Here is a 71,736-nt window from a genome sequence, read left to right as displayed (position 1 = left end):
CCTAAGCCAAAACAGTCTCTGAGGCCAGCTCATCCTGTGTCCCCTCCCCTGACCCTAATGCACTTTACCATTACTGTTGCAGGAAAAGCAAACCGTTAAAAGATAGACCAAGGCACATTAAAATTTTCAAGAGTTTATTTGACCATATATCCCATCAAATCAGGCAGCACCTGTGGGGTTGGGGGGTTGGAAGATGGACTTTTTTAACCTTATGTTAAGCACTCTCAACTTTGTGTTAATGCATTCTGGGAATCCTAGCCCAGGGAAAACCTGGCCCGCCCATGTGTATTGGGTGCTTCATTTGCATGTGAATAAGGGTTTGTTATCTTTTGGCTCCAAGGTATCTTCCCCTAAAAAGCAAGAAACAAAGCTAGGGTGTATGCAGTAGTGCCATCTCAAGGAAATAATTCACTTAAGTACACTTGATACCTGTGGGTACGTACCAATCTGAAAATAAGTGGGACTGCGCCCAGAGATCTGGAGCATTTGCTACCTTGCCAAGCTCCCCGCACTCCAAGCAGCATGTACTTGTAGTTTCACTGCATTGCACTGATCCTGGCAGACTGAGAGACGGCAAGCACCAAACAAGAAGTGGTTAGGAGGGCACTACCAACAGGAGCTGGGAAAGAGCTTTTTACAGAGAACATAAGCAAGGAAATCAGTTGATTGGCTATAGCTTAAGCAGTTGCCTGATTTAGAAGTTTGCTATTCATGATTAGTTATTTCAATCAGTTTAACAAAACCAAGTCTGAACCCTGCAGCATCACCAGAAATGGAGCCAGAGTCCCAGTGGGTTAGTGTTTACTACACAGTGCCTGGCATTGAGGCACCCTGTCCAAATAAGCTATTTCAATTGAAAAGAAGATTACAGCTATATTTTTCCCCAGAGAAGACCTCCTCAATCTACTTCTTTGGAACTTGTGATCTGCCTCCACCAAGATTTAATTTTACTTTAAAGATGGTTCTCAGTCTCCAGGCCAAATGTCTCCATCATCCTACACTCAGAAATGGCACTTACACTACACCCCAGGTTCCATCACGCACCAGTCTGGATTTGGCCCAGACTGTCACAAACCAATGTTCACTTAATGCTCTGTTTCAGTCAACATTTGGTACGAGTAATTAGACTGGAATTTTCATAAAAACATCTAATGTATCTATTTGTAGAACTTAATCTGATTGGCAAAGTGACAAGCAATAACATTTTAGAGTCCCCATCCCCCATTATGAGTAACTTTCTCAACAGGCACACCTTGACCATGAAAATATTCAGAGCTGGTTACACAAATGTAAGTCCCTTAGACTTTAAGTTCAAAAACAGCATGAATAAGGCACTGACTATATTCTTGGCACTCAGCTGCCACAATTCACCCTTTCTCCATAGACGTCTAGATGACCTCCAAATCCATGTCCTTTTCTGACTTTCCTTGGTGTACTATTTTTTTTTTAATATTCATCTTTCAAACTGTCTAATCTTTACCAACTTTATAATTAGGTGGCTTCAGAGTTTTAAAAAAGAACCCACACTGATAACACCCTGATCATTTTGAATGGCAATATTCCTGTAGAAGTTTAAGCGGCACTGATAAGGGAACTTATTAGAACATTCCCTTCAAATCCGGAGATTAATGAGTACAAAAATAAATTCTGCTTTGCAAGACTTTGCGTAGAAAGCTTGGCTCATTTAATCCTTCATCAGTTCATTGTTTCCTTTCAAGACTGGCCCATATATTGTAGAATATATGTTTGCCCACCTAATATTATTGGAAGAGCTGCCTAAATATCTCTGCCAGAGGTGTGCCTTATTGCCTGAAGTTCACACTTTAACAATCATTTCTTTAGATTTTGATGTTGCCATTTTAAAAGGTGTACCATTGGGCCCGGCCAGTGTGGCTCAGTGGTTGAGCGTCGATCCATGCACCGAGAGGTCGTCGGTTCGATTCCCAGTCAGGGCACATGCCCAGGTTGTGGCTAAATCCACAGTGAGGGGCGTGCAGGAGGCGACCGATCATATTCTCTCTCATCAATGTTTCTGTCTCTCCCTCTCCCTTCCTCTCTCTCTAAAATCAATAAAGAAATAAAATTTTAAAAATAATAATAAATAAATAAAAGGTGTACCATTGGGAGGTATGCAGACTGTATTTTCTAAAAAAATAGCTACAGCCATATATCTGGTCTTACATGCTCTTCCAAGACCTTGCAGATCTCTGTTGAGAAGTGGAGCCTATTTTCTCTGCCCTTGAGCTGGGCTAGGCTACTTGGCCAAGAGAGAACAAAAGAAGGAACTGGTTTGACTTCAGAAACTAATTCATATGAAACACTATGCCTTCTGCCTGCCCCCAAAGCCACATGGAAAGGTCACTTGTAAGTACTGTGGCCACAGCCAAAGCTGAAGTCAGACAACCACACGTGAGTGAGTGAGTGAGTGAGTGAGTGAGTGAGTGATCCTTCATAGAACTCCAGCTATCAGCCTCCAAGTCATTCTAGCCAAATCCAGCTGAGTGTAGACCTGTTAGTACACACTGACATCATTGTTTGGAGTCACTTAGGTGTTTGAGTCACATTGTTTGAGGTGTTTCTTATGTAGTCATAGATAATCAATAGAAGTAACACTTGAATATTAGTACAAGTTAATTTTTCAGATTAGCTAGACATTTTGTAGTAGGTATAAAACTCATGAGGGATTACAATAGGAAGAAAAAAAGGAAGAAGACTTTTTCTACTTATTTTAGGTAGGCTAAAACTATAAAATGTTTAGAAGAAAACAGGAGAAAAGTTTAATGACACTGGATTTGACAATGATTTTTTTGGATATTACACCAAAAGCATAGGCAAAAAAAAAAATAGAAAATTGGACTCCATCAAAATGAAAAACTTCTGTGCACCAAAGGACACTATTAAAGGTGTAAAAAGACAACCCACAGAATGGGAGAAAATATTTGCAGATCATATATACGATAAGGGTTAATATCCAAAATATATAAAGACACCTACACTTACAACAACAACAAAAAACTTGGTTAAAAAATAGACAAAAGATTTGATAGACGTTTGTTCAAAAAAGATATACAAATGGACAATAAGAGCATGAAAAGACAATAGCTCTGTGCATGCAACAGGTGTTAATACTTTTCCAGTGAAGAAGGAATGGATGTTCAGGCAAGTTAATAATGTTCCCAAGGTCACATAGTTAGGGTTAGCCTAAATCCAAAAGGGTCTAAAGAACTAAACTATACTCTGCTAACAATAGCTTCTTGAATTCCAGGATCGTGTATGTAGTTTCTGTGTGCCTAAACCTAGAAGACACCTAATAAACATCAGTTAAATAAAAAAGAAGAAGAAAACATTCAGAGATGCTCAACATCACTAATTATTAGAGTAATGCAAATTAAAACCACAGAAATACAATTTTTCACTCATTAGGACAACTATTATGGTCTTTTAAAAAAGGAAATAGCAAGTGTTGGAGAAATTAGAACCATTGTGCACTGTTGGTGGGAATGTAAAATGGTACAGCTGTTAGCATGGTAGCTGGTCAGGTATTAACAAAAGAGAAGGGAGCTACACTGGCTAAGCCTGATTAAGTCTGGAAGCGACAGCTTCACAGACACCCCAGGGGACAGGGAAGACAGGTTGGGAGGCGGCAGGATAAACAGCGACAGGGAGAAGGAAATTCCCTTGCTGGGTACACACTCAGTAGAAACCAAGATGGTGCAGGGGGAGATCCTTCCACTGAGGGCCTGTGCAGAAGTCAGATGACAAAGCAAAACTATGAGGCTTGCACAGTGAAAACTAAAATGGCAACCAAAATGGGGAGGAGTCTAGCCAGGAAAAGCTGGGAAACAAACCAGATCAGAAAAGGGCGTGGAATCCTGGAAGATCCAGAAAAGAGATTGGAAAAAGGGAGGGCCCAGCACAAGCCTGCAAAGAATTAGGAAGAAGATTGGATAGTGTAAAGAAGGCTTACCCCTCCCCAAACCAAGGAACTATAATCAAAGCCTAACAAGGCAGGGTCTCTCACTCTCTTTAGCAGCCATGCAGGCCCAAGCACAGGGCCAGTCTTGGCCGAGGCACCATCAGGCCTTGGTGGTGGACACGCAGATGGGGACGTGAGAACACAGAGAAGGTCTGCATCTCCAAGTCCTGGTCCTCCAGGGCCTGATGGGCATGGGTGTGGCCCCAGAGGATGGACTTCTGCAGCGAGATGGAATTGATCCACCTGGCTATAGATGACTTAGTGCACCTAAGCCCTTCCTTTGTTTCCACTCCAATAAATCTTATCACAATACCTCAAATCCTCCCTTGCATAAGTCCCTGAAATTCATTTCCTGTGACTTCCACCGGCAACATAGCCACTACAGAAAACAGTATGAGGGTTTCCCAAAATATTAAAAAATAAAATTACGACATGATGTAGCAATCCCAGTTCAGCATATCCAAAAGAATTGAGAGCAGGGTCTCAAAGAGATATTTGTCTACCAATGTTCACAGCAGCCTTTTCACAATAACCAAAGCATGAAAACAACCCAAGTGTCCATTGAAATTCTGCTACCTGCTACCACATGGATGTTCCTTGAGGACATTATGCTAAGTGAAATACACCAGTCACCAAAAGACAAATACTGTATATGATTCTATTCACATGAAATACTGAGAATAGTCAAATTCATAGATGAAAAGTAGCATGGTGGTTGTCAGGAGCTGGGAAGAGGGTATGGGGAGTTACTGCTTAAGGGGTACAGAGTTTCAGTTAGTAAAGATGAAAAAGTTCTGGAGCTGGAGGGCAGTGGTGGTTGAACAACAATGTGAATTCACATAATGTCACTGAACTGTGCACTTAAAAGTGGTTAAATTTTATCTTATGTATATGAATTTTATCTTCTGTTTATTTTATCCTATATATTTATCTTATGAATGTTATGTATATTTTACCACAATTTTTAAAATGGGCATAGGATTTGAACATTTTTCCAAAGAAGATATTAGAATGACCAGTAAGCCTATGAAAAGATGCTCAATGTCATGAGTCATTAGGCAAATGCAAACCCAAACTATGAGATACCATGTCATACCCACTAGGATGGTATCACCAAAACGACGGATAATGAGAAATATTGATGAAGATGTGGAGGAATTGGAATCCTCACATAGAGCTGATGGGGGTATACAATGGTATAGCTACTTTGGACCAGGAACCAAATCTGCCAGCACCTTAATCTTGGATTTTCTAGGCTACAGAACTGTGAGAAATGAATGTCTGTCATTTAAGCCACACAGTTGACGGTATTATATTACAGCAGCTAAGCTAACTGAGACAAACCCCACTGCCCATTAACTGATGAATGGATGCAAAAAATGTAATGTATTCATACAGTGGAATATTACTTAAAAGGAATGAAGTAGTGAGTAGTGATATATGATACAACATGGATGAACCTAAAAAACATTATACTAAGTGAAAGAAGCCAATCACAAATGATTGTATATTGTAAGATTCCATTTATATGCAATGTCCAGAACAGGCAAATATACAGACAGAAAATAAATCATTGATAGCCTAAAGCTGGGAGATTGGGAAGAGGGAGTGAAGAAAAACTAATAGTGGATATGGGGTTATTTTAGGGTGAAATGTCCTTAGACTGTGGTCATGGTTGCACAACTCTTAATACACTAAAATCCACTGAATCATGCATTTTAAATGAATGAATTTTATTGTCTATGAGTTAAAATCTTGATTAAAATGTTCAAAAGTTTTTAAAAATTGAGAGAGAAAAATTATATCTATGATCATTTATGAAAGGTACACGCATTTGAGAAAGAGGTATAAATTCATAAACAAACACAGATGTCCATAAATTCATTAAATTCTATATAGTTATGATCTCAAATTGAAGGTAAAAAAAGGGATGTAGGTGTACCTTTTGTGTAGACATCTTTCTATAGCATATTAGTATGATTACCTCCCCTTGGAAGAAAGGGGATTATAGTCATACTATCTACTAAACACCTTCTGTATAAAGTGTACTATGGCCTGGCCAGTGTGGCTCAGTGGATTGAACTTCCTCCCACTGACTGAGAGGTCCTGGTTTGATTCCTGCTCAGGGCACATGCCCGGGTGGTGGGCTCGATCCCCAGGAGGGGATGTGCAGGAGGCAGCAGATCCATGTTTCTCTCTCACATGGATGTTTCGTACTATGAATCAGAGATAAGTCTGTATTAAACATCTTTTTTTAAGATACAATGAATCAAGAGTAAATAGGTAAGTATAATAAAATATCTGATTAAAAAGATGTTTTGAGACCTAAAATAGTACCAAATTATGTTATCCAAGATTATATAAAATTTCTGAGCCTCAAGGGAGAGAGAGGAATCAAAGCAGTCTAATCCTGATGAACTGTGCGATGAGGGGGAGAGAGAACTGAGGTACTCACAGATATCCCTATTCATTCCCTTTTACGAAAATGAGAACTCGGGACCATGGAAACAATGGATTCATGACCCAAGAGGCGTTCTTAACATCACATCCCTCAGCAGCAAATTCATAAAGGACTTTCTCCTTTTTTAAGTGCTTACTGTTACGGGGTTTGTGTGGAAGGAAGTATTTCAATAAATTAGCCCTTAATTTTTCAAGCTAGTCCAACAATTAATGTGAATTGACCATCTAAAAATTAACAATAGTGAAGTCTAACAGATGAGTTTAGTTGAATAGAGCAAAATATAACCAAGCAATGAAATTGTGAGCTTAGATTTCAGATGTGAATAAAATAGCATTCTTTTGTCCATGAACCTAAAATCGTTTTCATAAACACATGCTGCATGTCTGGAGAAGTCTTTCCAGAAGGGAGTATGAAATATACAAGGAGCAAAAAACAGAAGAATGAAAGTCTAGGAGACAAAAATCTGAATACGTCATATAAACCTCTCTGGGCTTACTGTCCTCTCAAAAAAATAAGGCTCACAATCTATTATGTACTGAATCATGTCACCCCCAAAATTCATAGGCTGTAGCCCTAACCCCAAGGTGACTATATTTGGAAGTAGGGTCTTTAGGGAGATGAAGTTAAATGAGGTCATGAGGTTATAGCCCTAAACCTATCTGATGGTGGCCCTTGTAAGAAGAGGAAGACGCACCAAGAAGGTGTGACTACAGAGAAAAGTCCATGTGAGGACACAGGGAGCTGGGACCATCTGCAAGACAAGGAGAGGCCTCGGGAGAATCCAAATCTGCTGACACTTTGGTCTTGGACTTCAGCCTCCAGAACGGTGAGAAAATAAATGTTTGTTGACCCAGTCTGTGGTATTTTGTTATGCTAACCTAACAAACAAATACACAATCTCTTCTCTGAAAATCTGGCAAGGATTCTAGGACATTTGGAACAAGAAAACACATGTGAAAGCCCTTTGTAAACTGTGAGGTTTAATTAAAAAATAAAAAAGAGCCCTGGTCGGTTTGGCTCAGCGGTTAGAGCGCTGGCCTGCAGTCCGGAGAGACCCGGGTTCGGTTCCCACGAAGGGCACGTACCTCGGTTGCAGTTTGTCCCCGGCCCTGGTTGGGTTGTGCGGGTGGCAGCCACTCGATGTGTCCCTTTCATGTCGATGTTTCTCTCTCTCTCTCTCTCCCTTTCTTTCCCTCCCACTCTATCTAAACAAAAATGGAAAAATGTCCTCCGGTGAGAATAAAAAAACTTTAAAAAAAATTTAAAAAAAGATACCATTATCTCTTGATGAGAATCATCATACACTTTTCATATACAAGAAGGAGTCCCCTTAAGGAAAATGCTTAACAGAAGAAAGACTAAAGAAAAACCTAAAATATTGGTTTCTGCTTATTGATTTGTATGAAGCCAGCTGCTCCCAGTTTATGAGGGCTCCCAGCTGGCATGTTAGAAGATGAATCCCCACTTTAACTTCTAAACAACTGGAAGACTAACTGATCATTGTGAGTAAAGAAGGGAAAAGATTCTGATAATGCTGCTCAGTTTAAATGTATGTACTCATTGAAGAGTATTATGCTAAGTGAAATGTCAGACAGAGAAAGACAAAGACCATATGGGGTGGGCCACAGCAGGTGTACAGTTGTTCCTATGGAAAAAGACCAGCAAGTTATGATTACAATAACACCACAATATGCTCTGTGTTTCACCTACTCAGAACTGTAAACCTCCTTTTGCCCATCCCTGTATTTGTATATGAAATCTAAAGAACAAAATAAACAAACGAACAAAATAGAAACAGACTCATAGATACAGAGAACAGACTGACAGTTGTCAGAGGGGAGGGAGGTTGGGGGCTGGGTAAAAAAATGTGAGGGGATTAAGAAGTACAAATTGGTAGTTACAAATAGTCACAAAGATGTAGCTTACAGCAAAGGGAATATAGTTAATAATAGGATGACTAAGTATGAGGTCAGGTGAGAGGTACTTGAAACATTGGGGGGACCACTCGAATGTAAAGTACATGATCTTCTAACCACTTTACTGTACATTGGATACTAATACAGAATAATATTGAGTGTAAATCATAATTGACAAGTAAGAAAATAATAATAACTATATTTAGTCATTGACATCAGCAGTGCCTTGAGCTATAATTTATCTTTGAAGATTACTATTTCTACAGAATGTAATACTATCTAACATTTATTGAGCCCTTACATGTGCTCTTTCCAAATATTAGTTCAATTAATCTTCATAATGACCTTTGACATTGACGGGGTCCCTCGTATCTGCAGGGGATATGTTTCAAGGCCCCCAGTGTGTGCCTGAAATCATGGATAGTACTGAGTCCTATATATATAGATATACTGTTTTTTTCCTATACCCAGACACCCATGATAAAGTTTAATTTATAAGTTAGGTACAATAAGAGATCAAGAATTATAACAATGCACTGTACTCAGACTTACGTGAATGTGGTCTCTCTCTCAACGTATCTGCTGGTGCTGGACTTACCCTGTCCTTGAGAAGCTGGGGAATAATACAGCGGGGACATGATGAGGTGTGAGGTGAACGAAGTAGGTTGTGGGGCCCGCGAGGCTGCGCTGGACGTATTGTCGGGAGGATCGAGTCACGATGATGTCAGATCGTCCACCCACACGTCATGCCTTTGCCAGCACTTGTCACGCACTGAGACCAGACCTTTTGCAGGTTGACGCATGGCAGAAAACTTGCACCCATTTCTTTCTCCTTTCTCACAATTCCACAGCCAGAAGGTTCATTCTTACCGTAAATATTAGCGACCTCAGCATACACTTGTATTCGTTTTGTCTTTTTTGTGCCTTATCAAGACGAGAACTTCCACCTTTTCGTTGGAAGGAAGCACGTCGCGGCTTCTCGTCGGCAGAGCCAGGCGGCCAGGAGCACCGCGTACGCTCTGGGGCGGCTATTAACTAAGCAAAGGTGACTTGGCCAGGGCTCTGCCGTCCCTGACGGAGGCTCCGGGTCCCACGTGGCCGCCAGGGGGCGCCTGGGGCGTGGAGATGGGGCGGAAGGCGTGATTCCCCGTGGGGGACCCCCTCCACTTGCGAGATTTCATCCCGCTCAGAGAGCCATTGTTTATTTCTGGGATTTGCCATTTGGTATTTTTGGACCGTGGTTGACCAGGGGTAACTGAAACCTCAGAAAGCAAAACCGCAGGCAGGGGGCGAGTACAGTGAAATAAGTTCTGAGGCTGTGAGAACTGTATCCCTGCGGCAGCCGGTCCCTAGTGTCGGAACCAAACCACTCTGTCAGCTATTAAAGGTTCTTCTCCAAGGCCGAGCTGGTCGGGAGAATTATATCTTAAAAACACTGGGGGCTACTTAGGGGTCTTATTTATGACATCCAAGTATTTCCGTGCTCATACACACTATATTTATGGTTGCATGATGTAAATATATGTACATTTCCATTAAAAATAGAAACCTCTAGCCCTGGCCAGTTTGGCTCAGCGGTTAGAGTGTCAGCCTGCGGTCTGGAGAGACCCAGGTTCGGTTCCCGCTAAGGGCATGTACTTCGGTTGCAGTTTGTCCCCGGCCCTGGTTGGTCGTGCGGGTGGCAGCCACTCGATGTGTTCCTTTCACATCGATGTTTCTCTCTCTCTGTTCCCCTCTCTCCCTCCCACTCTACCTGAACAAAAAATGGAAAAATGTCTCGGGTGAGGATAAAAAAAAAAAAAAAAAAATAGAAACCTCTATAATGTGCCTTAAAATGTCTATTCTATTTGAGCTAAATCTGTGCATGGGAGACTTCCAACAAAAGCTAGATGTCTTGGTGTCTTGAGCAAATTGATGCCTTGTTCCATCATATTTTAACTACATATGGGTGCCCCCAAAATGCATGTTTTTATTTATTTGTTATTCTTACATGAGCTCTGATATAAAGCTCCTAAACTTGACAAAATAAAATATTTTAAATCAAAAGGAGGCCTGAAACTGAAAATTATGAATATAAAAATCGATGTAGAAAACATTCATAAAGGATTTCTTTACATCTAATAAAAGAACTTTAAGCAAGCTAAATACACAGAATTTCTGCTCCTTTATGTTGCTTGCTTCCATTGTAGTCTGTGAGTATTTGACTAGAAGGTTCTGTAGCAATACAGCTGACCGAATGTAAACTGCCCAGGGTCATATGAGGCCCTAGATTATTCCAGTAGTTGAATACTTCTTTTACCCTGCTGGCTCTTTGCCGTCATTATTTAAACATGCTCAAATCCAGCTCATCTTTGAAAAGCAAACTATCTCCCTCAGTATCATATCCACCTTCTGCTCAAAAACCTCTACCCCTCACAGTCAAGCTCCTTGCAAAAGTGTTTTATATATTCATTGACTTCATTTTCGCTCTTTATTATTCATAATTCATTGTATCCTTTTTTGCAGCTTCATATACTGGTCTCACCCCCTCCTTAAAACACTTTCCCTTGATTCCCTAACATATTGTCTCCTGTCTCTCTTGTCCCTAACTATACTGCCATGACTCAAAACACCTCCTATATTCTGATGAGTCCCAAAGCTGTCTACAGCCCCAAATGTTTCTGAAGGTGCATTTTGTTTATTTTTTTTATCCTCACCTGAGGACATTTTTGCATTTATCTTCAGATAGAGTAGGAGGGAGAGAGGGAGGAAGAGAGAAAGGTAAACATTGATGTGAGAGAGACACATCGAGTGGCCGCCACCCATACGACCCCAACTGGGGCCAGGGACAAACTGCAACGGAGGTACGTGCCCTTAGCGGGAACCAAACCCAAGACTCTCTGGTCTGTGGGCTGACGCTCTAACCGCTGAGCCAAAGTGGCCAGGGCTCTGGAGGTGCATTTTGTACAACTTTGCCTGAAGTCCCTCAGGCATCTCTAGCTCACAGTCTTCCCCCAGGAACCTAGCCTTTCCCTGTATTTCCTGATCTTAGCACATATGTAGACTCTGCATTCAACCTTTTTCTTAAACCAGAAATTTGAACGTTATTCCCGACTCCTTCTTCTTCCTGGTTCTCCAACCAATCAATTGAATCCATCACCACAATCCACCAGCGTTACCTCCTAAATTCCCTTGAATCCATCCCCTTCTTTCCATTCCCACTCTCACTCCCTCAGTCCAATCTTGCCTATTTTTCTAGGTTCAGGCAATGGCATCTTAACTGCTCTTCCTGACCCCCTTCTTGGCCCCCTTCTTACGAATCTTCATGCTGATGCCAAACGGGCATTCTAAATCACAAATCCAATTGCAGTATTCTCTTTAAATTCCATGGTTGTTTCGCAAAACCCTGTCTAATAAAGTGCAAATTTCTAAGACTATACATGGTATATTTCTAAGATATACATGGTATGCACAGCTCTTCATGATAATCAACTGCTTATCTTCCCATCTCATTGCCAAACAGACACACACCCCCAACACCAGCCATGCTTTGGCCGGAGCCATCTGTATTTCATTTGCAGAAATCAACTTACCGTGTCTTTCTTCTGTGCCTTTGCACATACGGTTGCTTTTGTCGGGACCGCCTTTTGTACCAGCCTCTTCACTTAGCTAAAGCTTCCCAAACTTACATCGGAAGTTAAAGAGTGAAAAGGCTAAAGAAATGAGGAAAGCAGTGACCCGAACCAAGGAAGGCCTTCCCCAGTCTAAGGCAAACCTAGAGAGCAAACGTCGTGACCTGTGAGGTCCCTCATTCTAGTACAATGCAAAAGGACCGAAAAGCTAGATCAGAAAGTATAGATTTTCATTTCCCAAATTTCAACTCTATCAAAATCTATTGTGTAGTGTGTACACGCACACGTGCACACTACCGTTCTTTTATTTTCTTTTATTCTATTTTCTTTTATTTTTTAAGTTCGCAGCATCAGCCGAAACCTGAATAAGAAAGTGGCCTTCTTCTCTCCCCATTCCCACCTTGGCCTACCAAAGTAGCAGACCACAGAGACACCTTCGGTGCAGGCTTCAGATTAGAGAAGACTCACCTGGAAGACCATGATCCAGGTGATTCTTCCAACCCCTTACCTTCACAGAGAACAAAGACAACATTCCCTGGGACTCAAAAACGGTAACACATTTTCAATCTGGGACTACAAAATACAATGGTCTGCCACCTAGAAAGTCCTCAAAAATATTGTTGAATGGTTCGACAAACAGAAAGTAGACAGGCAAAATGGGCAAAATATTAATGACTATTGAAGCTGGGTAATGAGTTCGAAATGTTCCAAAATAAAAACGTTTTGAAAAAATGCAGTAAGATCCATATTCAAGTTACATGTAAAGAGAGGAAGAGAGTGAGAGAGAGAGAGAGAGTGAGAGAGAGAGAGATCAATTTGTTGTTCTACTTATGAATTCATTGTTTGTTTCTTATATGTGCCCTGACCGGGGATTGGGACCTGTAAACTTGGCACATCAGGATGATGCGCAAACCAACTGAGCTCCCTAGCTGGGGCTAAAGAACATTTACTAAATGGTAAATAGTAGTTCCTAAACAGGTTATATACAAAATACCCCTTATTTCTGAAGAGAATAATAGTAACAACAGCAGAGTTGTGAGAGTACTAAACAAGATCATGTGTGTTCAAGCTTAGCACATGGTGTGGCAGATGGGAAATATATCACAAATGTAAACTCTTTTTATTATTGGCTGACCTTGGCTCAAAAGAATCCATGGCCATTAGACTAAACACTAGAGAGTGGGAGTACTCTCCCTAATGTCTCCCAGTGTCTTTATATAGCAGCGGTGTACTAGACAAAGTTTAGTTTTTCTTGGAATATATAGTAAAGCCTCAATTAATTGGAAGGGGTTCCTTTATCTGAGGTAGCTAGGATCTCTGAATGGCAAGGATACATAGTTTTTCTATGTATCCTTTTCCCTGCCTCCCACCAGCACAAAGACTATATATAATTTCCCTGGTATCCCAGGGGCTAATAAAGCCTCAAAGACACCAGTGCCAAGTAGGTTTTCTTGAAATGAACAAGATAGAGCAGATGTACTGGAGACCAGTTAGAAAGGTGGCAGGGATCTGTAATAAGTAATTCCAGGAAGGATCACAAAGTAGGGGGGAAGGGACTCAGCTGAGATCCTTTTGACCCTTACTTCCCCAGCTTTCATCACACTGGACAAGCCTACATCCAAAACTTCTAGGCATTTATCAGGGAACCTGCGCAGAGAGTGGGGTGCAAGAGCTCCTCCCATCTCCAGGATGGAAACAAGCAATGAGGAATTTCTCCATGCGTCAGGGCAGCCTTTGACACACCACCACCGTTGCATGTTATTTTTGCTGCTCAAAGGCACTTTTGCAATCTACAATGTGGAGATTGTGATTAAATTCTCCTGTTAGTGCCTAGAATTCTTGCTCAGTCTCAAGGCCTTTTGTTTTGTTTTGCTTTGTTTGTTTGTTTTCAAGATCATTTTCTTCTGCGCTTCAGTTCTTGCTGCACTTAAATGTTGATGGAGAAGAAAGTGGAATGAAGATGGCAGCTGAATATACCATCGAGTCTAGAAAGTACCCTAGAAGTCAGTCATCTGAAAAATTCCTTCGAGAAATTCATTACTAAATCTACACATCTTTAAAAATAAAGTCATAGTTAATGAAGGGCTCATTTCTTTACAAGAGTATATAATTGAGTCTTACATTTGCACATTTTGCCAATTATGTCTTCTGAATTATTTAAGTTATAGTCTGTTTTTCAATGTTATGGATTAAAAATGACAGTGGGGTGGGAGAAAAGAGAAAAGGTAAAGACTGTTCATTTGACTTAATATTTAATCATTTTTTCTTCAGTGCTATTGAAACAATTTCTTCTCTCATGTTGGAATGTCAGATTTTAATATAAAGTGATAATAAGAGCCTAATGAGACAGAAAACAATTTTATTACATAAATAATATGTTATCTAAAACCTCATGTGAAAATCTCAAGTATAAATAAGGTACAGACATTAATATATGCAATTTAGGTACTTTTATTAGTGTTAAATAATTCTAATACTCTGATTCTAGTCTGAGAATAGAAGACCAAGTCTGACAATAGAGAAAACACAATCAAGTGTATGCTTAAACAAGACATTTCAAAAGAAATGTTAGTGATTTAATAATTTATCAAGTGCTTATTGTGTTCTGGGCACAGTGCCTACTTCTTTATGTACTTTGCATTATTTAATCTCCTCAGTAACAGCATGAAAAAAATATTTTACTTCCTATTTTTAAAGAAAGTTTTTTCTAGTCTGTGGCCTGTGATTTGAAAATAAGTCTGTTTTATTCCAAAGTTTATGTGTTCATACTGTCCACAAGCCTACTTGCTCCACAAGGACAGGGACCAGTATATTTTGTTCTCCACGGGCACACTTTTTGTGTTCAGTAGGTATTAGTGAATTAGTACATGTGTATATATATTTCTAATTTTATTACTAAAAGCCAAAAGGAGAATCACATATATTTGTAAACTAGTACTTTTATTTATTTTATTTTTTTTTTCCTTTACTGATTTTAGAGAGAGAAGAAGGGAGAGGGAGAGGGAGATAGAAACATAGATGAGAGAGAACATTGATTGGCCACCTCCTGCATACCCCCCACTGGGGATCAGGCCCATAACCTGGGCATATGTCCTGACCAGAAATCAAACCAGGCGACCTCTTGGTGCATGGGTCCACAGTCAACCACTGAGCCACACCAGCCCTACTAAACTGGTACTTTTAAAATGTTTTACATTGTCCACTAATATTCATTATACAAATTTATTTTCAAGAACCAAGGCCACGTCCCCATTTGCAAGGCCGAATTTTGTCAAACTGACCTGATTATGTGGCTGAAGTATTACTTTGCAGCATTAACTTCTCCTGCCCGATTTTTCCTTCCCCTGCCTCCCCACAGCTCTGCCCCCACTTCAGGACTCGGTTCTGTGGCTCCAGGGAAGTACAAGAGGGCAAACAGCAGAGATGCCAGTAAGATTTTTTACTTTTGCAAAGCCCAGATAAACACTAACTAGGAAAAGCCCATGAGGACAGAGACATTCAAGTCTGGTCAATGAAAAGGGATCAATGACTCCTTGCTCACTCATCCTTTTAATGTAGATCTTTTCATTTGTGACGACCTGGGAGAGAGAGAGGAAAGGGAAGGGGGGAGTTCAGAAAGGCTTCACCCTCATCATTTCCCCACTAACCTGGCACAAACTCACAATTAGAGATTGAGTTCATTTACAGTAAATAAAAAGAATAATATTGCTTCACACACGGATCTGTGAACTGAGATTCACAGTCACTATAATTATGTTGCCCATGTATTCCTCTTCGGGGTCAACCACACGCTTTTCACCTTAAACCCCTGAAAATCTACCAACTATTCTATTTCAAGTGGCTAAAACATCAAATTCTAAAAATCGGTATAAAACCAAGAATTTATGTAGCCAGATTCCACTCTTTGACAAATTATACAAAAAGCAAAATAAGGCAAGGATCAATGGATTTCCAAAGTTCACAGTGTAAAACCTCTGGAATTTCATAAACTACCCCGTAGAAAATCCATCACCTCTCCATCTGTTATGAAAGAGCAAGCTTTACTTTTTGTTCTTTGTTTGGTAACCAGCCAAGGTACCTTCAACTAGTGGGGACAGAACCGTTCTACTAAACCACGACCAACAAGTCCGAGTACTTTCTGGAATGACATTCTAGCCAATCGGATCCCCACAGACACCTTACCCGGGCCAGGATTGGTGCATACACCACTTGGTTCGCCCTCTTCATTGAAGAGACATAGGAAAATTCTCCAGTAAGAGACTCTTAGAGGTAGGGGGCGTGGTCACAAGAAGCGAAGCTTGTGCCGCCTTCTCTCTACAGACCAGTCCTCTTTGGTCCGCGGGATCTATCCATCAAATGAGCTACACCAATTGGCGGCGACGATGCACCCCTTCCCCCCGCCCTCCAATATATTCCCCGGGAGCCCCGTCCGGGTCCCTTCGGCTCCGAGCTGACTCCGAGGAGGGCAGTGTCGCCTGGACGGCGCTGCGGAGACCTCCACCCAGGACAGCTCCCCCCTCCCCGGGCCTCTCCGCTCTTGCCCGCGAGTCCCCTCGCCTCTAGGGCCTCTCGGATCTGATATCGTGGGCGGAGGTGAGAGCAGGCCCGGGGAGGGTGATCACATCGAAGGAGCCGCATTCGCGATCAGGGTGAGCTGGGGCTGCCGGGCTGGCCTGGGGCGCGGGTAGGGAGCGGGGTGCACGGGGTCGGGGGCGAGTCTGGCCCGCGGCCCCTTCCCGGATTAGCTAACCGTAACCCCCTGCTGTAAACAAATCGGGGCTAGTCCGGGCTAGTCCGGGCATGGAGGGGCGGGGCCAGATCCGCGGTCTCAGATCCGAGGGTCTCAGTGTCAGCAGGCAGGCAAGTTAGTGGCCCTTCCTCCGCCCACCCAGCCGAAGCCCAACTCTAAAGGTCCCCTGTATTCCTGTCTTTCAGTTGTGTGGGAAGGGGCCGTATCTGTGTCCAGGGCTTAGCTTGGTGTCCGAGACACAAATGTGCAATATTAATAAGTAATAAAAGTATCAATACACTTTTCATTTATTAATAAAAAAATCTCCCAGTTTCCTGTGGAAGGTTAGATTAGCCTCCCACCCCCCACCTCCACGAGCTCCCATAACACCCTTTAAGCTTCCTTTCCTAGCACCGTGAGAGTTCACAATTATTGAGCTCCGTGTGCCTGCCACTGTGCTAACTTGTGCATGAATTGCCTTGTTTAATGTACACAGGCAAAGAGACATGTTGTTGCCTCATTTTTTAGATGTAGAATAACTTCATTAATAGGCACCTACTGGAGATGCTAAGCTCTGTGCCTAGGTGACCTCATGTATTCCACAGGTCAGTGAGGTAGGTAATAATAACCTCATACCCACTTTACAGATGGGGAACTAAGGACTAAGAAAAATTATCGAACTTGAACAGTTTACATTGTTCATGTGTGGCAGAATACGAACTGCCGTCTAATTTCAAAGTTTTGGTATCCTGTCTTACAATTCATAGTTACCGCTTGACAGTGAATGACTTGAATACGTATTTCTTGGAAAGTTTGCGATTTTTTAAAATTGCCATGACTTAGATTCACTAACAGCATCCGGGGAGGGGAAAGTTATGTTATCAAGCACTTGGCACAGTGCAATGCAGGAAGGACTATTCTTATCCTTTCTGGGCTTTGTTCTAAATATAGATGATAGAGGTACTCACAACAACTGACTCGCAGAAACTGCTACACCAGCTGAACTCCCTGTTGGAACAGGAGCCAAAATGTCAGCCAAAGGTCTGCGGCTTGAGACTCATTGAATCTGCATACGATAAAGGCCTCAGGATGACTGCAAGACTAAGGGACTTTGAAGTAAAAGATCTTCTTAGTCTAACTCAGTTCTTCGGCTTCAATACAGAGACATTTTCTCTAGCTGTGAATTTACTGGACAGATTCCTGTCCAAAATGAAGGTATGTGTAAAGCTACATTCCCCTGAGTGTTTGTTGTTTTTTAATCCTCACCCAAGGATAATCTTTTATTGATTTGAGAGAGAAACAGAGAGCAACATCAGAGTGACAGAGAAACATCGATCGGTTGCCTCCAGTATGTGCCCAGACTGGGAATCAGACCCACAACCTAGGTATGTGCCCTGACCAGGAAATGAACCCATTTGGTGTATGGGATGACGCTCCAACCAACTGAGCCACTCAGGGATACACTGTGTGTTTCTTAGTTTTGCTCAATGTGTTTTAGAGATGAAATTGCTAGCTTTGGGCTGGTATGCATAAACTTGACCTTTTTTGTTTTTAGCAGTTTGTCCAAACATCATAGAATTCTGTGTAATGCAACATTGATGAATACTTTTTATTATTATAATCAAGAATAATGCATTATTCATTAGATTTAACTTCTGACACTGAAAAATAGTCTAATAGCAAATAATTGTCTCCCAGTAGGAGAGTTGGCTATTGTTTTTAAAACTTTTTCCTGATAGGTTGGGTGTTTTCATTTATTTACTGTTTTAAATGTTAAAAAATGTGTTAGCATGCCAGGCTAGTGTGGCTCAGTGGATTGAGCACCGTCCCATGAACTGAGAGGTCCTGGTTCGATTCCTGGTCAGGGCACGTGATCAGGTTTCAGGCTCGGTCCCTGGTGGGGGCGTGCAGGAGGTCACCAATCGATGTTTCTCTCTCATATCAATGTATCTATCTCTCCCTTCCGCTCTCTCTAAAAAATCAATAAAAACATTTTTTTAGAAAAATGTGTTAGCAGAAGGCTAGATTGTGATTAAGAATTAGAAGGTTTTTTTGCCTGGCTGGTGTGGCTCAGCGGTTGTGCGTTGACCCATGCACCAAGAGGTCGCCAGTTCAAATCCTGGTCAGGGTACATGCCTAGGTTGGCCAAATCCCCAGGGTGGGGAATGCAGGAGGCGGCCAATCGACGTTCTCTCTTTCCCTCTCCCTTCTCTTTCTAAGAATCAATAAAGAAAAGAAAAAAAAAAAGAATTAGAGGGTGTTTTTTTTCCCCCTCTTTTCTGATGCATCAAGCGCTTGGTCAATAGAGTATATGGATCTCCTCTCGTATATAAAGTTCTAGTTGTTTTAGCCTTAGAAATACTCAAGTCTTGCTTTTGTTTGGCATTTCCAGCATCTGCTTGCGTACAGTAGAGTATCTTCTGATGGAGCAGCATTTATATAATTATTTCCCTCTATTGGATAAATGGGACATTGGTGTATGAGAGCTAGCTTAGCTGTTAAAAATACATCTGCATTCTCTGTGCCCATGGTCATTGGTGGATAATGAGATAGTCTGACAATTAGAATAAAACTCAACTTTTATTTCTCGGTCCCTAACAATGTATCCTATACAGGAGGAACTCAATACTGTATTTGTTGAATTAGATGGTTCAAGAAATTAGTTCAACAGACTAATTAAACAACTCTTTAGACAGCATGCGCTGATATTATATTTGAATCAATAAATGTTGCGCATCTGTCCCTTAAGTACATTACAGTCTTATGTGAGAATGTTTGCACCAGTAACTATCATACAAAGCACAATATGAAAAATAATTACATTGTGCTTTTAAAGAGGCAAAAAGGTATTGCTGAAGGGGGTTCTAAGAATAGGAAAGTGCAAACACTGGTAAAGGCTTCTTCAAGTTTTATTTTGAGCTACAACTGAAGAGTGGAGAGAATGTTGTGTCTCACATTGTAGACATTCAGAAAATGATAAATAACAAAGAGCTTGGTAGTACTGAGAGCTTACGGGCAAGGTGAAAAGTATGTGCTATAGTGTTTTTAAATGATTTTCCATGTGTACTACAAAGAAAACACCTGGAAAAACACAGCATTATGGAAAGAAAGTTTATGTATAAGCTGTTAGGTGTTTCAGTCCTCATCTCAACCTTTGACCAGTTAACTTATTTGGTCCAGCTAAAACACGAGTGTTTTTAGTTAGTTCTACAGTGATTTAAAAACAAAGAAGAATTGTTATGTGCTGAACCCAACCTTTATGCTGCAACTGTTGTTACTCCAAAATTGGTTCCAAGTGGGATGCATAGGGTTGATAGGCTACAGTTGATCTTGTTAATTCTTTCACAGTTGACAAATATCCCTCAGAGATACATTTACATAATGATAGGCCTGAGTTCAAGATTATCCTTTATTATTGTTGTTGTTGAAATAAGGTAAAGACATGGGCTTGTTGTATTTTTAGGTACAGCCCAAGCACCTTGGGTGTGTTGGACTAAGCTGCTTCTACCTGGCTGTAAAATCAGTGGAAGAGGAAAGGAATGTCCCATTGGCAAGTGACTTGATTCGAATAAGCCAGTATAGGTTCACAGTTTCGGACCTGATGAGAATGGAAAAGATTGTGTTGGAGAAAGTGTGTTGGAAAGTCAAAGCTACTACTGCCTTTCAGTTTCTGCAGCTCTATTATTCACTCATTCAAGAGAACTTACCACTTGAAAGGTATGTGATCTTTGTTTTGAACTAAGGATATTCGGAAATCAGAATGATCTTGTCTGGATGGTGCTTAAAATCAATATTCAGGGAGAGTGCCTATCAAAGAAGCTGCAGCTCCTTGAAATTCACTTCCCTGTCCAGTGGAAGTAAGATTTTCAGTTGTCAGTAGCTTCTGGAAGTATATGAAGGCTAATTCTTGGGACTGAGGATATTTCAACTTTTACTTATATTTCATTTTCCATTTATAGACTCGTTAACTTATAGAACCTAGTAGGTAAGCATCTAGCACAGATTTATGGAAAAATAAACTTTGGAAGATGCAGAAATAGATTAAAAAAAAGAAACCTGAAAGCTTGATAGTATATATATATACTCCCCTTCCCCCAAAATCACTTAAAAGTCATGTATGGTATCTTTAAGGAGTTAATGTCTCTAAAGAAATGGGAATTGTTTACTTCAAATAATTTACTTTCTATAAGTGTGTATAAACTTAACTTTAAAATTGACTTTAATGTTTTTCAAAATATTTGTCTTTGACTAGATGTAAAATTATCTACATAAAATTAATCTCATTTTTTTAAAGGAGGAATAGCCTTAATTTTGAAAGATTAGAAGCTCAACTTAAGGCATGCCACTGCAGGATTCTATTTTCTAAAGCAAAGGTAAATACTTTATAGAAAGAGTAAACCTATTTATATACCTGTTTTTATGATCAACATTTACTTTACCATTTGTCTCTTTTAGCCTTCCGTGTTGGCATTGTCCATCATTGCACTGGAGATCCAAGCACAGAAGTGTGTAGAGTTAACAGAAGGCATAGAATGTCTTCAGAAACATTCCAAGGTATGTCAAGGTCATTCCTGTTAAGAGCTGTAGAAGAAACTAGAGCACTTGTACTGTGTCCTGAAGTAAAATGAGAGATCATGTGTTTGAAACTCAGTAGTTCATCTTCAAGTATGTTTGACGAGGAAAGACACATGTTAACAAGATTGCAGTTATTACTATAGTTAAATACTATAAGACTTTTATTTTAATTGGGTAATAATTGTTTAAATTTTATGTGCAGATAAATGGCAGAGATTTGACCCTCTGGCAAGAGCTCGTATCCAAGTGTTTAACTGAATATTCATCAAACAAGTGCTCCAAACCAAATGGTCAGAAGTTGAAATGGATTGTTTCTGGGCGCACCGCACGGCAATTGAAGCATAGTTACTACAGAATCACCCACCTTCCAACAATTCCTGAAACGGCTCCTTAATTGGTAAATCCGATTCATAGTTATTCTCCACATAGAGAAAATTTTCTAATGCTATAATTTTCTTCTACAGTTCAGGAATTAAAATAGAAATTATTTTCAAAATAAACAAAATGGAATTGGATTCAGAAAGGGAAAATGACTTCGCTGATCTAGTCAGGTAATATTTCAGGGCATTAACTACATTCAAGGTATAACCCCTAACAGTAAGGAATTAGCTAACCTTTGATGTGCACATTAGCCATTTCATTAAATTAGCAGCTTAGAAAACAGCATCTTCTTGAATAACCAGAATTTTAAAAGTGGCACTGAAATAGTAATTTTTCTTTGCACATCATCATTTTGCTCTATATGGATTGGACTTACGCTCTGGCTCATTTCAAGTTATACAAGCCTACCCTGGCCTGGTTAGCTCAGCGGTTAGAGTGTCGGCCTGCAGACCGCAGGGTCTCAGGTTTGATTCCGGTCAAGGGCATGTACCTCAGTTGTGGTTTGGTCCCTGGCCCTGGCTGGGGTTGTGCAGAAGGCAACCAGTTGATGTATCTCTCTCACATCGATGTTTCTCTCTCCTCTCCCCCGACTATCTTTAAAAAAATTTTCAATGGAAAAATATCCTCGGGTGAGGATTAATAAAAATTAACATAAAAAAAATTACACAAGCTTGAGTAGGACAACAGGACCAAAAATTTGAACCATTTACGAACTAATTTGCGACTATTAGCTTATAAGCAAATCAGTATGCTCTCTGGATGTTGTATTTAGTTTTGATTTTTTTTTTTTTTTTTATCCTCACCCGAGGACATTTTTCCATTTTTTGTTCAGGTAGAGTGGGAGGGAGAGAGAGGAACAGAGAGAGAGAGAGAAACATCGATGCGAAAGGAACACATCGAGTGGCTGCCACCCGCACAACCGACCAGGGCCGGGGACAAACTGCAACCGAGGTACGTGCCCTTAGCGGAAACCAAACCCGGGTCTCTCTGGACCGCAGGCCGACGCTCTAACCGCTGAGCCAAACCGGCCAGGGCTGGATGTTGTATTTAAAGAGTAAGCTGTGGCAGATGCTCTTCCATTGGCTGTTTGGAAACCACCAGCACACTCTATAATTTGTATCATAGCTGTAGCAGTTAGAACACTGGGAAGTAGTTACATGCCTGATTGTCACTGACACATATATATTTTTCCCATTTAAATTTAACTTACTGTGGTTATTTAACTTTTTTCTATTCAAAACTAAATGGTAACATTTAACACACCTACATGAAACATGATTATGAATCTTAGATATGAGCAGTAAATCATTTTTAATAGCAATATTAATATTTGGCAAACTTCTGATAACTTGAGTTTTTCTTTATTTAAATAGGATTATTACAGCAGCAGAAACTCTTCTCTGAAGCCTTTTTCCATAATCCTGAAGGATGGATTACATAATGTTATAGTGGATTTAAGCTGTGAACCCTCAAAACATCACAACTGGATTAGTATTGATGTTCTCAGATTTGGGAAAACTGCCTAATTAACATTACGCTGTAGTGGAGTTATGCTTAAATTTGAATTCACCTGAGGCATGTAAACAAAGCCAAGAACATAATGTGAAATATTAATGACAAGTCTGGGAAGGTAAACTGTGAATCTTCATTCCTAACATTGATCCAACTTTCTATATTGGGTCAGTATATTTAGGTGGTATTACAAATGATAACCTACTTAATTTAAATTTTAAATTATGAGGTTTGTATCAAAACCAATATATCACAAATGCACTTTTAAGACATTAGAAGGGTCACTACTTTGGGCAGTGAGCATGGTTTCTCAGCACCCACAATGTAATAGATTATCCAGAAATGTGGACTCTATTGCTACATGGAAATTACATTTAAATTTGAGGGCATTTTATATAAGGAAAAACTACATACCTAGTAATTCTGGCATATTAATTTATTTTTAATATTTTTTCTAGAAAACAGGTGATGTTTATGTCCAGGAAATAAAGATTTTACACAAAATGTGCTTCAGTATAGTCCCATCAAGAAATTTCGTTTAGTTGTGCTAGTGACTCTAAAAATATTAACATCACTCTGAAAACTTGCTGATTTAACACTCCAGAAGTTTTTACTAAGGACTGTTTTTATACAACTGCCATTGCTTCTAATTTAGAATATTGTTTAAAATGAAGGAATTATACTTTCACTAATTTCCCCTACTGTGCCGACAGAGGGTCTTAAGTAAATACACATCTTCATGAGGTAGCCGAGGTAGTGTTCAGGACTTTCTATTAAGTCAGTGAATGTGAGATCTACAGCGTTAAAAGTGTTATAAACAACTTGGTGCAGTGTGTAGCCTGAGTCCATCCAAGATGACTGTACCCAATTTTGGCATCATGTTATGGATAAATATACACTGGGAAAAAAAACCAAAGAACCATCCTATATCTTTTGTAAACAGTGTTTTATAGATAACTTTTCAGTTTTCCTAAAAGGTTGATACATTTCAATATTTTGATTACATCCGTGTTAATTTTGAGTTGACAGAGATAACCTAAACAACTACCATTATGTTTTGGTACTAAAGGATATACATTTCAATAAAGTAATTGAAATTCATTTCTTTATTGGTGGTTTTCTATCCTTTCTCTTCTGATTCAACAAACTATTTTGGCAATGTGATGGCTGAACCATAATAAAAAGCTATCTCTACTCAGTCTATTTAAAGTTAGCACTGCCTGGCTGGTGTGGCTCAGTGGATTGAGTGTTGTCTCATGGACGGAGAGTTCCTGGTTCAATTCCTGGTCAGGACACATGCCCAGGTTATGGGCTAAATCCCCAGTGAAGGGCGTGCAGGAGGCAGCCGATTAATGTTTCTTCCACTGATGTTTCTAACTCCCTTTCTCTCTAAAAAAATCAATAAAAACATTAAAAAAAAAAAAAAGACTAAGGCAGTACAGTTTTGACAACAGGATAGACAGATCAAGGAAACAGAATGGAGCCCCAAAACAAACCCATATAAATAGCAATTGATTTTTGACAAAAATGCAAAAACAATTTAATGGAGAATGGATAGTCTTTTCAACAAATGGTTTTGAAACAAATGAACATCCATATGTAAAAAAACGAACCCCCACCTATATCTCACAGCTTATACAAAAAAAACTTCAAATATGTCACAGATCTAAATGTAAAACAAAATTATAAATCTTTTAGAAAAAAAACATTGGAAAAAAATCCTTAAAATCTGGGATTACTCCGAGTTCTTAGACATGACACCAAAAGTGTGATCTACCAAAAGCATGATGAATACTTAGACTATATAAAACTTAAAGACATTCATGCTTAAAAAGACATCAAGAAAGTAAAAAAAACCTACACAAGAATACATGCAAATCATATATCTGATATGCATCCAGAATACATGAAAAATACTTAAAACAATGAAAAAACACAACCCATCTAAAAATGGGCAAAAGATCTGAATAACTATTTCTCCTAAGATACACAAGGGTAAACAACAAAAGATACTCAACATAATTAGGGAAACAAATCAAAACCACAATGTGATAGCACTTCACATTCAGTACTATGTCTAGAATGAAAAAGTCACATAACAAGTGTTGACAAAGATGTGGAGAAATTAGAACTCCCATGCAGTGCTGGTGGGAATGTACATGGTGCAGCCACATTGGAACAATCTAGCAGTTCCTCAAGCGATTAAACAAAGTTTCCATATAACATAAAATTCTACTCCTAGGTAAAATATGAGAAAATACTTGCACATAAAAAACTTGTACTTGAATGTTTATAACAACATTACTCGTAATAGCCAATAGCCAAAAGGTGGAAACCTCCCAGATGTCCATCAACTGACAAATGGATAAGCAATGTGTGGTAGAGTCACACCTGGAATATTATTTAGCCATATATACAAAAAAAACAAAAACAATGAAGCACTTGCACACGTGGAGAAACTTCTAAAACATCACGCTAAGTGAAAAGCCAGTAAGCAAAAGACCACATACTACGCTTTTATAAATATGAAATGTCCAGAACAGGGAAATTTATAAGATGGAAAGTAAATTAGTGGTTGCTTGGGACAGGAATTGTGGGGAGGATGATAGCTAAAAGGTATGGGGTTTCTTTTAGAGGTAATAAAAATGAAAATCAACCATGGTGATGGTTGAATTATAAACTTTAAATGGGCAAAATATATGGTATGTGAACTAGATCTCAATAAACCTATTTTAAAAAAGATTACGATTCCATTTATATGAACTTTTTGAAAAGAAAAATCTAGCATGAAGAAATTTTTGTGATTGAACAGTTCAATCTCCTAATCTTGGAGTAACATGTCTACATGTTAAAATTCACAAAATTACAAACAAAAATACAGTTAATTTTACTGTATGTTTATTCAAATTATAAAAATTTCTTAAATGTCAAAATAAGAAGCCAATTAAGAGAAAGCCCCTTCCCCATCATTTCATTTCTAGTTATTGGCTAATGTGCACAAGACAGGGATCTTGTCAAAAGGTGTGGCTGGGCTGCAGTGGCCCAATGTGGGGGTTAGGGTCCAAGCGGGTAAGATATCACTGTTTTTTGTTTTTGTTTTTAAGTGATCTTTATTGTTGAATGTATTATAGATATTCCTCATTTTTTCCCCTATTTACCCCCTTCTCCCTGCTCCTGCCCCCCTCCTGCCTTTCCCTACACTGTTGTCTGTGTTCATTGGTCATGCATATAAATTCTTTCGTTTATTTCTTCCCACCTCCCCTCCCCCTTCCCTTTGAAGTTTGTCAGTCTAACAACCAAATTGTACTTCTTAATCCCTTCACCTTTTTCACCCATTCCCCTAACCCCCCTTCCATCTGGCAACCAATAAAATGTTCTCTGTATCTAGGAGTCTGTTTCTGTTCTGCTTGTTCATTTTGTTTGTAGATTCAATTGTCAATAGATAAGTATTTATTGCCATTTTATTGTTCATATATTTTATCTTTTTCTTCTTGAAGAAAAAGATAAAATGTTTCTTCAACATTTCATTTAATAATGGTTTGGTGGTGATGAATTCCTTTAGCTTTTTCTTGTCTGGGAAACTCTTTATACGGTCATCGATTCTAAATTATAGCTTTGCAAGATAAAGCAATCTTGGTTGTAGGTTCTTGCTTTTCATCACTCTGAGTATTTTCTGACACTCCCTTCTGGCCTGCAAAGTTTCTTTTGAGAAATCAGCTGACAGTCTAATGGGAGCTCCCTTGTAGGTACCTAAATGCTTTTCTCTTGCTGCTTTTAAGATTCTTTGTCTCGAACCTTTTGCATTTTGATTATGGTGTGTCTTGGTGTGGGCCTCTTGGGGGTTCATCTTGTTTGGGACTCTGTGCTTCCTGGACTGGTATGTCCATTTCCTTCACCAAGTTAGGGATTAGGTTTTCAATTTCTTGCTCTCTCTTCTCTTTCTGGCACCCCCATGATGCGAATGCTGGTACACTTAAAGTTGTCCCAGAGGCTCCTTACACTATCCTCATGTTTTTGGATTCTTTTTTCTTTTTGCTGTTCTGATTGGGTGCTTTTTGCCTCTTATATTCCAAACCGATGGTTTGCTTCTTGGCTTTACTTAACTATTGAATCTCTGTAAATTATTCTTTATTTTGGTTAGTGCCTCCTTCATTTCTGACTGGTTCCTTTTTATGCTCTTGAGGCCCTCACTAAATTCATTGAGCATCCTCTAAGCAGTGTTTTGAACTCTGCATCTGTTAGATTGCTTATGTCCATTTTGTTTAGTTCTTTTCCTGGAGTTTTGTTCTGTTCTTTCATTTGAAACATGTTTGTCTCCTCATTTTGGCTGCTTCCCTGTTTGTTTCTATGTATTAGGTAGGGTTCTGATGTCTCCTGGGATTCCTAGGGTGGCCTATTATATAGTAGGTGTCCTGTAGGGTCCAGTGGCACAGCCTCCCTGGCCACCCAGCTGGGCCCTCAAGGTGCACGCTTTGTGTAAACTTTACACCCTTCTGTTGTAATTGAGTCTTGATTGCTGTTGGCACATCAATGGGAGGGTTTTACTCAGTCTGATCAGCTACAAGGACTGGCTGTGACCACTGTCCACTGACCTCTACCTTGGATGACCAGTTATGTAAGGGTCCACTACACAGAGCAAGACTTACTTCAGCAAGGCTCTGGTACCTACTGAGTCCATTTCTTGAGTGTGTCCCTTGTGGAGGTGGTTGGGTGGTGGTGCTTTGCCGTGGTCTGACACTGTCCACTGGATGTCCTGGCTCTGGGGCAAGGTCAGCCACTGCCTGTGTTCTACTCAGGGCCATCAGGCATAAGCTACAAAGCAGTTTGCCAATGGCTGCTTCTTTTTGTGCTGGGCTTGGAGATTCCCAGGCAAAGCCAAGTTGTGAACCAAGGCTAGGTGCTCCTAGTGCTGGGCCTGGAGCTACTTAGTGAGAGGTATGGGGCTTGCTGAGGCCAGATGCTGCTTTTTTGAGAGCATCAGCCATACCTAAAAAAACTTGGAGCATCCAAGTAAAGGGAATAATAGATTTTAACCCACCGAATAAAGTAGAAAATAATGAGTCTATAAAGATATAAATAAGAAGAAAGTTTGATAAGAAAGTAGTAATTTGAAACTATCTTCCACAAAATACTTAATTATAAACATTGAGAGAGTAGCTTTACAATGGAGAAGACTAGCAGACACCACTTAATCAGTGACCTAATTAGCATCAGAAAAAAAAAATTGAAATTAAGAACTCATGGTAGGATGCAATAAGAACAAAACATCACTTCTTTAAAATTCCTGCCAAAGATGCAAAATCTGAATCTAATGATGAAGAAATATGCCCCGGCCAATTTGGCTCAGCGGTAAGAGCTTCGGCCTATGGACAAGGGATACAGGTTCAATTCCCTGTCAAGGGCACGCGCCTGGGTTGCAGTTTCAACCCTGGTTGGGATCGTGCTGGGGCTGTTCGGGAGCCAATTGAGGTGTCTCTCTCACACTGATGTTTCTTTCTCTGTCTCTCCCTCTCCTTCCCTTTTTCCCTCCCTCCCATTCTAAAAATCAATGAAAAAAATATCCTCGGGAGAGGATTAACAAATAAAATAAATTAAACAATAAAACAAAAATATCAGACAGAATTCAAAATGAGGAATGTTGTAAAAAACTAGCCTGTAATCTTCAAAAGTGCCAAGGTTGTAAAAATCAAGGAAAAATGAGGAATTGTTCCAGATTTAAGTATATACCAAAGACACATGACATCTAAAGAAAAGGTATGATTGACTGTATCCTTTTGCTATAAAGGATACAGTGTATCTGAATACAGGAGGTCACTGATTAAGTGGGGCAGTTGAACTCGAAAGGAATGAAGTTCTGAGGATTAGATGGTTGTAATGTGTCAATGCTTATTTCCTGATTTTAATGGTGGTACTGTAGTTATGTAAGAACATTTTCTTTCAAGGAAATACACACTATGGTACACAGACATAACTGGACACAAAACGGTTCAGGAAAAAAATAATTCTGTGTTCTTGTAACTCTCCTACACATTTGAGATTGTTTAAAATATATTTTTAATTAAAAAGGAGATAAGTAGGATAAAATAAAATTTCAAGATAATTCTTACCTCTAAGTCTGGATCACTGGAGATTAAAATGATGTCACTGATTTATAATCATTGACCATAACTTGTTTTTGGCACTAACAATGCACTTGTTCAATAATCAAATTCACTTCACCAAATCTCTTCTGTATTAATCCATTACTACTGTTAGGTTAACTATTTTTCAACTTCTTGACATAAAGTGATCTCTAAAGAAATAACAGACTAACCCAGAGATTTCCACTAACTTTTAAAATTAACTTAGAATATGTTTGTGAAATTTTTCCTTTCCTAAATTTTTTTTCAGTAACATAATTTCCTTCGTATACTTAGACAAAAGGATACTCAAGTCCCATTTAGAAAAGTTTATTGAATGTTATTCCTGCATCACAGTCATTAACAGAAAAAACTGAATTTTTCCTGAAGGCACCCTGTCATTTCATAAGATCTATACCCTAATCTTTTTGTATTAAAAATATAGGTTAAATATGAAATTAGAAAAATGCAGCATACAAAACTTCATGCTGAGCAAAAACAAGTCCAAAAAAAAAAGTTATCATATATCAATAGAACAGTTCCCACAGTATTTAAGATGTTTCCTATGTAAATCATACTTGAATACAATTTTTAGAACCACATTTAAATATACTTTGCATTTTGTTAACTGCGGCATCCACACTTGTCTCCCACCACATGATCTGATCCTTTGATCCAGCGGCACCATCTGCGAAGTCCACAGAGCGCAGCAAAAAAAAGCAGCTATTTCTCCAGATTTGAGAAATCTGGTCCACCTTTAGTATAGTTTCCTGAGATTTCTGCTCCACTGAAGTCAAAACCAGGATTCTAAAAGATAAAAAAAAAAAATTTATGATAAAACCTGTAAGGAAAAATATAAGTAACCTAAAAACAAAATGATAAAAAGATATGAACTAGCAAGTGACAAGAAAGAAAATCTAAATGGTCACTAAACATGTAAAAATGTACCAAACTTCATAGTAATCACCACAACGGAACTTAAAACTATAAGGTAATTTTCAGACTTACAAATATTTAGAATATCCAGTATGTGTATTACAACGTTGACAACTGTATGGACAAACACACACTTTGGTATCAGTGTATAGACAGATTTTAACAGCATATTTTGAGACTTTACTATATGCCAGGCAGGGTTCCAAGAGTTATACATATATAATTCATAATAACGTAGTTAATCCTCATAATAATCCTAAGAATTAAGGATTATCTCAGGCTTTAGTCTTTTTGGAGGGCATTTCATTGCAACAAGCATTTATTGAGTTCCTACTGTTTGGAAGACACCATTAGAGGCATGTGGACTCCAAGATCAAAATTCAAGAGTGAACAGACAAAGATTCCTTCATCGGTGGAGCTTAACACTCTTACAGGAGACACACAGTAAACCATTAAGTTATCTAGTGCAGGAGTCAGCCAACTTTTCTGTTCAGAGTCAGGCAGTAAATATTTTAGGCTTTGAAGACCATATAGTCTCGGTCATAACTACTCAATTTTGCTGTTGTTTTTATGAAAGACAATAGGCAAAGAGCACAGCAGTGTTCCAACAAAACTTTCCTTCAAAAACAGGCAGTGGGCTGGACTTGACTCATGGACCACAGTTTGCGGACCCCTGATCTAGTGAATTAAGAGTTGGTATCTAGTATGTTAAAAGTTGGTAAGTGCCATGGCAAACGAAAAAAAAAGCAGGGCAGAATAAGGAAAATGAAGAGGTTACAGTATTTAAATAGGATGATCAAAGCTGAAAAAATGATCTTTGAGCAATGATTTGGAAACAGTGAAGCTAGCCAAGCTTTGGAAAAAGAGCACTCCAAACAAAAGGTCAGAAAAGGAATGTCCTGACATGTTTAAGAAACAGCAAAAGGGCCCTGGCTGGTCTGGCTCAGCGGTTGCAGCATCGTCTGCGGTCCAGAGAGACCCGGGTTCGGTTCCCGCTAGGGGCATGTGCCTCCGTTGCAGTTTGTCCCCAGCCCTGGTTGGGTGGCGCGGGAGGCAGGCAACCGATGTGTCCCTTTCACGTCAATGTTTCTCTCCCTCCCTCCCACTCTATCTGAACAAAAACATGGAAGAATGTCCTCGGGTGAGGATAAAAAAAAAAAAAGAAATAGCCAAAGGCCTGTATGGCTAGAGCAGAATGACCAAGGGTGACAGCACTGAGAGGGGTCAGGGAGATCACGGAAGACCAGATCAAAAAGGGCCTTGTAAGGAACTTTGTCTTTTACTAGAGTGAGAGTCCTGAGAAGAGAAGTAATGTAATCTGACTTGCATTTTAAACGACTGTTCTAACTACTATTTTGAGAGGACTGTAGCTTGGCAAAGGTAGAAGAGAACAATTAGGTTATTGAAGTAATCTAGACAAGACATTAGAGGTAGTGCAGATCAGGGTGGCGGTGGTAGTACCAGTAAGGTTTCCTGACAAAATAAATAGGGTGTAGGACACAGACAGGAATGGAGGACGATTCCCCCAATTTTTTTTATTTGGACAACCCATGTCATCAACTAAGATGAGAAGCCTAGAGGTGGAACAAATCGGGGAGAGAAGTTAGGACGTCTGTGTTGGACATGCTAGTTTAACATGTGTGTTAGCCAAGTAGGAATGTTGAATAGGCAACTGGACACGAGAGTCCAAAATTTGGGAGAAAAGTCTAGGCTAGAGATACACATTTGGAAATCACCACAAGATGGAAATTATTCATAAAAACTTTAACAGTGCTTTAGATCCAGTAATTCTTCTCCTAGATATCTATCTCAAAGGAATGTTGGAATAGTGTCAGATGAAAGCACAAACTGTCTGAAACAGCAGGCATAAATGAGGAAATCTAAATTTTATCAAATAGGAATAGCTAAATATTACAATACATTCGAACTAGAAAACACACACACACACACACACACACACACACACAACAACAACTGGAAAACACTCTGAAGCAGTTAAAGAAGTGAGTTTTGCCCTGGCCAGTTTGGCTCAGCAGTTGGAGTGTTGGCCTGTGGACCAGAGTCTTGGGTTTGGTTCCTGCTAAGGGCACGTACAAAAAAAAAAAAAAAATTGAGTTTTACCTACGTGTACTAAGAGGGAACAAGACATTAAGACATATTATTAAAAAAGAAACATGAGCCCTGGCCAGTTTGGCTCAGCGGTTGGAGCATCTGCCTGCGGTCCGGAGAGACCCGGGTTCGGTTCCCGCTAAGGGCATGTACCTCGGTTGCAGCTTGTCCCCGGCCCTGGTTGGTTGTGCGGGTGGCAGCCACTCGATGTGTCCCTTTCACATCGATGTTTCCCTCTCTCTCTCTTCCTCTCTCTCCCTCCCACTCTATCTGTACAAAAAATGGAAAAATGTCCTCTGGTGAGGATAAAAAAAATAAAATAAAAAAAAAAGAAACATGACAAGCCCTGGCCGGTTTGGCTCAGTGGTTAGAGCATCAGCCCATAGACCAGAGTCATGGGTTCGATTCCAGTCAAGGGCACGTACCTCGGTGGCAGTTCGTCCCTGACCCCGTGTGGGAGGCAACCAGTTGATGTGTCCCACTCACATAAATGTTTCTCTCTCTCTCTCTTTCTCTCCCTCTCTCTCCCTGTCTAAAGAGAAATAGAAAAACATCCTTGGGTGAGGATTAAAAAAAAAAAGAAACAACAATGTACACAGTGTGAGTCTCCCTTCTTGTTAAAAACAAAACAAGCCTATATACTGATGAGATGAGATTGAGACAGAGGCATGGAAAGTAGAGATGTGGATGAAGGGGCATTTCACTTTTTTACACTATGCAAGCTTATATTGATTGAGTTTTTATGAGTTTATTTAGATATCACTGATGTACATTAAATAAATTTAAACTGAGAAATCATGATAGTATGAATTCTCAAGAAAATTTTTTAAAAATTCAAATCCATATATAAAAAGGTCAATTATTTTTCTAACCATTTAACTTTAAAAATTCCTCTACAGAACTTTTGTAATTTTCATAACCTCATGAGTTTTAATTTCAAAAAATAATTATTCTATTTTTAAGATGTTGAACTACCCACACATATGCATACATTTATCTGACTTACTTCTTTCTGGAATCTCTCTAATGTAAGTTTTCTCTGCATTTGGTCTTGTACCCAAGGATCAGCTGCATATTCAGATTCTAGAAGAGAAGTCCAACAATTTGCTGCATCTCTTTTTGTCTTTGTAAGAACAATACGAACCATTTTTCTGTCCTCTAAAAACAAACAAAAATCACAAAGAAATTAGAGTTCATCATTAAATTTTATATTTTCAAAAACCATTAGGTAATCTTGACATACAATTGTGGTCAATACATTTCTATAACTGTATCTCCCAAAGCTGCAAAGACAAAACACCTAATATAACAGAAAAACATACTAAGTTTCAATACAAAAGTAATTTTTAAAAAGATGCTAAGACTTATAATAGATTACCCTTACCCAAAGTCCATGTTCCCTCATCAGCTATTGTAGAATCAAAGAGTTTGCCCTGAAAAATAAACATATAAGGTACTAAAAATATAGAAATTTCATTAATTTTTATAAAGCTTTCATGATTTGAGACTTACCCAATTTCCTATTTAATCCACATGTAATTGTCTAATTTGGTTAGAATAGGGAGATAAAATTTTATACCATTTCAACACATTGATAGGTGCTCAAGCCTAAGTTTCCTCCTAGCAAGTGAAATGAAACCTAGTTAACACTGCTTGAAATATTTACTATGTTAGAAAACACAGGGATCTCTAAAGAAAGACCAGGGATCCTTAATTTTTAGAAGATGAAGAAATACTACTGATTAGCCAAATATAAAATTAAATTACTGATCAATTAAAATATATATATTAAAATATGTTACAAGAGCTCTTCTGATGAAATTAAGAAGAAATGATGTATTTTATAATAAACTTTAAAAAAATGGCTCGATCTCTTTGTTGGGCAATTTGGCATTAAAAAATTATTTTAGCACATACTATGGATCTGATATAAGATCAGTTGTTGCTGTTTTTCTTCAGAAACTCATTTTAAGAAAGAAGCAAAAAGCTAAGTTTAAAAGAGAATGCATCGCCCAGCCAGTGTGGCTCAGTGGATTGAGCATCGTCTCATGGACTGAGAGGTCCTAGTTCGATTCCTGGTTAGGGCACATGCCTGGGTTTTGGGCTCCATCCCCAGTCTGTGGCATGCAGGAGGTGGCCAACTGATGTATCTCTCACATCGACGTTTCTACCTCTCTAAAAAATCAATAAAAACATATTTAAAAAAATTTTTTAAAGAGAATGCATCTGCTAAAACCTATTTATTTGTTGTTTACCAAATTTGTTTTAGAAAATATCACGTTTTAAAAAAAGAATACATTTTGCCCTGGCCAGTTTGGCTCAGCGGCCCTCAACGAAAGTCTCGGGTTCGACCTCAGCCCCAATTGGGACCGTGCTGGAGGCAACCAATCAACGTGTCTCTCATTGACATATGTCTGTCTGTCTGTCTGTCTGTCTCTTTCTCTCCCTCTTTCCCTTCCACTCTATCCAAAAGTCAATAGAAAAATATCCTGGGGTGAGGATTAACAAAAATATACACACTTTTTGTCATATATCAATACTTGTGAAAAAAGTCCTACTGGTCTAAATGTACACCTAAAACCCTAGAATTAAGAATTATTGCTAAATTCCCAAGTTATCACTGGAATTACTAAGGTAAATTTGAATTGAAATCTTACACCACGGTTAGGAAACTATGAACTGCAGAACTATTCAGAAAGGTCATTCAAACCATGTTGATATAAATCAATGTCTTTCACATGACACTTCCTTTTCTGGAAGGCACTCAAAGCACTTCCATAGTAAATAATAATAGCTAACATGTCCGGGGTGCTTATTACACACTAGGCACTACTCCAAGCTCTTTGTTCACACAAATACTGTTATGCTCAAAACAGTCCTATAAGAAAGATGCTATAATTACTGCCTTTCAGAGACACTGAAAAATCTCTTGCCCAGATTACAAAACTAGAAAGATGGCAGAATCAGGCATGCTACCAGTCTTCACCACTGCCATCTAACATCTTGACATCTAATTTGAGAAATGAATCTAACTTCGACTTCATTGAATTTAACTCTATAAGGCTTAACAAGGCAACAGTGGCTCCCAGACCCAAAGGGCACTGGTGGGAATAAAAGAGGTATTATTTTCTTCACACACCTCCTGATTATCTGCTTATCCACTCCAGAAACATGCAGAACTTCTCTAATTTTTAGATGAGAAAAATCACTGACATCATCTCTGAATCCTCACTCCTCCCCACTTGCCACAGCCTGAGTGCAGGAACCCTGTCTGTCTCCTTCAACGCTGACTTTTGGCACTTAGGGCAGTGCCTGGAAGAGTGCATGGAATATAAATATTTCTCTAACGATCTAGTTAAGTTGTTCTCTGCTGAATACCCGCAATTTCATTATAGAAGCAATTTCATTAGGTTTAGAAATAAAGCCGGAAAAATGGGCTCCTCAAATTTCCACCAGCTCAGGACTGGCCCTGGAGGCGGGGGCTCCGACCAGACCAAACTTTGACCACTCTTCGGCCAGCTGGAGAAGCCCAACGGCCTTCCGACAGTCGTCCTACGGAAACCATGAGACCTAGGACTCGGGGTTGGGGAGGCCGCGAATAAACGGGGCACGCGCCCCGACCTGCCGCTACCTTGAGGATCTCGCGGCCACCCACCGCCAGCGCCACATGCCGGCTCTGCAGGTCGCACCGGATATCTTGGGCGCGAGTGCCTGGCGGCACCTGAACTTCAATGAACACCTCCTCCAAGGTCTGGTACCACTGGCCCCACGGTGTCCCGCACGGAACCACCCCACTGCGCTCCTCAAATGGGGCCGACATACTCCAGCTGCCACCCAGCTCCAGCTGCAGGGAGCGAGCTGAGCGCATGCGCCGAATCTCCACGCGCAGGCCACGCCCCGGTCTCTCCGCTCGGGTCACCGCTCATGCGCAGGTATTAAGCTGACATCTCAGTGCGTTAGTTTTTCCCTTTCAATGGCTATTAAGGACATTGGCAGGACCCAAGTTGAAAAAACTGAAATCCGGAAACGTTTACATCCCAGGGATGGTAGGAAAGGGTTGGAATCTGCAAGGCTAGAACTCACTGCACTGCGGTCTATATGACGCCACAGGCCGACTTTCAAACGTCTCCTATTGAAGTGCGCTTGCGCACTTGCTGCTAGTACGTAAGTGGCCGTTGAGTAACGCCGGGAGTGATTGGACATGGGGCGGAGGACGGGGCGCGGAAACAGTACTGGTCTTCTATTGGCTGGAAGCTTAAACTCACAAGCCACCTAACTGGACGCGGCGAGATCTTAGTGCGCATGTTCGTTGCTTCTTCCTTTCCTGGATTGGTGTGCCGAGGGATTTGGTTTTGCAATTGGCTAACGTCGGGGTGGGCGGGGAATGAGCCGGGAAATTTGAATTTGAAGCCTGGAATGCCAAAATCAGCACCAGGAAGTTGCCGAGGAACGCTAGTCCCCCTTGGGTTTGTGGAGCTGGTCGTCGGCATGTCCTTTCCTAAGGCGCCCCTGAAACGATTCAATGACCCTTCTGGTGCGTATGGGGGAAGGGACTGGGGGACGGGAGTTGCTCTCACGCCCCTTGCCCTTTACGGTTCCCTCTATCAGAAGGAAATAGGCGATTCCAGGGCTGGCATGGGGCTCGTTCAGTTGATTCTTAAATATAAACTAAGCATTTACTACATGCCAAGCACAATTTAGGATACTAAGGATACAGCAGTGAACGGAGCAAAGTGTCTGCCCCAGGGAGCTTCCACTCGGTTGGACAGTACAGCCAATGAAAGTGCTGTGTAGATACTGAGGCAGAGAGAAGGCATGGGGGAGAGGAAGCATTGGTAGCTAGTTGGTGGTCCAGTGCGAAGGCCTTACTGATAGAAAGAAAGAAAGAAAAAGATACACTTGACCATGTTTTTTATCTGTATTTATGGATTTCTTTCTGGATATTCCATTCGGGCATAAAAGAAGGAAGGTTGCTAAAGGCAGTTTGTGGTTGTAAAATTGTGGCAGTAGTGGCAGCTAACATTGACGGTGCCCCGGGCACTGTACCAGGTCTTTACATAGATTATTCGTTCTGTTTTAATTCCCCAACATCCTGGAGAAGTGATTCTGTTATCTATTATTTTACTGATTAAATGACTGAGACTTAGATTTCCTCAATGGTACTCAACCAAACTGGCAAAACTGGTGAATAAAACTGGGTCTTCATGAAATCCAGCCTGTGCTCTTAACCACTGCAGTACATAAGTACAATAACCAGGAGCCTTGGATGTGGTAAGACACTCAAATCATTTGTTACAGGCTAACTTTATGCAGGGGCTGTGCTAAGACTTTTCCTGCCAGATCTAGTTTGGTTTTTTTTTGTTTTTTGTTTTTTTTCCAACAGCCAAATGAGGAAGGTACTGATACTGTCCTTATTTTACAGACAAGGAAACTGAGGGCTTTGTAACTGCATTGAGCAGCGTGTAAGTGGTAGGGCTGAACCACGATTTATCCGTTAAAACATACACATTTAATGGTTATATGTTTTTAGTCTCTGTCAGACAACGTGAAAATGGAAATGTTCTTATTCACCATCTTCTCCCAGTGACACAGTATCTGGCACATAGTAATATTTACTGATTGGCAGACAAAGCCAGATTTAACCTAATCTGGCTGATTACAAAGCCCTATTCCCTTTACCACATCCCCAGTGACTTTCTGTGTTTTCTTCACCACACTGTTAACCTTAACCCTGAGCTAAATACTAGAGATACAATCATGATTAAGACAGTCTCTACCTCCAGGCAGTTTGCCTAATGTGGGGCATGCATAAGTACATTTTCTAATGTGGGAAGTAGATAAGTACACTATATAAGTACACCTGTACAAAACTTGGAGGTTCTAGGATAGGAATGATAGACACCAGCCGCTGTGTGTGAGTTCTAACCTGACTGGGAGATTCAGAGAAAATTGGAAGAGATGACATCAGACAGATCTGAAGGACAAGTGAGAGTAGGCAAAATGGAAGGTGGACTAGCCATTTGAGGTGGAAGAAATAGAAACTAAAAAGTTCTGGAAGTTTGAAGCATTTATTTAATGTAATGCTTTATTTACATATAAAATGTTTATTTACATATAAGTATTGACTGCCTCTGTTACCTTCTGATTATTGTTGATCAAGATATAAGTTGTTCCAGATATCTCCTGAGTTATCCCATTTCTTTTGTTTGATGTTTTCTCTCCCCACATTTCTAACAAATTGTATCTATAATCTAGTACATTTAAGTGTTATTAAGGAAAAGACCTATAGCATGAAAATATATACTCTAGTCTTACAGAGAGATGGTAGGTACAGGCAGGAGTTCAACCTAGTTCTTTTTTTTTTATCCTCACCTGAAGACTTTTTTTTGCATTTATCCATGGTATTAACAGTTGTGCAGTGTGAGAAATCTGAGCTAGCCAAGATTGATGCTTTTTGCTAAGTCTGCCTTTGCCTTATGTACCCCAGTGAATTCTACCCTTCATTTTAATACTCTCTCTCCTGACTGGAAACCCACTACCTCTACCCCTTATTGACCACAGTTAGATCTGACAGCTCCTAGGATTGGAATCTTTATGTCAGCATGTATAAATGATCATTGTTCCAGGAAGAAGAATGGAAACTTAATTCTATCCTTGATGTTTTTATGACCTGCTTAGACTTGAAAGCAATAACTTTAATCTTTAATAGTTTTTAATTGTGTCCTAGGATAAGAAATAAATTGTATATCTGTACATGGGATATAGTTATATTTCTACATAAAACAAACAAAAGTATCAGAAAACAGTGCTTAAATTTGCAATGTGTGCCTGGCCAGTGTGGCTCAGTTTGTGAGCGTCGACCCATGCACCAAGAGGTTGTCAGTTCAATTCCTGGTTGCAGGCTGATCCCCAGTTGGGGCATGCAGGAGGTAGCTCATTGATGTTTTTTTCTCATCGATGTTTTTCTCTCTCCCTCTCCCTTCTTCTCTCTCTAAAAAAAAAAGAAAAAAAATATTTTTTTAATTTGCAATGTGTGAATCACACTGATGTTTTCTATCTTTCACTTGTTTAAAAAAAATGCTAGTCAAGATATACTAATGAGCTTTTATCATCCCATTTGAAAAACACTGAGGGGACAGTATGAGTTACCTTTTGGAATTGTCAAGCTCCTTGCTGTTCCTACTTAATGGCATGAAACTCTAGACTGAAGTAAATAGCTTTTCAGAGAATAGTATAATCCTATGGATTCCCAATCAACTAAAGCTTTATGCTAATGACATTTTTATTATTGTCAGTATGTAAGAGCCAGATCTTACATTTGCTGTGCATAATCATTTGCTTGAGAGCTAGACACTTAGTTGCTTCATTTCTAGAATCTGATGGTAGTTAAGTTCAGTGACTGTGTAGGGTTGATTCCAAATATGTTATTTCTTATAGTCAATCCTTAATAAGAAAACCACGTTGCTTGTTCTTACAGATGTTCACCCCAAGACTGTCTTTGCTGTTTTGCTATTTTTACATTTGAAAGAACAAAGCGTTTATTAACGGCATTTTTCACATTTATATTACTCACTTTACTTTGGCATGTTTTTAACTTAGGATTAAAAGTAACATTAGATGAGACTTTAATGTTTTATGTTTCCTGTAGGTTGTGCACCATCTCCAGGTGCTTATGATGTGAAAACTTCAGAAGTATTGAAAGGACCAGTGTCCTTTCAGAAATCACAAAGATTTAAAACACAAAAAGGTAATGGATCCCAAAATAAAATATGGTTCTATGATCTCATAAGTTTTAAAGTTATGAATAGTAGTATCTAAATGTAAAGATGTTATAGTATTTCTAAACATGTGAAACTACAGCTATAAATTTTTGTACTTGATGGATTTATAAGACAGTCAACTACAGAATAATGCTTTCGTCATTACACTATTGTATAACAAGGAAAATTAAGCTAAAACACTCACATAGATATGTAGTTTCCCTTTTTGTAATTGCCTTCACCTTCCATCAGAGAACATTAAGAAAATCAGAAGAATGATAGATGTGTAAAAATATCGTGCAACTAATTATTTGGAAATGTACCATCAGGAAAAGAATAACTTTATATTGCTTCACTAATAGTTGGAATAAGAAATTTTGAAATTGTGTTTCATCTGTGATTTCATTTATTGCAGAATCGCAACAAAATCTTACTGTTGACAAAGATACCACCTTGCCTGCTTCAGCAAGAAAAGTTAAGAGTATGGGATTAAAGGTGAGGAGCTCTGATGTTCTACCTGGTTTATGAACTGTTGCACTGAAAATATTTCTGAAAGGTGTTGTATTTGACTAGAATGGGTTAAGTGTATAAATTAAGTTTATAAGTAAACTTGTAAATTAATGAAACATATTATCACTAGGACTTCAGTAAGCTTGACATTTCTGCCTACACCATTACTAAATATATCATACTTAAATGTGCTTCCAGTTCAGAATTATGAAATGGTCTCCACTTATTAGTCATTTCTATATCTAGATAAATTATATAATATCCAGTAATACTTTAAAAGTTATGTGTTGCTTTGATTTGTTACCATCATTTGAGTTGTTTTGTGTTTGTTTTGGGTGAAGGGTAAGTATTGGTAAAGAGAAAGGGAAAAGAATTCTAATGCCTAAGAGATGTCATAAACTGCCAAGAAGTGGTAGGGGATTAAATTCGTATTAGCTTCCTGTTATTGCTTGTGCAAGAGCCTGCTGTTACTGTTTCCATTAGTTCATAAAAGCAAGTTGTACTTTTAAATTTTTCAATTGATTTTAGAGAGGGAAACATCAATTGGTTGCCTTCCACACGTGCCCCGACTGGGGATTGAACCTGCCACCTTCTGGTGTGTTGGATGATGCTTTAGTCAACTAAGCCATACCAGCCAGGGCAAGTTGTACTTTCTTATGGAGATATACAAATTGATATTTTAATGTGAAAAAGATTCAGAGTTGGGAAACCGAAGCCATAGGTTGAGATTAGACTTGTTCATTCATTTGACAATTACACCTACATCTCTTGATCTGTAATACAGAGCTGCCTAGTCCAATAAGGAAGTGATTACGCAACCACGTTTGGCTATTGAGCATTCAAAAGTGAAGAACCAAATTTTAATATTTAGATCTGGCTGACGTGGCTCAGTGGATTGAGCATTGTCCCATGGACTGAGAGGTCCTGGTTGGATTCCCCATCAGGGCACATGCCTGGGTTTCAGGCTTCATCCCCAGTAGGGGATGTGCAGGAGGCAGCCAATTAATGTTTCTCTCACATCGGTGTTTCTCTCTCTCTCCCTTGCTCTCTCTAAAAAATATTTTTAAAAGCTTTAATATTTCATTTTAATTAATATTCATATATTTAAAAACTGATACTTGATTCTGTTGTTGGAAAATTCTTAAAATGTTTTCAGAACCACCTAGGCATGCAAATCTACTTTTTCACATGTATGTGTTATGAGCTCTATATACAGATAGGTGTGTCTGATGAAAATTTAGAATCTGGCCCTGGCCGGTTTGGTTCAGCGGTTAGAGCGTCGGCCTGTGGTCCTGAGAGACCCGGGTTCGGTTCCCGCTAAGGGCATGTACTTCGGTTGCAGTTTGTCCCCAGCCCTGGTCGGTTGTGCGGGTGGCAGCCACTCGATGTGTTCTTTCACATCGATATTTCTCTCTCTCTCTCTGTTCCTCTCTCTCCCTCCCACTCTACCTGAACAAAAAATGGAAAAATGTCCTCGGGTGAGGATAAAAAAAAAAAAGAAAATTTAGAATCTGAATTGAGTTGTGCTATAAGTATAAAACGCACGGCAAATTTTGAACAGGGACGAAAAACAAAACAGCTCACTAATAATTTCATACTAATGATATGTTGAAATAATATTTTTTATATTTTTATATTAAGTAAAATACATAAAATTTTAAATATGGCTATTAGAAAATTTGAAAATGAGTATATGGCTTGCATTATATTTCTATTGGGCAGCAGTGATATAGTCATTCTTCTTAGAAATTGATGTAAATTTCTTGGAGAAGCTGTTTTGAAATTTTGAATTCATTCAAAAACCCTCTTAGAAAACTAAATTAAAAACAAATTTCAAGATTGTGCAAAGCCCCCAAATAATGGGCTTTTCTTTTTTTTTTTTTTTTGTTTATCCTCACCCGAGGATATTTTTCCATTTTTTGTACAGATAGAGTGGGAGGGAGAGAGAGGAAGAGAGAGAGAGAGAGAAACATTGATGTGAAGGGACACATCGAGTGGCTGCCACCCGCACGACCAACCAGGGCCGGGGACAAACTGCAACCGAAGTACATGCCCTTAGCGGGAACTGAACCCGGGTCTCTCTGGACCGCAGGCCGATGCTCTAACCGCTGAGCCAAACCGGCCAGGGCTGGGCTTTTCTTGATAAGAAAATGCCATCAGATGGTAAATGAATAAACATGAGACTGGTGTTCCCTCTTCCCCCCAATTAAAAACATATAAAACAGGTTTTATTTAAGATGTTTATGCATTTTCTCCCATTTTTGGATGGAAAAGATAGCTATTCTGTTTTTGGTCACTGTCTCAAAAAAGGGACATATTGCATATAAGATGATGTAGTATGAAAATTATATGTCTTATTTAGAATAAAGGCAATAAGTAGATTAGAGTAGAAGCTGGTGCTATTTCAGTTTTTATTTCTTCGCATATTTCCCCCTCTTTGGATATCTACGTTGATTTCTCTTTGTAAGATTCTCTTCTTTCTGGGATAACATAATTAAATATTCAAGATTTATTGCTGCTTAATATTAGAAAGAAGCAGTCAGTAGCTTTATTTATAGAGCTGCACCTGTCCTTTTCACTTGAACTTACCAGGGGGAAAAACTAATCTATTGGGGTCAAAACTTTCAAGCCTGAAATATTCTGATATTTAAAAAACTTTTTCCCTCATTTACTAAGTCACCTACTCGGAAACACTTAAAATAGAAATTAACTGTTTGGAATCCTCAGTCTTTTCTGATAACTAAAAATCAAATTCAGCTGTGATGTTCATGGCTTTAAATTTAATCATCACTGTTCTTTGACTTTTAAATAGAAAGAATCTCAAAAGAATGATAAAGACTTGAAGATGTTGGAAAAAGAGGTAAGCAATGCTTTCAACTTATCAAAAAATAAATGTGCTACATATAATGGAAAGAGAGTTACATAGAAATAAGGGACAGGGATTCTGTTTCAGGTTGAGGAGTTATACTGGCTGGCAAATATACCATCCAGACCAGTGCTACAGGGTAGTCATTCCTTGGGTTGGACACCATATATCAGAGCCTGGTTGTCTGTGTGGCAGTCAAGTTGTTAGCATACCAAGGGACAGATTCAAGATAACCCACTTAATGAAAAAATGATAACTAAAAATCAATTGCAATTATGTGTAGATCAAGCATTTACATTTACTTTTCCTATATGCTATTCTATATGTTAAGACTCTAACTAGGGAATTGCTTAGTGTGCAGGAAATCCTACAGGGTAGTTGGATTGGGATGGAGTTATGCTAACCTGATGCATTCCTCTGCACCCTTGGTATATGCCTTCCTTAAGGATGAAATAAATGATTTCAGGCTACACTGTTACATGGCAGCTACTCACCACATGTGACTATTTACATTAAATAAAATTAGGAACTCAATTCTTCAGATGCACTAGTCACAGTTCAGGTGCTCAGTAGCCACATGTGAGGAGAGGCTACCATACTGGACAGTGCCTTCCCTCCATGGCAGAAATTCCTACTGAGCAGAGCTGACCTAAAGAAACCACTTTCTTCCTAAGCAGGGCTAAGCTAGTCACTGCCGGCTTTGCATTGCCATGAGTCTTTTATTTGTGTTTCTTTCCAGGGGACATATTCTTTTGATATATTAAAGTTTTTCATTGATTACAGTAAAATATTGGCTTAGGACCAAGAATATGTCAAGGTAACTCTGATCTTTGTGTATTTATTTTTGTTGTTTTATTGAGGATACATGAAAGGATTTAATGGGGGATGGGGGCAGTAAATCTCCGACAGCAAGTAAGAGGCAGTGGCTAGGATTAGAACTGGTCATTTATGTCAGTTAATTTTTTAGAATTGGCATTTTTGGCAAATAGAGCTCTATTTTATTTAAGCCCTAAAGTATTTGTTGTTGTTGTCTTTTTTTTCCCCTTTATTGATTTTAGAGGGGAAGGGAGAGGGAGAGAGAGATGGAAACATTGATGAGCGAGAACATTGATTGGCCACCTCCTGCATGCCCCTCACTGGGGATTTGGCCCACAACGTGGGCATGTGCCCTGACTGGGAATCGAACCAGCAACCTCTTGGTGCATGGATCAATGCTCAATCACTGAGCCTCACCAGCCAGGTTGTTGTTGTCTTTTAACGTCCGTTAATTGTCAGTATTTAAATGCCAAGTTCCATGCAAAGCAAAGTCAGATTTCTGACTTCTGTCGCAAAGTCAGATCTGACAGCACTTTTCACATTCCCCTCCTGGGTGACAACCTGCCAGGGTTGTTCCGGGCTGCCCCTTTAGACTCCACATCGCTCTTCAGTCCTCCCCTGGCTCTCTCGGCTTGTTTATGTTGTCCACTTAGCCATGTAGGCATTTGAATTTACAGATCCTTTTCTGGAACTTAAGCTTCTTTAGCTGCAAAAAGTGTGATGTAGATTATTTTAGTGTTCTTTTCTCTACTGTATAAACACCAGTTATAAGTCAATAATGTAAGCATAGAGAATCTTATGGTAGGGGATCTTGGAACCCATTCAGTCCCCAGCGAATAGTTCGCAGCCATATATACATAAAGTGGTGCTTAATACATTTTTAGTTAAACGTTGTTGGCTTAAAATACTGAGATTAGTGTGACAATAAAGCCAATAAGAGTACAAAATAGCCCTGGCTGGTATGGGTCAGTGGTTAAAGTGTCAGCCCTCACACCGAAGGGTCACAGGTTTGATTCTCAATCAAGGGCACATACCTAGGTTGCAGGTTCAATTCCTGGCGTGCAGGAAGCAACCAATCACTGTGTCTCACATCAATGTTTCTCTCTTTTTCTCTTTCTCTCTCTCTCTCTTCCCCCTCCCTCCCTCTTTTCCTCCTACCCTTCTTTCTACTCTCTCTAAAAATTAATAGGAAAAATATCCTTGGGTTAGGATGAACAGAAAAAAGAATACAAAATACTTTTCATGTGACATGATACAACTATGCTTTCTTGATACTTTTATACTCAGCAAATAGTCTGATTTGGTAAATGTTTTCTGGTAAAAACTATATATGCACTTGTTGGGTATAGTGGTCTATATATGTCAGTTCAAGTTGGTTACTAGTTTTGTTTAAATATTTACCTATACTGATATTATTCTGTTAGTTACTGAGAGGGGTACTTTTAAAATTTCAGCTCTGTGAAATAGTGTATTTCTTTTTTAATTCTGTCACTTTTTGCTGTTTATATTTGGAAGTTATGATATTAAGTGCATAGCAAATTTGAATTCCTCTTGAAATTACCTTTTTGTCATAAAATTTTCTTTTCATCTATCACTAGTAGTACTTTTTGCCTTAAAGTCTACTATGTATGATATTTATATAGCCATACCAGTTTTTTGTTTTGTTTTATTTTGTGTAATATTTACATGATAAGTCATCTCTAGTCCCTTTATGGTCAATCCCTTATATTTAAGGTGTCATCTTGTAAGCATCTGGGATCATTCTCCTTCCGCCAGAAAACTTCCTCTAGTGTTTCTTGTTGTACAGGTCTACTATTATCAAACACTTTCAACCTTTCTTGCATTTTTTTTTAAGTAAAAATGGATGATTTTATTATATAAAATGATTGGCAGAATACAGAAAAATTACTTCTCTTTTACCTTTACATATTTATCTAAAGTACCAAGCAACAACTGGAAGAACTGATTACAAACTATCAAAAGGTATTCATTTGGTGAAATTATTCAGGTTACAAAATGTTAAGTAATAAATGCACTTCAAAGTACATTAAGTGCAATACAAGCATGACAGTAATGATCTTAAACTAATGATTCCTTTAACAAACTAAACAAGGGCCATAAGAAAAGTTTTCAAGTTAGACAGAAAAGAATAAATCAAACATATGGTTCATTGTAAAATCATTAAAAAAAAAAAACACCAATCAACAAAGAACTAAACAAGGAATTAGGATTCAGAAGAGTAAGAATATTCCAATACCATCCTTTTTTTCCTACCAACAGAGGAGAAGGGATCTGGAGGCCGACTGTGCTGTCGACTCAGGCCCGTCTTACATTTTTTTTTTGACTGAAACATCTCTATGTCACCTTCGTATTTAAAGATTTTTTTTCATTGGGAATAGAATTTTAGATTGATAGCCCCCCCACACACACACACACACACATATTTTATTTTACTTTATTTTATTAAATCTTTATTGTTGAATGTAGAATGTATTACAGATGTGTCTCATTTTTCCCTCATTCACTCCCTAGTCCCCACTCCCACCCCCCCTCCCGCCTTTTCCCACACTCTTGTCTGTGTCCATTGGTTATGCATATAAGTTCTTTGGTTTATTTCTTCCCATACCCCAACCCCTTTCCCTTTGAGATTTGTCAGTCTAGCAATGAATTTGTACTTCTTAATCCCTTCACCTTTTTCACCCATTCCCCCAACCCCCCTCCCATCTGGCAACCAAGAAAATGTTCTCTGTATCTATGAGAATACTTCTGTTCTGCCTGTTCATTTTGTTTGTAGATTCCATTGTCGACAGATATGTATTCATTGCCATTTTGTTTGTTCATATATTTTATCTTTTTCTTCAAAAAGACCCTTCATCATTTCACATAATAACGGTTTGGTGGTGATGAACTCCCTTAACTTTTTCTTGTCTGGAAAACTCTTTACATGGCCATCGATTCTAAATGACAGCTTTGCAGGATAGAGTAATCTTGGCTGTAGGTTCTTGCTTTTCATCACTCTGAATATTTCTTGCCACTCCCTTCTGGCCTGCAAAGTTTCTTTTGAGAAATCAGCTGACAGCCTTATGGGAACTCCTTGTAGGTAACTAGCTGCTTTTCTCTTGCTGCTTTTAAGATTCTCTCTTTGTCTTGAACATTTTGCATTTTGATGATGATGTGTCTCGGTGTGGGCCTCTTGGGGTTCATCTTGTTTGGGACTGTCTGTGCTTCCTGGACTTGTATGTCTGTTTCCTTCACCAAGTTAGGAAAGTTTTCTGCCATTATTGTTTCAAACAGGTTTTCGATTTTTTGTTCTCTCTCTCCTCCTTCTGGCACTCCCAAGATGTGAATGTTGGCACGCTTGAAGTTGTCCCAGAGGCTCCTTACACTATCCTCATTTTTTTGGAGTCTTTTTTCTTTTTGCTGTTCTGATTGGGCATTTTTTGCTTCCTTATATTCCAAATAGATGGTTTGCCCCCTATCCAGCCCTCGCTCCAGTGCCAAACAGTTCAGTTCTTCCCTGTATGTCTCTGGCGCCCCTCGAGCTGCCTCCCCTCTGAGCATAGAGGGAGTGAGTCCGATAAGTCCATGCGTGGGCCCTTTAAGGAGCTGCGGGGCGGGGGGGCTCTGGAACCTTGACCAGGGCACCTGGTGTGGGACGGGGACCCCTCAGTCCTCAGGAAGGACCTTCCCAGCCAAGGTGTCCTCCTGATTTTTATCCGCCACACATGGGTGTGGGACCAGCCCGTCCACCTCCGCCCTCCTACCAGTCTGGATGTGGCTGCTGCTTTAATTCCGTAGTTGTAGGACTTTCGTTCAGCTCGATTACAGGCAGTTTTGAATGATGGTGGTTCTGTAGTTTAGTTGTAACTTTGATGTGGTTGTGGGAGGACGCAGTACCTTTACCATGCCACCATCTTGACTGGAAGTCACACACACATATTTTAAACATGCCATTTCATTGTCTTTGGCTTCCACTTTTTTTTTAGAAATACAGTCATCCCTCGCCACTGCATGCTTCAACTTTTGTGGCTTCAGTCTATCACAGATTTTTCAAATATATTCATTAAAAAGTTGATCAAGACAGTGAAAATGATACAGCGTGCACTCGGTTGTCTGAGTCAATTAGATACCCCTGTATTACAATTAAAATTAAAACTACTGTATGTATGGGCTGTAGGCCTATGTATTCAGGCACCCCAGCAATCCTTCAATGCCAGGCGCAACCGCTAGAGTCTGGAACAGATTAACCGCGGGACGACTGTATGTGGTTTTGATTTGGGGTTTGGGTTGTGTCTAGTAATTGCAACAGACACAATGGCTTGCTGATGCCTACTGCATCCTACCAAGAATTCCAGTTCTGCCTTCTTCAGATGAAAAAGTTATTTAGCATTTTAAACTATAATTTGATTTCATATACAGTAATTAGAACTCAAGAAAATAAGAGCTCTTATAGGTAAACATCTTAAAGATCAATAAAGACTTTAATTATACCAGGAAGTTTATGGTGATTAAAATCTTGTGTTCTCGAAATACTTGCAGATTTTTAAAGACGTTTCATAAATTAAATATGATTGTTCAAACAGCTAGTGAAATTAGAATATCTGGGAGCATCCTGTCACAATCAGAGGTTTTCCTAGAACGTCAAGGTTTTATCAGTAGCAGCTAGTTGCGTTGGCATTGTGTCCATGAATCATTCGTTCATCACCTTGTTTCCATCCAGATCCGTGTGCTCGTGCAGGAACGTGGTGCTCAGGACAGACGTCTCCAGGGTCTGGAAGCTGAGCTGGAGAAGGTGGAAGCAAAGCTCAGTGCTGCAGTCAGGGAGAAAACCTCTCTCTCTGCAAGTAACGCTGCACTGGAAAAGCAGCTTACTGAGCTAGCCAGGACCAATGAGCTGCTAAAGTCTAAGGTACTTGAACCACACGATAATGTTTACAACTGAATACATAACGAACATGTTTTTTTCTCATACTAATTGTTTGGGAATTTTAGATTTTAGTTTAATCTTTTTTCCTTCACTAAATGTACTTTAAATATTAAGCCGCTTCCAGTAGGAATTATTATTGTATCATTTTTTATTATTTTGCCTGGCACATAAGAAGTTATAAACAAACATATTACTTTTTTTTAATGTCTGACATTTTCTCACCCTCCTTCAAAGTAACCCCCATAAATAAGGACATTAATCAAAGTTGTAGAACTTACGTCTGGAAGTCACTTTGAAGATCCTTCTTTGAAATAAATAGTAGTATATAATAGCAGGCTTCCATCTGAGATCCTTTTTAGAATGAGGTGCAAAATGAATAAATGTGTTTAGTTAGCAGGCTTCCATCTGAGATCCTTTTTAGAATGAGGTGCAAAATGAATAAATGTGTTTAGTCGATAAGTTGTGTCTATCAGTTTTAATATACTAATAGGACTTAACATGGTCATTTTGCTTTTTACAGAAGTAGAAGAAGGCTATAAATCACTGTTCGTTTTTTATCCTCACCGGAGGACATTTTTGCATTTATCTTCAGATAGAGCAGGAGGGAGAGAGGGGGTAAGAGAGAGAGAGAAACATCGATGTGAGAAAGACTCATTGACTGGTTGCCACCCACACGACCCCAACCAGGGCCAGGGACAAACCAACTGAGGTACATGCCCTTAGTGGGAACTGAACCCGGGACGTTCTGGTCCGCAGGCCAGTGCTTTAACCGCTGAGCCAAACTGGCCAGGGCTCACTATTCATTTTAAGAGTCATTTACTCAGGGTCTGTAATGAGCATGCATAAGAATTAAACGTGGAAAGGGAACAGATGCCTGGGCCCCATTCAGGGAGATCGGATTTCATTGCCTGGGGTGGACTCCATAGTCCTCACATATTTCAGAGTAGACCCGGCAATTCAAATGCATTTTGTTAATTAAACTCCATTTTCGAAATCCTCTTCAAGGAGCTTGTTCTGTAGCCTTGCATTGAACTTCCCAGCATGTAGAGGTAAGTGACTACCCAAACTACTTTAAAAAATAAACCAGAGCCCTGGCTGGTGACTCAGTGGTTAGAGCTTTGGCCTGCAGACTGAAGGGTCATGGGTTCAGTTCCTGGCTCTGGTTGGGGTCATGCAGGAGGCAACTAGTAGATCTGTCTCTCTTTCTCTCTCTCCTTCTCTCCCTCTCTTTCTCTCTCCCTTTCTCCCTTTTTACCTCTTTCCCTCTCTCTTCTCTCTCCTCCCTCCCTCCCTCCCTTCAACTCGGGTGAGGATTAACAAAAAAATAAATAAATAAAACCAGAAAGTCACATGAAGGAAAAGGAAGGACAAGAATAATAGTCGTGTGAGTAATGATCCTGGTGTCGGTCAAAGGCTGTTTGTTCTGTCAGAAGATACTGCAGGAAAATTACAGTCCCAATAATTGGCAGATGAATCAGTGTTTAAGTAATTTGAGATATGACTTAGCAGAAAGTATTTCTGGTTCTTTTAACTGTTTTTTGTACTCAGTTTTCTGAAGACAGTAACCAGAAGAATCTGAGAATTCTAAGCCTTGAGTTGATGAAGCTTAGAAACAAAAGAGAAACTAAGATGAGGGTGAGTGTTACCTTGGCTGAGTGTGTGGTGTTTGCATCTGTGGATCTGAACAGTTTCTCATTTCCTACAACATATTTCTGTTGTGTAGAGTATGATGGCTAAGCAACAAGGCATGGAGGTGACACTGCAGGTCACCCAGAAGAATCTCGAAGAGTCGCAGGGGAAAGTGGCCCAGCTCGAGGGGAAACTGTGAGTGCCCCCTTGAGTATCCAGTTCTCTCATCTGCTATTGTTTCTGCCGACATTCACCTTCTCGCCATACTTACCTCATCGCCTTCTTCTAATTGCCTGATTTTTTCCCCAATTGACAGCTGAGACCTACTCATTCCCAAATATTTTAGGCTGAAAAGACGTATAACTGTTATTACTTGTGTACATCTTCTGTATCAGTGATGAGGAGTGGCCTCATCATCTTCCTAATAGCATAATCTAGTGGAAATGGTCAAGTTGACCCAAATTGAGAAGCGCTGGTGTGGGAGGCTGTGACTGATGCACAAATTCTAGCCTTGTTTTTTCTTTTTTGTTTTTTTGTTTGTTTTTTTTTTATCCTCACTCGAGGACTTTTTTTAAATTTTTTGTTCAGATAGAGCGGGAGGGAGAGAGGAAGAGAGAGAGAGAAACATCGATGTGAAAGGTACACATCGAGTGGCTGCCACCCACACAACCCAACCAGGGACGGGGACAAACCGCAACTGAGGTATGTGCCCTTAGTGGAAACTGAACCCTGAGTCTCTCTGGACCGCAGACCGAGGCTCTAACCTCTGAGCCAAACCGGCCAGGGCTCTAACCTTGTTTTGACTACCGAGCTGTGATTGACATACAATAACATGTGCAAATCACAAGTACTCAGTTTGATGACTTTTGACAGTTGTATATACCTGAATAACTACCACCCGATACAATAGAGAATACTGCCATCCCCTCACCAAGTTCCTTCACTCATGCCTGTTCCTGCTCCTACTCCCCATGTAATGACCCCACCTGCAACCACTTTCTGACTTCCGTCATCATAAATTAGTTTGGCTTTTGGGGGCATGTTTATCATTGCGTGCGTGCGTGTGTGTGTGTGTGTGTATGTGTGTGTTATAATTAGTTCCTTTTTGTATTTGAGTAGTATTCCACTATATGAATAAATCTCCATTTGTTTACTGTTCTCCTGTTGATCAATATTTGGGTTTCCAGTTTCTTTCTGTTATGAATAAGACTATTATGTATACCTTTTTGTGGACATGTTTTTATTTCTCTTGAGTAAATATCTAGGAGTGGAATTCCTGGGTCACAGGATAGTATGTGTACAACATTTTCAAAACGTCAAAGTGGATGAACCGTTTCACATGCCCAGTTAGTGATGTCTAATAGTTCCAGGGGTTCCACGTCTCACCAGCATTTGATGTCAGTGTGATGTCAGCCCTTCTAGTAGCTGTGAAGTAGCATCTCATTTGTTATTTTAATGTATTGCTATTAATGTTGATTATACTTTTAGTAACCATTCTTATATATCCTTTTGTAAGTTGTCTATTTAAGTCTTTTGCCCATTTCTTAAATTGAGGTGTTTGGAGGAGGTAAACACATAGTAACTGTTCATAAGGCAGCCTGGAACAAAGGCTTTGTGGCTTACAGAATGCTATTTTGTGTGTGGTGGTGGGGAAACCAGGAAAGCTACAAAGAAGATTGTGTCTAACTCTTGCAATGTTGTAGATGAGGACTCATCATCTCAGCCCTTTTATATTTGGAAAGTTTTTCTCACTTAAAAAAAAAAACAACAACCTAAGTCCTATTTGCATAAATGAAATTGTCAACTTGAGATGTCACATAAATTAACAGTTCAGAGTTTAGACTCTGGCATCAGCCCACCTGACATAACAGTATCTAGTACAGAGTAAGCACCACGTGTGATTATTGTATGTATTAATATACTTATACCTTTTTCTTAGCGTTTCAATACAGAAAGAAAAGACTGATGATAAATCTGAAACAGAAAAACTCTTAGAATACATTGAAGAAATAAGGTAATATCAACAGTAGTTTTAAGTTGGTCCTTGTTTTGTTGACATGCGATGAATACATCATTTTCACCCCTTTTCAGTTACTTTTCCCTATGCTTAAGTAGATGTGCTGTTCAAAATAATTTGTCTTAATGCAGTTGTGCCTCAGATCAAGTGGAAAAATACAAGCTAGACATTGCCCAATTGGAGGAAAATTTGAAAGAGAAGAATCAGGAAGTTTTAAACCTTAAGCAGTCGCTTGAGGAAAATGTCGTTACATTGTCTAAACAAGTAGAAGACCTGAATGCTCAGTGTCAGCTGCTTGAAAAAGAGAAAGGTACTCAAGTGTTTACAGTATTACTTTCTTCTGCTAAGTACCACATACATTATTTAAGAGAAGTGCTGTTATATTTAAAAACACTCACCTCACACCTGTCAGAATGGCCACCATCAACAAATGATGAAACAACAAGTGCTGGCGAGGGTGTGGAGAAAAGGGGACTCTAGTACACTGCTTGTGGGAATGCAGACTGGTGCAGCCACTATGGAAAACAATATGGTGTTTCCTCAAAAAATTAAAAATTGAACTGCCATTTGACCCAGTGATCCCACTTCTAGGAATATACCCTATGAAGCCTGAAACACCAATCAGGAAGAATATATGTACCCCCATGTTCGTAGCAGCACTATTTACAATAGCTAAGATCTGGAAACAGCCCAAATGTCCATCAGTAGACGAATGGATAAAAGAGCTGTGGTACATGTACACAATGGAGTACTATGCGGCTGTAAGAAAGAAAGATCTCTTATCCTTTGAGACGACATGGAGGGACCTGGAAAGTATTATCCTAAGCGAAACAAGCCAAGCAGAGAAAGACAAATACCACATGATCTCACTTATTTGTGGAATATAATGAACATAACAGTCTGCGGAATGGGGTAGTCCCAGAGAAGTGGAAGTGGGGTACAGACTGACAATCCCCAGAAGAGGGGGTGGTGTGGGAGAGATAAACCACAGAACTTATATGCATATATGTATGAACAATGGACATGGACAGCAAAGGTGGGGACAGGAGCGAGGGGGAGGGGGGAATGAGTGGGGGGGAAAAGGAGAAACATTTGTAACAAGAATATATTAATTAAATAAAAAAGAAAAAGAAAAAAATAAATAAATACAGATTGCCAAAAAAAATAAATAAAATAAAAACAACTTTTTAGAATTATTATATAAACAACAAAAAATCCTGTCCTACATATGAGAATTTTAGTTTTTTATAATGTTTGTTCTGTTTCTTTTAGTATATTGCTTGTCTTGATGTAAATATATACACTTGTATAGTATTTGAGTTCTCTATTTGGTGGCCACTTAAAATTGGTAGGTACATAGAAATAGGTTTGGGGGTTTATTATATAACATAGAATAATGGTATAAACTAAGAGAGTCTTTTTCCTCTGAAGTATTTGATCTCTGTTAACATGGTATGTATGTTATGAAGTATATGTGTATAATGAAATATAACTGGAATCTGGGTTATTGAAAGTTAATATTCATATGTGTTTACATTTCCCTTTTCTAGAAGACTGCATCAACAGGGACAGAGGACGGGATGAACATCTAAATTCTGAAATACAAAACTTAAAAGAGGAGTTACTTCTTGCAAAACAAGAACATGAAAAGCTACAACAGAAGGAGTTGCAAATGAATTCACTTCTGCAACAAGAGAAGGTAGTTTACTACAATGTAAATTAAACTAGTGCTTATTTTATGTCATACATTTCCCTATGGCCAGAGAACCTTTAAATTGTATATATCCTTTGATCCACCAATTCTATTTTTAGAATTTTATCCTGAGGAAATAATGGTAGTTATGCATCAGATTTAGCTGCAAAGATGTTCACCACAGAGATATTGATAATATGAAAAAATTGCAAGCAATAGATGAAGCAAAATAAGGAAATTGTTTAAAAACTTTTTCAGCACATTCTTGTGTTAGATTACTACATAGGCATTTATACTAATGTTATTAAAAAAGTGTCTAATTACAGGAGAAACAAAACTGACCATTTTTTTTCCTCAACCGGGGATATTTCTCCATTGCTTCTTAGATACAATAGAAGGGGGTAGGGGAGAGGGAGAGAGAGAGAGAGAGAGACACCAATGTGAGAGAAACACATCGATTGGTTGCCTCCCGCATGACTCCAACCAGGGCCAGTAATCAAACCTGTAACCCAGGCACATGCCCTTGATCAGGAATTGAACCTGAGACCCTTTGGATCATGGGCAGATGCTTTAGCTGCTGAGCCAAACTGGCCAGGGCAAAACTGACAATTTTTTAAAATCCAGATTACATAAAAGATATTTTACATGTCAGTGATTAAAAAGAGTCTATTAAGAAAAAGTGGGCATAGAATGGAAATAGATTAATTCTTAGAAATAGAAATTCAGATAGCCTATTACAGTTAATAGATATTCTACCTTAGTAGTAATGAAAGAAATGGAAATCCTCCCCCCATTTATACAGTTGGCGCACATTTAAACATTTGATTAAAAACTCGGTGAGAGTTAGGCAATATTATATAAATATGTTTTTGTTTGTTTTTTTTTTAATCCTCACCCGAGGACATTTTTCCATTTTTTGTTCAGATAGAGTGGGAGGGAGAGAGAGAGAAGAGAGAGTGAAACATTGATGTGAAAGGGACACATCGAGTGGCTGCCACCCGCACGACCGACCAGGGCCGGGGACAAACTGCAACCGAGGTACATGCCCTTAGCGGGAACCGAACCCGGGCCTCTCAGGACCGCAGGCCGACGCTCTAACCGCTGAGCCAAACCGGCCAGGGCTATAAATATGTATTGTTGGGGAACCTGCAGGAATTAAGTAGATCTGTATACACTGACTTGAAAATATCTCAGCAACCATTTTAATGTTTTTTAAAAGATCTTTACATGCACAGTGTATATCTTTTATATTTTAAAAAGTATTTAAATAATAGGAAAAGACCATCCATACCAGAGCAGTGGTCATCTCTGGAATGGGCAGAGTAAGACGGTGGGGAGTAGTCCAAGGCAATTTTCACTTTATTTATAATGTCAACATTTTTTGCAGTGGTGATTTGTATTTATCTTTTTTATTGGTAGGCACTCTATAACTTAAAAATATTCTCATGTAATATTAAAGTCATAGTCATTTTTATATAATATGACAAAAATACATGATAAAAGCCAGTTACAGAATGTGATTTTAGTTTTATAAGAAGTAGGTTTGGCCCTGACCGGTTTGGCTCAGCGTTTAATCACTTTTTTTTTTTTTTTTTTAATCCTCACCGAGGACACTTCTCCATTCCTTGTTCAGACAGAGTGGGAGGGAGAGAGAGAGAGAGAAACATCAACATGAAAGGGACACATCGAGTGGCTGCCACCCGCACGACCCATCCAGGGCCGGGGACAAACTGCAACCAAGGTACATGCCCCCAGCGGGAACCTAACCCGGTCTCTCCGGACCGCAGGCCAATGCTCTAACTGCTGAGCCAAATCGGCCAGGGCTGGCTCAGCGGTTAGAACGTCAGCCTGCAGACCAGAGAGTCTCGGGTTCAGTTCCCGCTAAGGGCACATACCTCAGTTGCGGTTTGTCCCCGTGGGTAGCAGCCAGTCAGTGTGTCTCTCTCACATCGATGTTTCTCTCTCTCTCCCTCCCTCTCTGAAGGTAAATGCAAAAATGTCCTCCGGTGAGGATAAAATGAAAAAAGAAGTAGGTTTGAATATGTGTGTTACATAGGAAAAAGAGTAAAATAATATTTATAACAATGTTGACAAGTTATAGGGTATAATCCTGTCAAAGTAAATATGTTGTCTTCATATCTTTTCTAATTCCCTTGAAGATCTTGAATTTGGAATTCTTCATTATCTGTACATTTTTCTGTCCTTAATAAGACCTCACAAATTATTAAATGAAAATGTTTAAACCTTTCATATTATTTTGGGTGTTTTATGTTGGATGTAGGAATTATCTTCCAGTCTTCAGCAGAAGCTATGTTCTCTTCAAGAGGAAATGATGAAAGAGAGGAATCTCTTGGAGGAAGAATTAAAGCAAGCTCTAGATGAGCTAGATAAATTACAGCAAAAAGAGGAACAAGCTGAAAAGCTGGTCAAACAACTGGAAGAAGAAACAGAAGCTAGAACTGAAGAACTGAAACTTGTAGAAGAAAAGCTGAAGGGGTTTGTATTGATAGGACCTCATACATATGACTTCAGATTTTACAAAGTATTTTTCTAGTAGATTCTCAGGACTCTCATATCAATCATATAAGTCGGGGAGGTTAGAATTATTTTATAGGTAAGGAAGACACAGAGAAAGTGCATGCATAGGATGTACATACAAGCAAGTATGATAGCCTAAGTCAGAAGCCACACCCTTTTTTATTTGAAGCCAGTGGTTTAAGAGTTTTAATTTAAAAATGACCAAAATTTTGGGTTCCTATAACTACTTTCATGTTTTCTAATAATAATTAGACATTAGCATTATGATAATAATGGATTTAGAAAAATACCCAAAAAACTAAGATGCCCACCCTTTTATTTTTTTTATAGTTTATTTTATTCAGTTTATTTATTTATTTTTATCCTTACCCCAGGACATTTTTCCATGTTTTGTTCAGATAGAATGGGAGAGACAGAGAGGGAGAGAGAGAAACATCAACGTGAAAGGGACACATCGAGTGGTTGCCACCCGCACAACCCAACCAGGGCTGGGGACGCAACCGAGGTACGCGCCCTTAGCGGGAACTGAACCTGGGTCTTTCTGGACCACAGGCTGACACTCTAACCATTGAGCCAAACCGGCCAGGGTGGATTCCCATCCTTTTATCAGACACTTTTCCACTTTTGTATATATGTACATTAGAATAACACTCAAAAGTCAAAAGGGAACCAGACCTGGGAAACATTAAAAAATAAGAATGTATCATTAGAAATAGAACAACTGAGATCTTATGATTGTTTTATTTTTTTATTTTTTTCCTTTTACTGATTTTTATTTATTTTTTTATCCTCACCCGAGTACTATTTTCCATATTTTGTTCGGATAGAGTGGGAGGGAGAGAGAGAGAGAGAAACATCGACGTGAAAGGGACACATCGAGTGGTTGCCACCCGCACAACCCAACCAGGGCCAGGGACAAACTGCAACCGAGGTACATGCCCTTAGCAGGAACCGAACCCGGGTCTCTCTGCTCCGCAAGCCGACATTCTAACCGCTGAGCCAAACTGGCCAGGGCCTTTTACTGATTTTTAGAGAGAAAGGAAGGTATAGGAAGAGAGAGATGGAAACATCAATGAGAGAGAACGTCGATTGGCTGCCTCCTGCGTGCCCCCCATTGGGGATCTGGCCCACAACCCCGGCATGTGTCCTGGCCGGGAACCGAACCTGCGACCTCTTGGTGCATAGGTCGACGCTCAACCACTGATTCACACCGGCTGGACTTATGCTTATTTTTTTTACTCTAGTTCCATATTGTTTTCGTTATGTTATATGTCCTCCACTGCATTTACTTAAATTAAAATGTGCAGGTTGATTATTGAGTTCAAATTGCAAATGAAATAATTATATTATTTGAATTCTTGGGGTTTCATCACTAAAAAAATTTTTAACATAGACTAGACATAAGCCTACGTGAAAATATATCTCAGAACTATGAGTATCTCTTGTTGGACACTTATGTTAATTCCTTTTCTGCGTTTTTTAATGATTAGTGATGTTTTAAAAAGGAAAGGTACACCAAGGTTTCATACTTCTGCAGGAGCCATACCAAAATATATTCAGGGATTGTTTATCCTGCAGCCAGTCTCAGGGAACAGGTGCTTTAAGAACCTGAGTAGCTGATGTCAGTTTCAGAAAGAAAGTTGAAACAGTCATTTATTCTGACTCCACGAATGGGGTCCAGTGGTCAGGAGTATTTAGTAAGTATTTAACTACTAGATCTGTTAACTAGCTAAGTGATTCTGAGCAGGACAATCTTAATCTCTGTAATTTTCTATTTCATTAGATATAAAGGTGTTTTATGAGATGATTTCTATGGTACCTACCAGCCTGGGAATTTTATGCTAAAAGAGATAAACTGAGAGAGTTGAAAGTGATTCTTCTAGGCGGCAGGAAAGAGAATATTTTTATTTAAAATAAACCCTTTAGTACTATTTGATTGCTTTTAGCTGCTGTGTGTATATTTTTTAAATTCCCTACTCATTACAGAATGAATCCAACCAGCTGTTATCTTGTCTCAGTGTCAGGCTGTGAGTGAATAAGGCTTCTTATTTACAGTTTTTAATTCCAGATGTTCTTTTTTAAAAATCTCATAAGCTCATATGCACATCCAAAAATTTATATCACCATTTTGTAATGTATATTATTTATTTAAATCTGAGATTTGTAGTACGTATTTATAAAGATGACTAAAGAGCCATTCTGTCTATGCAAAATGACCCACTAAATAAGTTGTTGAATCTTTGAATAACAATTTATTATGTGCATTATTGATATAATCAAAGTAAATCTACATAATCCTATAACTCTTTTCAAAAGAAGTTTTAAAATAAAATGTCTTTAACTGTACTTAGTATTTCTTTTTTTTTTTTCCCCTTATTGATTTGAGAGGGAGAGATAGAAACATCAATGAGCAAGAACATTGATTGGCTGCCTCCTACATATTCCCACTGAGGATCAGGCCGACAGCTTGGGCATGTGCCCTGACCTGGAATCAAACCGGTGACCTCTTGGTGCATCATGGGTTGACGCTCGATCACTGAGCCACACCGGCCGGGCTGTACTTAATATTTCTTAAATGTCTACATGCAGAGAATTAAATTTTATTCAGTCCAAATACTTTTTAACTAGGAATTCTTCACATCTTAGCTTTAGCTATTGCTGTTAACTAGGAATTCTTCACATCTTAGCTTTAGCTATTGCTGTGAGCCTTTTTATCCTATTTTCTTCCAAGAAAATGTTGAAAACAAAAGTAAAATAAACAGGAAAGATAAGATGAAGCCCTACACACTAAACATGCTGTTAGATGTAGTCCATACATTTAGGTCTAAGCTATTCAGTAGCTAATGTAAACAGGGAGAGGTGGGTTTCACCTTGGACACCACAGTGTCAGAGCTAAACACTAATCTCTTTCCTAGGGCAGTGATTTGTAGTCTGCAGTTTGTCTTCTAGTTGTTCCCTCTGTTTTCTTAGGAAAGAAGCTGAACTCGAGAAAAGTAATGCTGCTCACACTCAGGCCACCCTGCTTTTGCAGGAAAGGTGTGATCGTGCTGAGCAAAACCTTGGAGATGTGACTGCTCAGTTTGAAAGGTATTTTTATTGGGAGCCAGCACTCTCAAGCATGAGAGCAGGGAGGGGTGTTGAGGGAAAACTATGAACAACGAAATCAGTCACACAAATAAGAGTATCGGTGTCACTTAAAATTCCATAGTGACCGACCATGCAGTGGGCATTTGGTATTGCCTGGTAGCCTTAGTATACATAGTAATTTCTCTTTGATTTTAATGTGGTTAAATTTGTAGATTTTTTGTGAACACTTTTGCATCTCATTTAAGAACTTCTTTCTATCCCAAGAACATAAAGATAGTCCCGTTTTCTTCTAAAAGTTTGTTTCACTTTTCACTTAGAACTGATTTCTGTATTGTGTAGCGATCTAGGGATAATGAATCACCTGGTGTCCAGTCATTGACTAGTACCTTCTTTTCCAGTGGTCTGCTCCTTCATGTGACATATTATAATATTATACACACACCACACACACATACGCATATATGCATGCAGAGACATATCATGTATATGTATGTATCTAATTTTTCTATTACAGCAGATATACGATTTTTAGTGCTCTTCTCAATTCTGTAAAAGGGTTTCCCTTCTTCCTACTTTGAAAATGGTGCCTTAGGAGGTATTTAGCCATTCTGTGAGTTTATTCACCATCAGTATGCTAATATTATTAAAATTTATTTCTTCAAACTGCACATCTCCATTCATCTCTGTACCCATATATCCAGCTGCCTACTTGACATCTCCAAGTGGAAATCTCACTGTCATCTAACAGTAACCTGTCTAAAATAACTTTTAATCTTCTTTCTACCCCTAGTCTCTCATTCCCTCTTTTTTTTCTTCTTTTAATCCTCACCCGAGATCTTTTTTCCATTTTTTGTTCAGACAGAGCGGGAGGGAGAGAGAGGAAGAGAGAGAGGGAGAAACATCAACGTGAAAGGGACACATCTAGTGGCTGCCACCCACATGACCCAACCAGGGCCGGGGACAAACTGCAACCGAGGTACGTGCCCTCAGCGGGAACCGAACCCAGGTCTCTGGACCGCAGGCCGCTGCTCTAACCACTGAGCCAAACCGGCCAGGGCTCTCATTCTCTTTTATCTCGGTCGCTGACTAGCTTCTCATTCAATAAATCTTGGTGTCATCTTTGACCATTTTTTCTCCCTTCTCCTAACACCTAATCTATTTCTGGAATTTTAAAATTCTGCCTCCAAAAGAGATCTCACATGTTTCTCCTGCGAGCTCCAAGCCTTCTTTTCACTCACCAGGGCTAATCATTGTCTTTTAGTTAGTCTTCCACTGTGGCCCTGCGGCACCTTCCCCAGTCCGTTCTCCACGTGTCTCCGGAGTGATCCACGCACCCACTCAGAGACCGGTGACCCCTGTGCCCTGCGGTGATGATCAGTCCTCTCAAGCTTCTGCTCTTGCCTCTTATTTATTAGGTTCCAATCTCGTCTTTTTTTGTTTGTTTGTTTTGTTTTAAAATGTGGAACACTTCAGGAATTTGCCTATGATCCTGCTCAGGGGCCATGCTAATCTCTGTCATTCCAGTTTCAGTACACACACTGCTCAAGGGAGCGCTCCAGGCTCCCCTTTCCCGCACCGTGTTCCACCTGCCTCTGCACATCTTCCCCCTCTGAAACCCTGGGCCTAACTGCCTTGTCCGTCATGTCTCCGCTCAGCTCGTTCCTCGGGAAGGCCTCTTCTGAATCAGCAGCCACCTGCCTCTGCGCATCTCCCCCTCTGAAACCCTGGGCCCAACTGCCTTGTCCGCCGTGTCTCCCTCAGCTCGCTCCTCGGGAAGGCCTCTTCTGAATCAGCAGCCACCTGCCTCTGCGCATCTTCCCCCTCTGAAACCCTGGGCCCTAACTGCCTTGTCCGCCGTGTCTCCCTCAGCGCGTTCCTCGGGAAGGCCTCTTCTGAATCAGCAGCCACCTGCCTCTGCGCATCTCCCCCTCTGAAACCCTGGGCCCTAACTGCCTTGTCCGTCATGTCTCGGCTTGTCCGCCGTGTCTCCCTCAGCTCGCTCCTCGGGAAGGCCTCTTCTGAATCAGCAGCCGAAGTGCAGGGTCCCCAGCTTTGTCAGCTTAAGGAGCTCTGCAGTTTTTCTTCAGAGCACACGCCACAAATTTATATACTTATTTAAAAACTTTTTTTGTGAAAACCTGCAGGGACATTTTCCTATCTTTCCCACAAGACCATAAACTCAGAGTAAGTGCAGGGATTTTAGAAATTTTTATTTTAGAGTAATTTTCATGGTCAGTTGTTGGTTTTTTGTTTTTTTTTTAATCTCTGTATGCATACTTCTGCACGTCGTAGGTCCTTCATTTTTTTCTTTCAGTGAATGGTGATATAAGCTCATCAGCACTGACCTCAGAACACTGAATTCTTACTTGTATAAATGCATAAATAGATACTAAGGTTTAGTTTTAACAAAAATGTTATAAACTATAAATTCATCGGCTATGTATCTGTCACGTATACAGTAGTTAGGAAACTCCTCTAACTTATTTTTCTTGTTAATAAGCTATAAAGCATCAACAGCTAGTGAGATAGAAGACCTTAAGCTGGCAAACGCATCACTCAAGGAAGAAGTGGCCAAGGCCAAGAAAAGTGCAGACGACGTTCAGCACCAGCTACTGGCTACTGAGAGCGCAAATCAAGAATACGCAAGGTACGCAGGAGAACTAACACCCGCACCTGAGGCCCTCGAACCATTGGGACAACTTAACATTGTTGAAAGCCAGCTGCCAGATGCAGGGAATTGTAGTTCACTTCATGGCTTTGGGAGATTTCACGTGGCATACTAAGAATTTACTCAGTTAAAAAGAAGTCCTTAAATTAGATAGATAAATAAATAAAGGAAAATAAGCAATTAAAATGGCTGTAAATTGTTTGGTGGATTCTTCTCTCTCAAACCTAAGGATGCTTCTAGATCTGCAGACCACATCAGCACGTAAAGAAACAGAGATTAAAGAACTCACAGTTTCTTCTCGCCAAAAAATAACTGACTTGGAGAACCGGCTCAAGCAGCAAAGTGAAGACTTTAAGAAGCAGCTGGAAGAGGAGGAAGCAAGGTAATCCGGGTTGAGAACCCAAGTGCCACGCACCGCAGTCATTGTTTTGAAGGCACTATGTCTTTGATTTAATTTTCTCTTACAGAAAAGCTGGGAAAGAAAATACAGTGGAAGAATTAACGGAGGAAATGAATAAGTGGCGTCTCCTTTATGAAGAACTGTATAATAAAACAAAGCCTTTCCAGGTTGGTCCATTAGCACTACGCTTGCATTTGTTGGAGGGATTCACTTTGTTCCCTGTCAATCATGACTGTGACCTGGTTTTCCTGGAAGATCATGTTGCATTCAGTGTCAATTTAACTTCCTATAAAGAAGGTTTATAAATTTTGTTACATTGTTATGAATACTTTTTTTAAAAAAAGCCTTCATAGGCCAAAAAATACTTCTTAGTAAGAGACTTAGAGTTAATAGCTTACAAGGCTCTTTGATCATAAATCTGTGTAAATTTATGGTAATTATTTTGTTGTGATCTTTCTCAATGTATCTTTCACACACTGATCTTAAAAAAGAAAAAGATAAATGCTAATCTTGGCACTTAAATAGATCAGGGGTACTAGTTGTAATGTGATACAATTGATACCCAGTGAGTCTGGCTGACTAGACTTCTAGTTTCTTTTCCTGTTTTTATGATCTTTGAAATGAAAAACACAATATATATTTTTTTAATTTCATAGAGAATTTATGGAGAGCCCTGAGAATATGTTAACAAAATCTGTTTTTGTTCATTTTAAATTGTCTTTTATCTTTGTTTTGTATATAGTTGATATAGACAAGTAAGATTTAACAGCTTTAAGTTTTCACTTTATATAAAAAACTATTTTTCAGCTACAACTGGATGCATTTGAAGCAGAGAAACAGGCTTTGTTGAATGAACACGGTGCGGCTCAGGAACAGCTAAATAAACTGAGAGATTCATATGCCAGGTTACTGGGTCATCAGAATTTAAAGCAAAAAATCAAGCACGTTGTGAAATTGAAAGATGAAAATAGCCAACTCAAATCGGTTTGTAAAATAACACTTAGTCCTACTGAAATATTGGGGTGGGTATATATATATAACATTTAAGTAAAATGAGGGACTTTGGTATCAGAAACAAGTGATAGTTCATAGAGGAAAATCCATCTGAGAATTAAGGATTTATTTTAGAGTGTTGACCAGATGGGTATTAATGTTCTAACTACTGCATTAGTATGTTGACATTTACTGGAATGGTTGGAAAAATTCAGAAAGCTTTACACTTCCATTTCTGTTTATAAAGTAGCAAAATCCTTGATGTAAATAAATACTATAAAGACAAGCACTGTTCAAAACTAGGCACTTGAGTTTTTTAACAGCTTTATTGAAATATAATTCACACACCATTTAAATTGTACAACTCAGTGGTTTTTAGCATGTTTACAGATAGGTGCACCCATCACCACAGTCAATTTTAGAGCATTTTTATCACCTCAAAATGGAACCCCTAACCCTCTAGCTATTATCTCCCTATCTTCTCATCCACCCCTCCCACCACTCATCTACTCTCTGCCTCTGTACATTTCCCTAGTCTGGACATATCTTATTTTTGCAATCAAATAATATGTGCTCTTTTGTAACATGCATTGGTGATTCATTCTTAATATTTTATTTTGTGGCTGTGTCACATTTTATTTGTTCACTTGATACTTGATAAACAGTTGGGTTGTTTTCATCTTTGGGCTGTTATGAATAACTGCTATAAACTTCATGTATAAGTTTTTGTGTGGACATGTTTTTGCTCCTGGGTTATATCTAGGAATAAAAGTGCTGAGTCATACGGTAACTGTAAATCATTTGAGGAACTGTTGGATTGTTTTCTGAAGCAGCTATATCATTCTACATTCCAACAGCATTGTATGAGGTTCTAATTTCTTTACATCCTCACAAATACTTACTATTATCTCACTTCTTTTAAAAATTAATGGACAGAGAGAGAGGAAGGGAGAGAAACACTGATTTTGTTATTTTGTTTATTTATGTAGTCATTGGTTGATTATTGTATGTGCCCCAACTAGACATTGAACCCCCAGCCTTGGCGTATCGAGATGGTTTTCCTCCATGAACTATCTAAACAACTGAGCTATCTGGCCAGGGCATTATCTCACTTTTTTATTCTAGCCATTCCAGTGGATGTGAAGTGATGCATAGTTGTGATTTTCACTTGCATTTCTTTGGTGCAACAGGTAGCTGAGGGCAAGATGAGAAATGTTGATGTCCTGCTTTTCCTGTGCAAAGCCTCTGACGGGCCGGGGGGAGGGAGCCCTGGGTTCCAGGCTGCAGCGGGCTGGTGTGGAGTTTTCACCTGCCCAAGCTGGGAGTGGGGAGAGAGGGAACAGGCTTGTCAAATACTACAGACCCTCGCCTTACCACATTTTTGTGGATTTACTTGAATAGATGTTTCTTCACTGGCTGTTTTATCTTAGGGCCACTTTCCGAGGCTGAAAATGGTTGCCTTTCTCCGTGTTCAGCTTTGCTAGGGAGCAGGTACTGGTGCCCTCGTGCCTCATGCTGGGGGTTGATCTTGGCATTTAAGTCAGAGATGAACTTTGATCGGAAACATGCCCTTGTACCTGTAGGGTCAAGAAGATTTAAATGACTTGTTATCGCCTTTGTCACAATCGTTTCAGGTCATTTTGTAAGTTCATGGTCTTTTTAATTTTTTTAATTGATTTTTAGAAAGGGAGAAAAGGAGAAAGGAGAGAGAGAAACATGGATGTGAGAGCAGAACATCGGCCAGCTGCCTTCTGCACACCCCCTACCGGGTTAGAGCCTGAGCACAGAACCAGCAGCCATTGGGTGCCCATGATGCCCCAACATCTGAGCCACGCTGGGGTTTGTCAGTAACAAGGATCACATGTTTCGCCACCGTGGTCTTGAGTAATTGTTCATTGTCTGTATTTTTCTCACGCAGGAGGTGTCAAAACTTCGCTCTCAACTTGCTAAAATAAAGCAGAGTGAGAGGAAGCTTCAGGACGAGTTGAATAACGTTCTGGGTGTCAAACGCTTTGATCCTTCAAAGGCTTTTATTCATGAAAGTAAAGAAAACTTTGCTCTCAAAACCCCATTAAAAGAAGGTAAGAAGTGAATGTGGAGACGCGCCACCTTCCCTTGGATTTGCTTTTAGAGCATTTAGCATGTTACTGAAAACTTGTTGACAGCTTCTGATAGAAAAGACATTCTTTCTGAGATTTTTGTATAGACTGTCTTTTCTTTCCTCCTTCCATGCTTTCTATTTTCCATATCTCCAGATCCCCTCTGTCCTTCAGGCCTGTTGAAACTCCATCTTTCCTGAAGCCTTGTCTGACGTTTTTGCTCCCACCCGCTCCCCACCAGAACTCCTCTGACATCCCCTTAGCATTCTAACCTACGGGTCTCATTTGTCCTTTTAGAGAAGTAGGTGTTCTCTCTTTTTTGACTGTAAATCTTTGTATCTTTGACAGTAAATCAAAATTGGTCGAAACAGTGAATGAAGACATATAAGTAAATTATAGTACAGAATGCAAGCATTGCTTAATCTGCCTTACAGAAGATAATAGTAGATGCCTGCTTTTAGCTTATACTGACTGATGACTTGGTTTTCATAGAATGCTAACGCCTCCTTTTAATAATCCCTCCAGGCAACACAAACTGCTGTTGAGCTCCTGTGGAGTTTCTAGAATCATACAAGTAAACAGCTGAGAAGCCAGTTGAAGATGATTTTATTCTTGTTGTTGTTGTTGCTGTTATCATTATGTTTATAATGAATGCTTTTTTTTTTAATCCTCATCCGAGGATATTTTTTTTTTTCCATTTAGCTTCAGATAGACATCAATGTGAGAGAGACGCATCAACTGGTTGCCTCCCGCACCACCCGAACCAGGGCCGGGGACCGAACCATTACCAAGGCACGTGCCCTCGACCGAAATCGAACCCGTTACTCTTTGGTCCAAGGACTGACATTCTAACCGCTGAGCCAAACCGGCCAGTGCTGTAGTGAATACTTTTACATGTATTTAATGTTAACTTTCTATTTTTAAGTGTCTGAAAGCAAGTTCAACATTTTTACATGTATGTCTTCTGACATTTTATTTTCTATTGTCAGGACCTCCTCCCTCGTGTTCATTTGTAGCACTTCCTTCTAAACCTTCTACTTGGCTTTCCAGCTTTACAACTCGTCCCGTCTATCAACATTCCTTCAAAAATCGCTCTTATATTATCATTCCCCTGTTCTGAAACCTTAGATGGTTTCGGTTCTAATCCTCAGGTTCTTTAGTTTGATCCTGGACAGCTTTCTAATCTGAACCTCTTAAACTAAGACAAAACTCCTTGGCTTATTCTTGCCTCTCTACTTTGATTCTCCTAAAGTTCACTTTGTTTCACCCATCATCTATTTATCCAATTTTAATAAGAAGTAATGTTTAATTTCATAGTCCTCTCTTTATCTCTTATCAGAGTCACTGAGCTGGGCAATAATTTATAGATTCCTAGACCCTATCCCAGTCCTACTAAATTAAACCTGGGTTTTGGCCTGAAAATTTGACATAAACTCTGCAGTTAATTCTTAGATACTTCAAAACGCTGAGAAACACTGCTCTTAACGAACTCTCTTTGTCTTGAGACTGCGTTTATTACAGCAGGGGACAGTGAAACCAGGAAGGGCTGGGACAGAAGAAGCAACAGGAGAGCCCAGGCAGGGCTGCTTGGCTCACCGGGAAGTCAGAGAAAGGGGCCTTGGGGACGGGGGTTAGCCCGGGAAGGGCTGCTGCCTCCCATTGCTCCCCTGGCTGCAAGTCACATGGGGACCCTTAGAGTTTATGACATGCAGGCCTGTGGGTGAAGAAGAGGGGGAGGGGAAAGGCACTGGCATGCTCCCCGGAGGGGGAGAGCATTTGACTAACTCTAGAGAATTTTCTTACACTGCTTGACATCAACCAGGGTATTTGATTAGTATTTGCATAATGTGAAATAAAAATCACACATTAAGTCATTAACCCAATTATTCAACTCTTATTATATGAAGTAACATTAATGCTTCTATTTAAGGTGTATTTATTATCTGTGCCCTCCCTCCACTCCCTACCTTATCTCTATTTAGAGAGTGGTAATTCTCCATCTAAAATTTCTGATTTATACAGTCAGTATATTATAAGCCACCTTTTTAAATAATATTTCTCCATTGATGGACCAACAGAGACTATTACAAGCAGAAGAGCTTTACATAATAAATGATTTTATTGGACCTTAATACGAAGTTGAATTTTTAAATGTCATTATTTTAATTAAGTTCAGAGGAAATGACAAATTAGGCAGTTTGTACAGTAAAATCAAATAGTTCCAGACTTCTGCTTTTACTCAAGATGGAGTAACAGGGATCGGATGGATTTATTGATCCTTGCCCTACCCTTCACACACACACCCTCACACAGAAACCTAGACAAGATAGACAAAATAATGACTTTCAAGATGCTAGACGTGAGGCAACGAAAGACAACAATCCCCGAGAGGTGGGAAAATCAAGGTGAGCCCTTCAAGCGTTACCTATTTACAGCCTTGATAGAATTTTCAAACGACGGTGTCGGGAAGGGGAGTCCAGGCAGAGCCCACCCAGCCACCTGCGTTGAAAAGACAGAGCTGAGATGAGGAGACCAAAGTGGCTCGACTTTGCAGAACAGAGTACTAGAAAGGAGAAAACCGCACAGAGAGAACTCTGGGGGTCTGCAAAGGGTCCCTCAGGTATTCATTAGTTCTGCATATGGGGAAAGTACTTGAGGCCAGGGAAAGAACCACCTCCCCAAATTAGGAGTAACGGTGCTCAAAGCTGACACAAGGCTAGAAATACTGCCTCACACCACCAGCCAAGTGGGAAAAACCTAATGATGTGTAAAGCCCCGAGCAGGGTGTGCAGAAGGGGTTCGCTGCAGTATTGGGGAATGCAGGTCAACCCGTTGTATTGCACTTGGTTGCACTTTGCAGATGATGTTATTTTATACATTGATGGTTTGTGGCAGTCCTGGGTCAAACAAGTCTACTGGCACCAAAAAGATTATGGCTTGCTGAAAGCTCAGATGATGATTAGCATTTTTTTTTTAGCAATAAAGTATTTTTATTTAAGGTATGTACATTTTTTTAAGGCACAATGCTATTGCTCACTTAATAAAATAAAGTATAGTGTAAACATAACTTTTATATGCACTGGAAAACCAAAAAGTTTGTGTGACGTGCTTTATTGCAATACTCGCTTTCTTATGGTGGTCTGGAACTGAACCCGCACTGTCTCCAAGGTATACCTGTAATTAGTCCTCAAGTGAGCATTGCTCTAGTCCCACTTAACAAATCTTAAAGGGAAGGCCTGAAATGATCAAAGTCTGATCTAAGAAACTGAATTATACCCCAGAACAAAGCTCAAGAATATTTATAGGATTATAAAAATAGGAAGCACTCAAGAAAGGTAAGTTTCACAGTTTCTAACATCCAACTGAAAGACTATTAGACATGCAGAGAGACAGGAAACATTACTCATAATGAAAATAATCTGAGAACTAACAGAAGTTATAATTATCAGAGGGCATCAAAACCATGTATTCCAAAACTTAGTAAAAACGTAACATAAAAGTAAGACCCAAATCAAAGTTGTAGAAGTTAAAACTCAATATCTGAGACAGAAAAAATGTACTATCAATGGGAATAACAGATCAGGCATTGCCAAAGGAAAGATTAGTGAGCCTAGAAGCGGCAGTAGGAACGATTCAAAATGAAACACGGAAGCAAGATTTTAAAAATGAACAGAGCACACATATCTGGCTGGTGTGGCTCAGTGGATTGAGTGTCATGGACTGAGAGGTCCTGGTTCAATTCCCCATCAGGGCACATGCCCGGGTTGTGGGCTCCATCCCCAGTAGGGGGCGTGCAGGAGGCAGCTGATGGATGTTTCTCGCTCAGGTAGATATTTCTCTTTCCCTCTCTAAAAAAATCAGTAAAGACATAAAATAAAATGGCTCTGGGACAACTTCAGGCAGTCCCAGGGACAAACTGCAACCGAGGTACGTGCCCTTAGCGGGAACCGAACCCTGGTCTCTCTGAACCGCAGGCCGATGCTCTAACCGCTGAGCCAAACCGGCCAGGGCAGAACAATGGATCTTAAGAACAAGAAATAGGAAACATCACAATCAAGTTGCTGAAAAGCCATGATAAAGAAAAACTGTCATCCTAGAGCCACTCCAACAAAAATAGTTTTTAGGAACAAAGATAATAAAGATTTATAGAAGTAAAAAAGGCAAAGAAATCGTCCCAGCAGACTGGCACCACAAGAAATCTGAAAGCAGGTCCCTCGGGCAGGGGGAAAAGGTTGCCAAGTGGAAATAAGATCCACAGCAGGAAGTGAGAGCACTAGAAATAATAACTGCGTGGGTAAATATGTGACTTTCTCGCCTTCTTTTCTTAGTACTTTAGTCGCTTTAAAAGATAATTGTTGCCCTGGCCGGTTTGGCTCAGCGGTTAGAGCGTCGGCCTGCGGTCCACAGAGGCCCGGGTTTGGTTCCCGCTAAGGGCATGTACTTTGGTTGCAGTTGGTCCCTGGCCCTGGTAGGGTCGTAGGGGTGGCAGCCACTCGATGTGTCCCTTTCACGTAGCTGTTTCTCTCTCTCTCTCTTCCTCTCTATCTGAATAAAAAAGTGGAAAAATGTCCTCGGGTGAGGTTAAAAAAAAAGATAATTGTTTAAGCAAAAATAACATAGTTTGGAATTTACATATATTTAAAATGCGAGAGAGATAGCAAGCTCAATGTCCAGGAGGGGAGAAGTGAAAAAATGTGATTGTACAGTTCTTCAGTGTATGTAAAGTGGTACGAGACCTGAGAATAGGTTGTGATCAGTAAATGTATACGGTAAACAACAATCATTAACATAGCCATAACCCCAAAGAAGATAAAATAGAATCAGAAAAAAAAATTTCAATTCCTAAGAAAGCCGAAAAAGAGGGAAAGGAAAACAAAGGACAAATGGGCCCGAAGAAATCAAATCGCAATAGGGTGCATTTAAATGTAGTCATGTCAGTAGTCAACATTAAATATAAATAGGCTCTCTGCCCCAATTAAAATACAAATGAAACTGAAAAGTGAGTATGATGATATGCTGCCTACAAGAGTGCCCTTCAGCCCTGGCCGGTTTGGCTCAGCGGTTGCAGCGTCGGCCTGCGGTACAGAAAGAGTGCCCTTCAGGTATAAAGACAAATAGGTGAGAAGTAAAAGGATGTGAAAAATACACCACGCCGAGAGGTGACCAACAAGATAGTCAGGAAACCCTGGGCCTCGTCCTCCCCAAGGACACAGCGGTTCAACCACAATCAGAAATGAATTCCCTTTGGGAGAAATCCAGAAACTAGCTGAGTGCCAAGAGCACACGATGGGGGAAGGGCAGTCTTCAGCAACTGGTGTTGAAATGCAAAAGAATGAAATCGGAACTTTATCTTAAACCATAAGCAAAATAATAATTTAATAATAATCATTTAGACTTAAATGTAAAAC

General features: G+C 39.6%; 3 protein-coding genes and 1 pseudogene across 4 annotated transcripts; 2 read left to right on the top strand and 2 right to left on the bottom strand.

Annotated features, from left to right (window-relative positions):
• Positions 1–16,380: 16,380 nt before the first annotated feature.
• CCNG1 (cyclin G1) lies at positions 16,381–24,262 on the top strand. Its single transcript, XM_036241042.1, has 7 exons — positions 16,381–16,613; positions 17,645–17,908; positions 20,157–20,410; positions 20,988–21,066; positions 21,149–21,247; positions 21,471–21,665; positions 23,023–24,262. Exons 2-6 carry the CDS (start codon positions 17,645–17,647, stop codon positions 21,660–21,662), a joined length of 888 nt encoding a protein of 295 aa, XP_036096935.1. The 5' UTR covers positions 16,381–16,613; the 3' UTR covers positions 21,663–21,665; positions 23,023–24,262.
• A 5,336-nt stretch (positions 24,263–29,598) lies between these two features.
• On the bottom strand, positions 29,599–36,442 carry NUDCD2 (NudC domain containing 2). Of its 2 annotated transcripts, none has more exons than XM_036241270.1 (4): positions 35,957–36,442; positions 33,710–33,758; positions 33,332–33,483; positions 29,599–30,087 (listed from the first exon to the last, which is right to left on the bottom strand). In XM_036241270.1, the coding sequence occupies exons 1-4, from the start codon at positions 36,191–36,193 to the stop codon at positions 30,004–30,006; spliced, it is 522 nt and encodes a 173-aa protein (XP_036097163.1). In that variant the 5' UTR covers positions 36,194–36,442; the 3' UTR covers positions 29,599–30,003. The 2 variants fall into 2 exon arrangements, with proteins under 2 accessions (XP_036097163.1, XP_036097164.1); XM_036241271.1 differs by having other exon boundaries at positions 29,632–30,087; positions 33,332–33,408.
• A 280-nt stretch (positions 36,443–36,722) lies between these two features.
• On the top strand, positions 36,723–66,965 carry HMMR (hyaluronan mediated motility receptor). The gene is made up of 18 exons (XM_036241269.1): positions 36,723–36,859; positions 39,974–40,072; positions 40,501–40,580; positions 43,408–43,455; positions 48,998–49,186; positions 50,753–50,839; positions 50,928–51,028; positions 52,773–52,847; positions 52,982–53,160; positions 54,401–54,549; positions 56,825–57,039; positions 60,052–60,168; positions 62,669–62,815; positions 63,066–63,218; positions 63,304–63,403; positions 64,044–64,220; positions 66,148–66,310; positions 66,854–66,965. The coding sequence occupies exons 1-18, from the start codon at positions 36,742–36,744 to the stop codon at positions 66,871–66,873; spliced, it is 2,217 nt and encodes a 738-aa protein (XP_036097162.1). The 5' UTR covers positions 36,723–36,741; the 3' UTR covers positions 66,874–66,965.
• On the bottom strand, positions 61,622–61,722 carry LOC118616639 (annotated as a pseudogene).
• Positions 66,966–71,736: the final 4,771 nt, after the last annotated feature.

This window comes from Molossus molossus, unplaced genomic scaffold, assembly GCF_014108415.1.
Source record: "Molossus molossus isolate mMolMol1 unplaced genomic scaffold, mMolMol1.p scaffold_m16_p_4, whole genome shotgun sequence".
Lineage (NCBI taxonomy): Eukaryota > Metazoa > Chordata > Mammalia > Chiroptera > Molossidae > Molossus > Molossus molossus.
This window is presented reverse-complemented; position numbering and strand designations above follow the sequence as displayed.

Bases quoted from the DNA above. Each gene is read 5' to 3' on its own strand.
- CCNG1 (XM_036241042.1), top strand. From the start codon at position 17,645: ATGATAGAGGTACTCACAACAACTGACTCGCAGAAACTGCTACACCAG. The intron at 21,067-21,148 runs GTAAATACTTTA...TGTCTCTTTTAG, and splicing joins TTCTATTTTCTAAAGCAAAG to CCTTCCGTGTTGGCATTGTC. The intron at 21,248-21,470 runs GTATGTCAAGGT...TTTTATGTGCAG, and splicing joins GTCTTCAGAAACATTCCAAG to ATAAATGGCAGAGATTTGAC.
- NUDCD2 (XM_036241270.1), bottom strand. From the start codon at position 36,193: ATGCGCTCAGCTCGCTCCCTGCAGCTGGAGCTGGGTGGCAGCTGGAGT. The intron at 33,759-35,956 runs GTAGCGGCAGGT...TTTATTTTTCAG, and splicing joins GTGGCCGCGAGATCCTCAAG to GGCAAACTCTTTGATTCTAC. The intron at 33,484-33,709 runs GTAAGGGTAATC...GTTTGTTTTTAG, and splicing joins TGAGGGAACATGGACTTTGG to AGGACAGAAAAATGGTTCGT.
- HMMR (XM_036241269.1), top strand. From the start codon at position 36,742: ATGCCAAAATCAGCACCAGGAAGTTGCCGAGGAACGCTAGTCCCCCTT. The intron at 40,581-43,407 runs GTGAGGAGCTCT...ACTTTTAAATAG, and splicing joins TTAAGAGTATGGGATTAAAG to AAAGAATCTCAAAAGAATGA. The intron at 60,169-62,668 runs GTATTTTTATTG...CTTGTTAATAAG, and splicing joins GTGACTGCTCAGTTTGAAAG to CTATAAAGCATCAACAGCTA.